Genomic DNA, 72089 nt, shown 5'->3' with positions numbered 1-72089 from the left:
ATCTGTAACAGAACTGAAAGCCAAAACAGATGTGCCAATGCAGTATATATGTGTGTGTGTGTGTGTGTTTGAACACTTAACAATATATTGTGTTCAATGTCCTATTGTAGGTGTTACTTGGTAAGTTCTCAGTTTTGTCTGATATTTCTGGATATTTACCCCTGGCCCCTGACATGTTTAAAAATACAAACATCTCCAAAGGCCCTACGTGTTTCGTGCCCATTAGGCATTTAATTATGGGCTTAGCCTAGTGGGCGCAAATAACGTAGGACATTTGGAGGTTTATGTATTTTTAAACATGTTTTTTTTACTTCCATTTTGTGGCCCTGTGAAGGTGAGTGCTGGGAGGCCCATTTTTTGTCTGTCTGTTAACAGTTTTCCGCTCTTCGAGCTGAGGGTCTGGGGCAGGTTCTCTGGGACCACCTATTCTACTTGGTGAGTTATTTATTTGTGGCACCTCTTTCTTATTTTGCAACATATATATTTTCTTAAAACAGGGGCCCACTTGTTGTGGGACCCAATAACTTTTGCAATACACCCTTGTGGTCCATCTAAAGTATGAGTTTTGAATGCATTTAAATATAAAGTACTTTTACTGTGTATTAGCAATGTTATTTAATGTCTATATATATGTGTGTGTGTCCACTAATATCTATAGAGCAAAACATCTTGTAATTATTCTGTAATGCTTTGCATTGTTGATTGGTTTAAATTTAGCCATCAGTAGAGTCAAACGACTCCCCTATTTTCTTTCTGTCTACATAAGTTACATGGAACTGTATCTGTGTCTGTAATGGTACACTGCCCTTCAGTGAATGTGCTGTCAATATGGAGGAGCAAACTATGGTCAGACATGATTGGAAGGCATAATCAGAGACCCAGAACTCATTGAGAGTACTTTTACTCTTGGAAAGGACAAGAGGAGTGTTCTATTCATAAATTTTCCAAGAAATTAGGTGGGAGCTGGTTGCTAAACAAGACAAAAGCTTAGTTGTTTTGTGAGAGCACAGATGGGGCTCTGGATCAGGTGCTGCCAAGAAACGCCTGAGAAATCCAACTCCCAGCAGCAAGGTTACAAGGTCTAGAATGTTAGATTCTTGTATGTGGTTCACGTTTATTGAGCTGGACCAGCCGTTTAGTGATGGTTCCATGAGTTCGCAACTTAGGCTTATGTAAAATTATTTAGCAGACGCCGAGAAAAACAAACTGACAGATAAATATAAATGATTATATTTATATTATATTAAAAAGTATATGAAAACTGTAGAAATAAATGAGGAATGCACATTTGCAATTTTGTTACTGTATAAAAAATATATTAAAATAAAACTAAACTAGCTAAACTCGTCTCCAAGTCCCCTTCTCCTTCTTCAGATACATGTTTATAGATTCTATAGGGCTTATTTACAAAACTGACATACTAGCACATGAATTGAAACATTGAAAATGTGTACCTCTTAGATCCCATGAACTTAAGGGTAAGTTCACACTGGGAGATTCGGGAAGATTTAGTCGCTTGGCGACTAATTGCCTCTTCTTTGGAGAGACTAATCTCTCTGAACTGCTTCCCCCTGTCTTCCGCCTGCTAGAATGAAAAATTGCCTGTGGCATTGCACCCGCGGCGCTTCATTTTCCGAAGTTGCACGAAGTTTCTTCGTGAGGCAACTTCGTGCGACTTTGGAAAACGAAGTGCAGATTCCAATTATTTTGACCACATATAGAATAGCACTTTCTTGCAATTCAGTTACAATAAATCATTAAACAAAATGATATTGTGCCTGGGTGTAGTCATAAAATATAGAATAATCAAACAACAATGTCTGCACTCTCAGGTCTTAAAAAGTGAAAAGTTTATTTATTGAAAATAACTTTTCAATAAATAACCTTTTCACTTTTTAAGACCTGATATATAAACTGTCCCACAGTGCCCGCACTTTAATGTAGATAATGGCCAGAGGTGCATGATCAATATGTTGTATAGATGAAGAGCAGGATCAGCACACTCTGAGCTTCTCTTCTCCTCTCTGCCCAGTCCCGGAGGCAGCTATGATCAGAGAGGAGAAGCTCTGAGTGTGCTGATCCTGCTTCTTCATATATATATATATATATATATATTCCCATCCCTTTACTAATATGTTTTCTTGTAACACCACAAACACTAACACACATGTTACAAAAAAATAAATAAATACAAAATACATCAGTTAAAATGTGAACCATCCATTCCCAAATTTATTGGAAATGTGCATGGGTTATAAAATTCTCAAATGGGTTAACATGGGTTAACGTGTAGGAAATCCAGGTTCCAAATAAAACTTTAGTGTGCCATGCAAAATTGATCAAGCTGAAATGTATCTTGTAGATAGAAGTGACACCAGTTCTTAGTATTACAGTCAGACCAATATCTCTTCACTTCTGAGGAGCTCAGTTCAGAACAGGGCTGCATTTTCAACATCTTGCCAACCTTTTTTGCAAAAAACAGTAATTTGTGTGTTAAGTACTTTCGTCAGCCAGACATACAGTCTAGCTATTCTTTAGTGTAATCGTCCATCTATCAAGAAGAAACATGGTATTATAATTATAAGTTGTCTGGTCTGATTAAAAAAATGGCTTGTAGAGTGATTGTGAATGTTGCCACCTGTTAAAAAACAGGTGGACAGCAAAATGCTCACAATCGACCCTCTATTGACCTAAATGGTAATAACCCAATCCTGATCATAGAGTCGTGGGTCAGGTGATTCTTGCAACTAAATGCAGCAGTGAGCTTTCAAAGTGATAATCTCTTGACCCATAAGAGCACCATCAAGGTTTAGGTCCCTTTAAGATAAAAATTTGGTTTGAAGTATACTGCAAGAATATTACCTTGCCTTTTTTGAGTCAAAACTAACGTAAGACAATTCCCTGTCAATGTAAACATGAAACAAAAAAGCTTCTGGAGTAGCTGTAGAGAGCATCCAGGAAGAAGAAAAAGATTGGGTCATGGCACTCCAGGCCGTTGCAGCTTTTAGTAAACAGAAACATCGACCCAAGGATAAGCAATTATTAATCACTGGGGTGTGCTAATAAAATGTTAGCCCCCCAGTAATATTGCCTTTGTTTTTCTATAATAAAAATTCCTGAGATGCATTGTTTACACCCGACTGGGTGGAGGTACAGTGTAGTCTCCTATAGCACTCAGCCATGAGTCTTCTCTAGCCTCCAACCCCAAGGATAACATATAGAAATTAAATATTCATGAAACATAACATAAACACTATTGATAAAAAAACAATTTATAGAACTATAGGGTAAAATGATTTATAGCAAGAGAAGATAAATTAGCTACTGTAAACATTATTGAAAGCAGGTTGTTTAGGGGAATCTGAAAACACATGTGAGCAGCAGGAGTTTTTAATATCCTGTGCAGATTCCAATTATTTTGACCATATATAGAACTAGCACTTTCTTGCAATTCAGTTAAAATAAATCATTAAACTAAATGATATTGTATTGTAATGGAACATAACCAAAAGATAACTGTTAAATGAAAGAAAACAATGATTAGGGAAAGAATGCCAATCAATATGTACAGGAAAAGTGAATGTTGAGGCCTATTTATAAACAGCCTCATTTTCGTGGTTTAGGAGGTTTTTCAAACCACAACTACACTCACTTTCTCTAAAACCACGAATGTTATGAAAAACAAAAGTCAGTGTCAAAAACTCCCAAAAACTTCTACTTCAGGGACCTCTGCCACTGATTTCTATGTGATTTTGACAGGTTTTAGCTGGAGTATTTTCTGATTTGTAATTATCACAGTTATATATTATATATAATAAAAAAAAAATCACTCTCAGATTCTTGGCGTCAAAAAGCCTGGAACCGAAAAAGTCACGGCTTAATAAACCATCCTCTATTTGTATTAATGTTTTAGTCACAGCATCCCTGACAGAGAAATGGTTAAAGTGTTGTGCTTGGGACACCTAATAGTTAACTGAATACTGTGAAATCCAATAATGAACAACTACCAGGAGAAAAAGTGCATTTTATCAGCATTTGAAGGAAGGAGGTACCGAGCAGTGCCAAGAGGCTTGCCTTATTTTACAGATAAAAACGAACAAGTTACAGTCAAGGCCCAGCACCTTTTCTACATCTGAGTTTCTAGACATTAAAGATCAATGCTTACAAATATTTTCATTAATTATCATTTAATTATATAGTGCATATATATTTATGTGATGCTCTACAGAGCAATCATTAATAGGTGTCCCTCAAAAGGCAGTTAACCTCTCTGTATGTTTTTGGAAGTAAACCAGATCACAGGGAAAGAGAATAAATGTATACAAACACAGAGAGAAAATATAACTCTTTTCAGCTAGTGCCTTTGTTAGTAACTCAGAACCCTTGAACTGCAAAGCAGAAAGGCTAGTCTCCAAGCCATTGGTCATGTGTTTGAATACAATCAACTAATTAATTTATGTGTGTTAGTAGCTGTTTGCAGATTTTTGTTAGTGCATTACCATCAATGTGTAAAGAATATACAGTAACTCTGTAGAAGGTAAGTACAGTTCAATGTCAAAAGCTAAACAATAAAACCTGACTTGTGGCCCCAAGTCAGATATTTACTGCATATATTCTAGAGTGGGGATCCCCAACTTTTTTCTACCCACAAGCCACATTCAAATATAAAAAGAGTTGGGGAGCAAAACACACATGAAAAAGTTCTTGAGGATGCCAAATATGGGGTGTGATTGGCTATTTAGTAGCTCCTATGTGGACTAGCAGCCTACAGGAGGCTCTGTTTGACAGTATACCTGGTTTTTATGCAACCAAAACTTGTCTCTAAGCCAGGAATTGAAAAATAAGCAGCTTCTTTGAGGCCGTTGGGAGCAACATCCTAAGGGTTGGAGATCACTGCTCTAGAGGGTCTATTGGAAGGTCAGCATGTGTAAGAATCCTATGAACCAGAAATTATATTTTTCTGTAAATTTACTGAACACATTTTGAATCATTAGGAAAATTGTTCACTACTTCTGGGGTATTTCCCTCACAGAAGTAGAATGTACAAATATTATGTAAAAAACAAGAATGTGCCAGTGCATTAAAATGCAAAAACCCTACTAGTCCCACCCATCTGATCTACTTTGTGCCTGCTGAATTTTCTGGCTGTGCAGGGGAGCCGGCTGCACTCAGCACACTGCACTGTAGGATAGGAACCAATCAGCAGTTAGACTGACCTGATAGGGAACTGAAGCCGGTCGCTGCTTATGTAACTGCAGGGCTGTGATTGGCTAACCCCCTCCTACTGTGCTTCTGACCGTTAGAACATGCCCACCCCTCGTTTGAAACACAAACAGGGACCAGTGAACCTATAGGGAGCTCCAGTAAAGGGTCCATTTTTAAAGACAATATTAATTTACACCCAAAAGTAAAACCAGCAACATTTAGTATACATCATTGCCTACAAAATGAGGGCTATTTTTTTATTCATCCTTCATGTCTCCTTTTAACTATACCTTCTGTTATGAAGGGCAAAACAGTTATAGAAAGTCAAAGCAGTACAACTGCAAAATATACTGAACACACCCATTCATGACATGATTTTCAATTCAGCTGCCAACTTAGCCTCACATGAGGAAATGTATTTCATTCTTGACGCCACATTGGCAGAAAATTATAGGATATTTAAATGTGTTCCATTTCTAAATGCATAACTTGCAGCTATATATCTTTTACGTGTTTTGCTGCCAGAGTACTTCCAAGAGAGTTTATAAGATAAGCAGAGAAAGTGTGTCTCCCTAGGACTCTGCTACCAAGGCCACACACATGGAATCTCCCAGTAGCATAGTAATCACTGTGTATGAGTTAAATCCATCACTGTTATTTACAGAATTCAGCAGTTTTTAATTATATCATCCTTATTGTTTAGCTGTAAACTCGCACCTCCAAGCAATAACATGTAATTACTATTCTTCTTGGTGTACTGAGTCTTTAAGTATTCATTTATGCTTGGCTAGAGTTCAGTTTTTAAATATGTGGAGTTATGCCATGGTTTGTGGCAAATGCATGTTACTGCAACATATCTGAATCAAGGCATTTAGTTCAATGTCATTTCTAATACTTAAAGGAGAACTAAAGCCCAAAAACACATTTGATTTACTTTATATACTGATTACTAATACTACTAATGTAATATAATACAAACTGATATAATTATTATCAGACCAAAGGTTCAGCATCTCTATAACATTAAAGACACATACCATCAACATCTGTAATATGTACCTTAGCCTAATCACTCTTTACTGGTTTTCTATTTGTTTGTAATTGAAAATTATTAAAAATGTAATGTGATGTAATAGGAATCTGAATACATTTTTAATCAGCTTTGTATAATTATTTTTATATTCTATGTGTGCAGTTTATTGTGAGCTGGTGGGGCAACTTAGGAGGCACAGATTTTCACTGCTAAAAGGCTGTTGGCTGGTATAGAACCACAAAACATGTAGCATTTCTACCATACTTCTAGCTCACCTTTAAAGGGATACTGTCACTGGAAAACATGTTTTTTTCCAATATGCATCAGTTAATAGTGCTGCTTCAACAGAATTCTACACTGAAATTAGCTTTTTAAAAGAGCAAACAGATGTTTTATATTTAATGTTGCTTTTGGTGTGGGGCTAGACATGATGTCTGTTTCCCAGGTGCCCTCTGTCATGTGACTGATAAATGTGACTGTGCTCTGATAAACTCCAGTCACTCCTCACTGCAAGCTGCAAGCTGGAGTGATATTACCCCCTACCTTCCCCCCAGCAGCTCATCAGTAGCCTATCAACAGACAGAAACCAGATGGCAGCTTCCTGATACCTCAACTGAAGGCTTCAGCTACTTAAACTGATAGTGCCTCCATGGGCTCATAGAACTGCTGTTCTCTTGATTTTTATCAAGTGAGTGAACAAGCAAAACTGCCTGTAATTATTTAGGGTGGCTTCAGGCATTTCTCTGCCTTTCTAAAATACACTATGGAACAACTATCCCATGTACCTAGCCTCATTTAGCTTGTACAGTAAAGGAGATATAGATATATACACATTGTATGCATTATACTGTACTGGATCCCATGAAGGCTACCCCTTCACATCCACACTGCTGGATTTAGCTGCAATATCTGCCTGGCGGGCTTTTTTTTTTATTTATGAAGGCACCTGTGGGCTGCCCCCCTAATGCTGCACCCCTAGAAACAGGCCCACAAAGTGGCAAAGATAATTAAAGTTAGTACTGTATACTACAAAGAGCAGATCACCTTTGTGATTAAAAGGGGCTAAAAAATACATTTGTTGGGTGGCCCCGGTGCTTAAAGTGGTTGTTTACTTTCCACTTCTTCAGCTGACTTGTTTTCAGAATGTTCACCAGAAATAAAGACTTTTTATCAATTACTTTGCATCTTTTATTTTTTACCATTTACCCAAATTTTAAGTTTGATGTTAATGTTCCTGTCTCTGGTGTTTCAGGCTGGCAGCTCAGTAATCCAGATGCAGATTCTGAACTGTTACAATTTGCTGCATTTAGTTGCTACATGTATTTGATACTCAGCAGTATGTTTGGAATATTAGCAACTATTGTATCAATTATAACAGCTGCCTTTAATGAAACTCAGGGATTCTGCTCAACAGGGCTAAATATAACATATGTATCAATTAATGTATCAATTTAGAACAGTTACAGAGTTGTCAACCCCTAACTGCTTTAGCATGACATAAGAAGGTGAAAAATGAAAATGTAAACTTAAATATGAGAAAAATGCTCACAAATAGAAAATAATTGGAAAAAGTCTTTATTTTTGGTGAACCATTTGAAAACAACCGAACTGAAAAAAAAGAATTGGTGAACAACCCCTTTACATAATGCCCCTGTTCAGAAGCTCTTAATAATAGGAATTGCATAAACAAGGATTTGGAAGAAGGTACATAAAATAAACTGTTTAAAAAATATATTTTTTTCTTTAAACAGACAGGCAGGGGTTGCTGTTTGGTAGAAGAAGTTAATATTTTCCATTCAGTGACAAAATACCCTGTTTTATAAGACAAAACTGGGGAACTGCTGTAAGCAATGTTTAATGATTTGGTAAAATGCAATTTACAAACTATTCTATATTATATCTTGTGTAGAATCGTGCTGTCGAAACCTATCCGGAAACAAGATATATGTGAAAGCAAATAAGTCCAAGATTTTATCATAGAGAAACTGAAACATTAAATGAATAATGCCCCTGAATAAATGAATTTCAATAACAGTAGGAAAGAAGAAGCACAGAAGATGGCCATTATCTCCTTATCTTCCAGAGCAGAGAAATGCAACTCGCTGACAGAATATAAAACTGCCCAGGGAAACTTACCAGAAAGGAGATAGGGATACCAGATGCTGAATCATTTATCAGTATAGGAACATTGTATACAGCTTGAATCGTTTCTTTAAAAAAACTGAATGGATATCTTTCCATGTAGGGTAGCCAGGAAGGTGCCATATGCAGTATATACAGATAAAAAGACATCTAAATTTAAATTGGTTATAGAAAAACATTTTTGATATGTTTATTTGTAGTTCTGACTGGTTTCTATGGATATATGTAAAGCAACTGCATTCCAAGGCTTTCCTGTGAATTACCTAGTGCTGACACTGACCTAATTCTGATGCTAAACTATATACTGTATTTATAAATGTATATAGATAGGGGGGGAGGGAGGGAGGGAGAGAGAGAGAGAGAGAGAGAGGGAGAGAGATAAATAACTTGCAATATTTTCTAACTGAAGCCTAATATGTAGCACATACAAATTACTGTGAGGCCATGAGTCTCTTTGATTAGGTAAGCATAAAGGCAATGGCAAATGGGGCACAAAACTCTTGACATCGCCCATGCATTCATTTGAATGGCAACATGGACCCCAAGTTGCCTGTCTTCGTCTGTTATAAATCTTAGGGCAATTTTATATCAATTCCAAGTTATGTTTCTCTATTTTCTCTATCCATTGTACCAGTGAATGTGCAATATAGTAATTTTGAAATGTTTCTATACTTGTTTACCTCTGATCATAGTATAGGATCTTGTGCCTCTCTGCATAGTAGCATTAATAGAATGTCTGCTAAACCTTGGTTTCAGTCTGAAAGCTAAATCCTCCACCGCTGCTAACTTGCAGCTTTTAAGACAGAGCGATTGCCCAAACCAAGGCCAATTTTTTAAAAATAGTGAAGACAAAGTAAAATTTTAAATATAAGTGCACTACTTGGAAAGTGTATATATATGTATATGTGTAAGTATGGGTATAAGTTAGTAAAGTTATACGTGTGAGCTAAAATAAGTTAAGGACAAAATAAATTAGGTGTAGTAATGGGTGTAATGAATGTGAATAGGTGTCAAAAGTGTTACTTAGTGCAGTTAAAAAAAACATAGGGCCACCATTAGTTAAATGGGGTAGGTATGGGGAGTGCTACAAACCACATGAAGCTTAGCCACAGCTTCAGGCTACATATCAAATACAAAGGGGGGTTGTGGGAGCACTCCTAATGCTAAGTAAAAATGTATATAAGTATAAGGGAAGTGCTACTGACTTGGCCAAATGAATCAATGCACATTCCCTGGTTCCCTGTCCAAGTAATTCAGTATATATGCAAGTGCATTTGTTAACAAAGACAGGGTTTTTTTAGTTACAAAGTTATGATCATAAAGTTGATAAGCCACCATACCACGTCAAGGTACATTTTTACTTAGCATTAGGAGTGCTCCCACAACCCCCCTTTGTATTAGAGTTCACTCATGGTCAATTACAGGCAAGGGTCAGTCCAAGCAGAGTTCAAGCAGGGTCAGTTAACAGGCAAAAGTCATTAACAGAAAACAATCCAGAAACACATCCAAAAATTATGGAATATAGACCTACAATGGGCACTGATTCACTGCTGAATTGGGTTTAAATAATACAAATTTTGCGCCAATGTGATGTCATCACATGCACCACGTAGCTTAACAAAGAAACAAATGTTTGTGCCTGTATCTGAGGCTGCAGGTGTCCCCGCAATCAGTAACGTAACTAAAGACTTCTGGGACCGGGTGCAGGATGTGCACCCAGGCCCCATCCCTCTAGATGTGCGGTTCATTTACCGCAGCACTGCGGATCGGTCTCCAGCGGGTCCCGGGGGGAGCGGTCTCTGGTGCAATTGCACCCCTTGCTCCCCCAGTAGTTACACCCCTTGCCGCAATGGCAGTAGCGTGTGTCCCTGCTAGACCACACCCAGGCCCTCTAGCTGCTGGGCCTTTCCAACAAGTAAAACAGGCCCCAAAAAAAATGCCCCTGGCATGCATGGCCATGTCTGATCTGCCTTGCGGTGCTCCAATTATTGTAAAAACTCTTCCTAAGATACATTCTCCACCCACTTATGCAAAGCCCCACCCCTTTTGTGCAAATAACACATTGTAATTTCTGGGCCCCCCCCTCTGCCTTGAGGCCCATGACTGCAGTACCCCTGTACCCCCCTTAATTGTGGCCCTGATATTAAGCATCAGGACTTTATCTGGGCCTTATTATATACAGTGAGGCATTTAGGACTGTGGTTAAAGAGGTAGGTCACCTTTAAGTAAACTTCTAGTATGTTATAGCATAGCATATTCTTTGTTATAGTTTTATAATTATTTGTCTGAGTTATATGAATTCATTGACTCCAGCTGCCAAAATAGATTGCCTTATAAGGCGACAATTTTATAGCTAGTAATACTTTTATTATTTATCTTTATATTCATATCCCCTACTATTGATATTCCAGTCTCAAGAAATTCTTAGATATATAAAAAAAAGAAGAAAAAAAAAGAAGTGAAATAATTAAAAAAAAGACCATTTGCATGAATGTCACAGTTATTGTTAAAATATACTAAATGTTAATTTAAAGGTGAACTCTCTCTTTAATCAGTTGGGTAGCAATGTCAATACCTTACCTTGCTATTTTGCCAATATGTTTTAGATTTTTATTTGGGTTTTTGCATAGTTTATTTTATCACTACTAGTGGGGCTGTCCACAGTGGTGGAGGCATAACACTAAAGTATATCAAAGAGGTACTCCATATACCCCTGCGAGGAAATCCTAGTGTGTCATTTCCCAATATATTTTCTTAGTATAATGTTCAGTTCCATGTCAGAAGGTCCTAACAACTGTTTTAAACCTGCTAATGGTTCAGACAAATATTAAGGATGAACCGAATCCAGGAATCGAATCAGGATTCGGACAGCATTTGGCATATGCAAATTAGGATTTGGATTCGGTTTGGTATTCAGCTGAATCTTTCATGGAGGATTCGGCCGAATTCCAAATAATGGATTCGGTGCATCCTTAACAAATATCTTTGACACAATTTATTATAAAGGAAATAAGTTAGGATGGAGAATCTCAATAAATCTTTCTATTCTAGCTGGAGGGCACAGGAGGAACATTATAGAGCCGATTTATCATACAATGTAAACACACACTGACCAAATACATCACACATCACCAGGCATTGTGGCATACTTATTAAGCTGTATACTTCCAGCCTAAGGTTACTCTAGTGAGTGTTTATGCTTTTGATAATTACCAAAACTGGTGCTGTTAAGCATTTCCCAATTAAGTTAAGGCAGGGCCTCTTTCCCCTATATGTAATAAAAGGCACCACATTCGCCCCGTTGCTGTAACCAATAGCAACCAATGAAAAAACTTTTGTGTTTAATCAAAATTACTTTTAATATGGTTTCAGAAAGCTGACTGTTGCTTCATCTATTCACAGCCACAATTACTGTATGTATCTCTTCCATATTATGATGGGCAAATAACTATTGATCTGTATAGAAGGCAGCAAAATGTTAAGTCCTACCTGCCTGCCTTTTCCTTTTCTTTGGTTTTTCATTGCATGTCATAGATAATTAGAATGGAAATGTGAGAAGCAGAGAAGAAACCCCAGCATGGTACTACTGTATAAGAATTCATGATTGCTTGTTCCTAACAGCACATTCTGGCTAAAGTCTGTATTAGCTGTGTCTTGACAGAACCATTCATTAACTGGCTTCTAGCACAAGATCTTTCTCTTTAATGCCAAGTACAAAGTGTACTGTGACATCTGCAAATAAACCTGTTCAATAACTCCAAAATACATTTTGCCATGTCGGTGATAATGGAATTCGAACCAACTTTCCAATATACATGAATTACATTTATTTAAAAAGGTTTTAAAGGTATTTGTAAATGCTGTTTTTTGTACTTCCAGTCCTGGCTACACGTATCATTAAAGCAATGTTGTAGTAGTCAATTCACCTCCAGCCAAGACTCCACTTCCCACAATGCTTTGCATGTTCTATGATTAACATAAGGTGAACTGCTTTTCAAACTGAAATCCGGGGTCAGATATAGAAATGAGTTATGCCATGTCCACATTTGGCCACCCCGTTTTTACTACAACTATTGTAAGTCATGGCCCATGTGTGAAAGGAAAGCAAATAGTATACATGAAGATTACTCTGTGAAGGTACAGTTGTATTGCTACTGTTACATTTTATCATTTATCTTTCTATCTAAGCCCTCTACTATTCATCATCCAGTCTCTAGTGTAAATCACTGCTTGTACCCTAGCAACCAGATAGCTGCAGATATTCCAAACCGTAGAGCTGTACTATTATTATTTTAATGCATTTTCTCTCTTTCTTCTCTCCCATTGCTTTAATCTAATCCTTTCTGTATCACCTGCACTTTTGGCAATACAGGTATAGGATCTGTTATCCAGAAACCCGTTATCCCGAAAGTTCCGAATTAGGGAAAGACCATCTCCCATAGACTCCATTTTATCCAAATAATTCAAAATTTTAAAAATAATTTCCTTTTTCTATGCATTAATAAAACCATACATTGTACTTGATCCAAACTAAGATATAATTAATCCTTATTGGAAGCAAAACCAGCCTATTGGGTTTATTTAATATTTATATGATTTTCTAGTAGACTTAAGATATGAAGATCCAAATTATGGAAAGATCCATTATCCAGAAAGCCCCAGGTCCCAAGCATTCTGGATAAAAGGTCCCATACCTGTATATTGTTCTACACATCTTTTCTTTTCTATACTTCCATTCTTTTTTATACTTCCATACTCAGGCTGCTCATAATTATTTCAGAGCACTGGTCACTTGCAGGAGCCTCCCATATAATTCCCAAACAGGGCAGAAGGTTCTCTCTCCTTTAAAGGAGAATGGCAAAAGTGTGCGAAGCATTGCGTGAAATTACAAGAGGAGAGTTGACTGCTGCAACATTGTTTCACTAGCAAAAGAACAATCACTAAAATTGTGTAAATAACGTAAATTAGAAAATTGATTGGAATTTAGGAAAATTATACGTTTGTGTTTCTATTTGATATCCCTAAAATTGTAATGGGATAATGGTATCTTCCAATTTAAAGGAGCAGTTAACCATTTAGTTAACTTTTAGCATGTTATAGAATTTCTTATTCTTGCAACTTTTCAATTGGTCTTTTATAAATCTAGGATTGTTTTGTGCACCAAATAAACATTACATGTTTGATCCTGCCTACTATTTGTATTACTATGTTGCTTTTCAGGTTACAGCACTCACACTTTATCAAATGGCTTACTCCTTTACATTGATACCAGATACTGGCAGAAATAACTTCAAATAAGCATTTCTTATAAACATCTACTGGGGGGGGTGTTTTTTCTCACTCCTCCATGCATTTTTTTCAGCTGTGGGAAGCTTGAGGGGGTGCTTGCATGCACAGACTGTTACAAATCCTCCACAGCATCTTAATTGGATTTATATCCAACATTTCCCATCTCTTATTTTTTTTTCATTCCTTTGTGAATTTGCCAGAAGGTTTAGGGTTGTTGCAATGTCCACTTTTGGTTGAGCACTCTTTGGTACAATGAAGAATTCATAATAGATTATGTGACAAGCTGCCCATACCCTGATGCAGCAAAACAGTCACAAATCATAATATGTCCACCACCATGTAAATTGGTACAGATTTCAGTGAAATTTTGTCTTTCACCAAGCATGTCTTATGGTACCTGTGGCCAATTACATTTCTTTTTGCCTTGTTTGTCACATGACTTGGGGCAGCTGGGAAATTGACAATATGTCTAGCCCCATGTCAGATTTCAAAATTAAATATAAAAAAATCTGTTTGCTCTTTTGAGAAATGGATTTCAGTGCAGAATTCTGCTGGAGCCGCACTAGTAACTGATTCATTTTGAAAAATGTTTTTGCCCATGACAGTATCCCTTTAAGGTTCCATGGACTTGTGTAATGTAATGTATTTGCTGCAACATATACGTCCATTTAACTTTATGATTTTCTGCCATATGTAAATTAGCCTGAGCGAATACCCATAACTAAGTTGTGCTAGGCATAATTGAACACTAGCGCATCTTCGCTTTGATTGCCGAAGCAATGCTAGTGAAAATTCGCCAGCGTTCGGCACCCTGGACGAAACTTTGCATCTTCGTAAATCAGTGTTGTCTGAGCGAATTTTCGTCTGGCGAAGTGTTTCGGTGGCTGCAAAGTGTTTATACAGTATATTTTATATCTTTTATATCTGTCTATTTCCTATGACGGACGAACGGCTAGTGTCAGAGGGTCGATATCTATTACCCCCGCCCTCTATGACACCATAACGCTATAGGGCCCAAGGCAGGATGGACTATGAGGGCTAATGGTCAACTGTGGACAATGGTCACTCATATAACATACTAGGCCATACAAATAAATGATCTCCACTCTGTTATTTAGATTCCAGAGTGTCAGCATGTCTCTTGGGGCCCCTTTTTTGCTCGATTACTGGCTTTACCACAATGGCTATGTTTAGCCAACAGATGTTTACAAGGCTGTGGACAGTTGGAACCAGAAAACTCTTATGTTGCAAAACTGCACATCATACAGGAATGTATAAATGTATATGCCAGTAAGTCTCCTCACCAGACCATGTATGGTATTTCTGTGTACCCCTTGTCACAATTACTGTAAATGCCTTCTGAAAGCTATATAACGCTTGGACCAAGAGGTGTGTCTTTGGTAAGTCCTTGGGTGACATTCTGTGTGTTACTCCAACAGCTTACCCAGACAAAACTGTTATGTTGTATTCTGTATGAATAAATTGCCTGACTATTACTAAATGTTTTCCTTTAATGAGTTTTGTCTTACACGAGGTCAAAATGGTACTACTAAAAATACCATCAAAATCCGTCGCTGGCAAATTTTCGCCACTTAGTAAATTTACCCCATAGTCAATGCCAGATGTTCACGGCCAAACGTTATTTATTTATTTTTTGCACAGAAGGAGCTGCCATTTTAAAACATCTGTTACATACTACGTTTTTTCATTGAAGAAATTGTGTTTCCATATCCCAATTCTGTTAAACTGCACATTTTTTAAAAAACGAAAGAGTGACAATACTACAATGCGTTAAACCTTGTTTCCTGTTTTTTTTTTTTTTTTATTTATTACAAAATACAAAAGAGAATGCAAAACAGTTATATTCTAAATATCTCGCAATTCCTTGAACTTTTTCAGCAGGGCTTCGTCTTCCCTCAGGGCAAAAGTTAAGGTTCGGGTCTTGTAATATTGTGGGTTACTTTCTATGTTTTGGATGACGTCACAGAGGAGGTGAGCACGTTCCACAGAGGAGCCAGGAGCATCGTGTCCTAGTACCGTAAAATGGACGTGCAGATGATAGTATGATGGTTGGTAATGCAAGTAAATCCGAAGCTTATTTCCATGTATACTATAACGCTTTAAAATGGCTTCCTACATGGAACATAAAGAAAAATATATTGGTTAGAAAAAGATAACCCATACAAGAATAAAAGCAGGTCCTGGACTTTATAAAGCTTAATTAGAAGGCAACAGAAATCAAAAGTCCATGATTCAGCTGTGTGTATTACTTAATTTGTGTGAAAGTCATTAACTTAATGCCGATTGGGCAATCATGGATTTTATACGTCAGTTTTAATATATCAATAAATGCCCCATGTGCATCCATGATTATGGCAATGGCACTTCCTTGATTGTAGAATATAAGACAAGCACCTATAGCAACAGGAATTAAAAAATGAATATTGTATAATACGTTCAATCATTTAGAGCACCACCCCTTTTAATTTTCTTCAGGGACCGTATATAAAATTGGATATCCTTCAAATTAGTGCTGTGAACATCCTTGGTGTTCCGGAGAGACGCTTTGCGGTTTGAGAGAGATATGCTGGAGAGATTACTACAGGAGATATATCAAACCTCTGGTTTGTAAGTAGGCACTTAGGCTAACTGGTGGAGGCTTTCTGATTAGACGCAAAGGATGTTCACAGCACTAATTTGAAGGATATTCAATTTTACATACGGCCCCTGAAAGAGAAAATTAAAAGTGGGAACACTCCTGTAAAAACTTTTCTGAACACTGGGTGGTGCTCTAAAGTGATTGAATGTATTACACTATATTAGTTTCTAATTTCTGTTGCCATAGGCCAGGGGTACCCAAAAGGTAGATTGGGATTTACCAGTAGATCTTTAGCTGGTAATCAGTAGATCCCTCAATCTTATATTGTAGAATATAAGATTGAGGCTCTTAAGTCTGAAGCCATTGTAAAGGCTTTGTAATGACACACCATTACCTATGTGTAACAGCAGAATATAAGGGTGATTAGCGGGTATCTAATGGAGGTGTGGGTTGAGTTGTGTGTCAGCTGGTCACAGGCAGGAACAATTCTATAAAAATAGAAAGGCGGCTTCTCTTCCTTTCTGCCTTCTTGGATAGCAGATCAGGTTGTATCAAGTTCAAGTGGGTATAAATATTGGTTGCGACTCCAGGTCCATCCAATTAAACCAATGCAGGACTCTACTAAAGATCACTGCCTTGCTGTCATAGACAGAGCTTATGCAAGAGACAACTTCAAGACAACGGTTATGTAGCTATGAAGGTATAGAAATCTTGTCAGTAGTTCTGACTCCCTGTAAAATCAATGACCCTTATTCAGAATACCATGATTTAAGGAGCCTAAAAGATATAACTATTCATTTGCATTAACATTTTATTTACAAGGTACTAGGGATGCACCGAATCTAGGATTCGGTTTGGGATTCAGCCAGAATTTGGCCTTTTTCAGCAGCAATCGGATTCTGCTGAATCCTTTTGCCTGGCCAAACCAAATCAGCCGGATTGGTATTCGGCTGAAACTTTCATGAAGGATTCGGGGGGTTCGGCCAAATCCAAAATAGTGGATTCGGTGCATCCCTGCAAGGTACCAATATATTCCACTGTGCAGTAACGTACAAGAGCTTCTGAAGCAAATATTTTGTTTGAATGATTTCCAGAAGCTTATCATTTAGGAGACAGACGTGGTACGCAAGAGGTAAAAAAGCAACAGCTAGACTTTTTACTGAGTCTATGCATGACAGGTTTGTTTTTTTTTTACCATAGTTTGTAGACGATTAATTTCAGAGGAGCTAATTAATGTACCAAGAGACACGTTATAGATGGACACCAGAAGGCATACCAATAAAAAGCCTCATGGTTCCAGAAAAAGAAACACTGAGTAAGCAGCTGAGTGGAATAAGTAAAAGCAGGATAAGTGGTATCATGCAAAGAGATAATAGTCTAGAAAATCAGTAGGTGGTCAAACATCAAGAGTAAAAGAAAGGTCTGGGAGAAGTGGCCAGGGGCAAGTTATTAGGAGTGATGAGAATCTCTCAGCACATAAAAAAAGCTGAGCTGAAAATTATTTCCGCTTCAACAACTGCAGATTCTCACCTTTCCTTCTTCCAAGATGTTCTTTAATAAAGGAAGATGATCCACGGTGAGGTCCCTCAGGGATCTGATGCCACGCTGGTGACATATTGCAATTAAATATAGATCTTCTACCTGATGAGATAAAAGTTTCATTTTACTATAACGCTGCAGTGTCAACGGAAAAAATAAAACAAACAAAATCAAAACACAACTCCAATCAGCTGTAATAAAGAAATGTTGTGTGCCCACAGTAAACTGTGTGTTAAAGCTAGTTTAATCCATAATGCAAAAACATTTTCGCTTTGCAATTATAATACAAAATGTTCCAATTTTTGTCCGCTGGCATATTTCTTTCCTTATTTAAACCATTGTGCCGTATGCAAATAGTGTACTGCTGAACGGCAGGCAAATTGTGGCAAGTGATGACATGTTGTTGAATGTAGCAGGCTGCTAAAGCAGCTCTTTTTTCACAATAGAAAGTACAAATGGTTGCACAAGTCATCTCTGTAATTGTGTCCCTGTGCAACTGGTGAAAATAGCTACTGTTATGGTAACGGCATGTATTGTAACTCTTTCCACAAAAAGAAGCTGAGGTAAATTAAGTTTTGATTAAAATAAACTCTACTGCTCCAGGAGGTATTTTTTTTTTAAGATAATTGCTTCTTTAAGCCTCATGCATTCATTGCTTTTCACATAATGAGGCGGTATAATTTGCTAAGCATGCACAACATGTAGTATTCCTGGGAGACGAGTAGTTCAAAAGCTATTGGTAGTACTTTTCTCCCGTAATCTGCAGCAAATCCTTTCATTTGCACCAAAAGTACAGCACCCACAGACAAAACACTGACATGTCATAGATTGTGAATTAAGAATCACTCAGAAATGGTAGGACTCTTGTATTAATCATTGGGAAGAGCCATGTTATAATCTTGTCTCTCCAGAAAAAAAAACTATCATATTGCATCAGTCTGCCCGTAATTCTCTCCAATCATTTACTGCAGGAAATGTATAATCTTACATAAAATGTCTTTTTCAACAAAAGTCTAATAAAATCTTCCTCTGGTTTATTCTACAAATGAGCAGTGCAGTTGTAAGTGCAAGAAAGCAGTAGTTGACATGGGGACGGTAAGTCATGTGGGGGGTCAGAGGCAGCCCAGACTATCAAATACCTACAGAGGCAGATACACCCTTGTTCAACATGAGTTCAATGAATACAAAATTATTTTTCCCTACTGTTTTTTCTTTTTGTAACTTAGTTTTTTTATTGAAGGAGAAGGAAAGGTTAAAACTAAGTAAGCCTTATCAGAAAGGTCCATCTAAATTCACCATTAAACCCTCAAAGTAGTGCTGCTCCGAGTCCTCTGTCAAAAGAAACACTGCATTTCTTTCCTTCTATTGTGTACACATGGGCTTCTGTATCAGACTTCCTGCCTTCAGCTTAAATCTCATTGCCCTGGGCAAGAGCATACTCAGTTTGCTCCTCTTCCCCGCCCCTCCCTTCTCTACTGTAATCTGAGCCCAGAGCAGGGAGAGACTCAGGCAGGAAGTGATGTCACACCATGTTAATACTGCAGCAGCTATCCTAAACAAACAGAGAGCTTTTTACTCAGATATGGTAAAACATTCTACAGAATAAATATAGCATTCTAGCTTGCACTATTGCAGCTAATCTATTGGCAATAAAATGCCTCTGTAGCTTTCCTTCTCCTTTAAGTTTTGTTTTTTTTCCAGAAAAGAAAAAGAGTACATTCCATGCTTGTTTACATTGCATATGAACATTGTATAATAAAGATCTGACAAATAATATAAATATAAACATTGCCTTGTGCCTTATTGCAAGCATTAGTCGTTCTGGAAATCTTAATACATAATAAAACAAAGAAAAATAAAACAAAGTAATACCTTGCAAAAGTTAGTTACTACTTTTAGTGACATGATATTGCCTGTAAGATATCCACTTGGGTGTAAACACCATATGCTTATTAGAGGATGGGGGATATATGACTGTTTAATCTTCTATTAAACCACCTATTCATCCGTTAGATTACTTAGGAATTCAGGGGGGGTTTGCCAGTAATTCGTAAGGGGCCCAGACAGCTAAGAATTTATGAGTCCCTACTGTTTTAATCACAATCTATGTTTTGTTTTACTTCTTGAGTTTAACAGGGAAACCAAATCTACTTCATGTTTGGCCCATGCGAGCTAGACAAATAGATTACCAATATACAACCCCTTCCTTTCACTGTTGTGATTGCACTTATATGTGCACTGGCAATGTAATGATCTACCTTCCTAGGACCAAACATGGAATAACTATCATTTTCGTTTGTCTTCTTAATTTCACGAAATAACAAAAAAAACATGGATTAAAACAACAGGCAACAATTATGCTCAGTGTAGTCCTATTCACTGAACTCGTGTAAAACAAGGGGGTATACTCTCCCTTTAAGTTGGACACAAATATGATTTGATATGATGACCTTTTAACCAAACAGGTAATCACATGCCTATCTGGCTACATACACAGTGAACCTGATGGGAGAGCACATCAAGGACAAACATTAACATGTTCCACTGCAATCATCCTCTAAAAAAAATGTACCTACGTACTGTCAATGTTGGGCTACATTTAATTTGATGAGAAAAACATCTCCTAATTCCATTTAAAATCGTATCTGTGGATAACTGAATTATTTCAAAAACAAACAGGAGCTGCGGTTCTGAGACTGTCACAAAGCAAGTCAGGACCAGGCCAGAAAGTGGGCACTTTGGATAACTAAAGATAAGGAAGTCTGCCACCAAAACATTTTGTGGTTTTTCAAAATAAAGTGCAGGGATCATTCTCCTATTTGCTTGCCCTGTTTGTGCTGATATTACCAAGCTTTTATGCTTGAGGGGGTAGGGTGTGTTTTGTCTCAGAACAAACTTTTACTTCAGTGTGTGGGATCTCTGATTGGTTCCAGACATCACATGTCTCTGAATCCGGGTTCCTGGCCTGAGAACTCTCTTCTATATCACAACACTTAACGGATTCACTCGAACACGATTTCAAATTAAAATTACGTTGCTTTATTCATACCTTTAAAATTTGTATGCTAAGGTACAGTGCATGATGGTCACCACTGACGCGTTTCATGCCCTATGGCACTTCCTCAGAGTGTTACAGATTTTCAAAGAGACACAACTTTATAGCAAGTCTAATGGCCAGACAATTTACATAATATGTTTCTTAAAGGTGTATTACATATATGCAGACCACATTTAGTCCCGCTCCTATATCCCCTCGTACAATCAATAAGGTTTTTTTTATATATATATATAAAAACATCTTAAGTTATTAAAAAAAAAAAAAAACAACTCTTTTTGTTTTCATGTATGTTATTTGAACACTTTTGGGGATGAATAGAAAAGTATATATTTAGTGGATGTTGGCTTGGGGGAGCCTTGAATCATACTCTCTATACACTATTCTATTCAATATAGTATCTAATCTCCCAATCTTTATTTAGACCAACTGGTTTTTCAGTCTCCAAAGCAAACATCCACCATGTTTCTCTTTTGTTAATTAATTTCTCCAAATCCCCCTTTCTTTTATCCAATCTGACATGTTCTATGCCTTGGAAGGATATACATTTATCATTACCATTATGTTTGATCAAGATGTGTTCTGCTATAGCAGATGAGACATCCTTTCTCCCTATACTTGCTATGTGTTCCAAAATCCTATCCTTCATTCTCCGCATTGTTCTACCCACATATTGGCATCCGCATATACATGTTGCCAGATATATCACATTATTCGTTTTACAATTTATATAGGATTTACACTCATATTCCTTACCAGTAGCCGAACTCCTAAACCCCTTTGATACTTTTATATAATTGCAAGCCTTACAGATCCTTGCTCCACATTTGTAAGTACCTGTATTTGTAAGCCAATTCGGTTTTCTATGTTCTCTTCTTTCAGGGAGCATGCTAGGAGATATATGATTTGCAATTGATTTACTTTTCCTATATGTAAACCATGGCTTTTTAATATTGAGTAGAGGGTCTGCACTGATCACATGCCAGTGTTTCATTATTATCTTCTTTATATCTGTTGCCTCATTGCTATAATCTGTCACAAAGTAGACTTTTTCTTTGTCTGTTTTTTCAAATCTCTTAGTTTTATGTTTATTTGCATTTTTACTGCTCTCCTTTAACATATAGTTTCGATCACTCAAAACCGCTCTATCATATGCTTTTTTTAGGGTTTCTGTACTGTATCCTCTCTTCGCTAGCCTATCCCACAAATCCATTGCCGCCCTCTGGAAGGCATCCCAAGTGGAACAAATCCTTCTCAACCTAAGGAATTGTCCAATCGGGATGCCCTCCAGAAGCGGCTCTGGATGATTGCTTGTCCTTAGCAAGAGGGAATTTCTACTGATAGGCTTTCTAAACACATCTGTCACGATCTTACCTTCCTCTTGTGTAAACTGTATATCCAAGAATTCTACACTTTTTTTATTGATCTTGTATGTAAATTCAATACCACATTCATTATTGTTACAAAATGACACAAATTCATCTATCTGTTCAGCATTTCCCCTCCAAATAACAATCAAATCGTCGATAAACCTAAAATACTTGAATATTTGTCCATCCCATTTTGTTTTATCTCCAAAGATGTGGCACTCTTCAATCCATCCCATAAATAGGTTCGCATACGATGGTGCAAAACGAGCTCCCATTGCAGTGCCACATCTCTGGAGATAATATTGCCCATCATACATAAAGTAGTTGTGGTTCAAGAGATACTGAACAGATTCCATGATGAATTTATTTTGTTCTCTTGAATAGAGTTTTGATTTACAAAGCCAAAAGTACAAGGCTTGTAGGCCTAATTGATGTTCTATTGAAGAGTACAAAGCTGTGACATCCAAAGTTAGCCAGATCATGTCATCCTCCCAAGTAACATCTTGTAATTTAGTTATAACATCTCCACTGTCCTTTATATATGAATCTAAATTTATAACTATAGGTTGTAATAATCTATCCACATACTCTCCAAGGTTCTCATTAAGGGACCCCATACCTGCTATTATTGGTCTACCTTTAGGGTTCTCCAATCCCTTATGAACCTTGGGGAGTGTGTGGAAAATAGGAATTTTTGGATGCTCACACCAAATATATTCAAATTCCTTAGCTGTGAGTATTCCCATTGATTTACCATACTCCAAGATTTTTCTAAGTTTCACCTGAAATACCTTTGTTGGATCGTTTTCTAAAAGTTGATATTGTTTCTTATCCTTTAATTGATTCATTATATCTGTCTCATAGTATACTCTATCTAAGATAACTATAGACCCCCCCTTATCAGATTTCCTTATGACTATACTTTCTTTATCTTTTAATAGCCTTAGTGCTTCAAATTCCTTTTTTGTTAGATTGTTATATTGACGTTTGTTTCTGTTAGGGTTTTCTCTCTTTTTAGAAAGTTTCTTCAAATCCTCACATATCAATTTATAAAAACGATCCAGAAAAGGTCCATTTTGTCCTATAGGGTAAAATGTAGATTTTGGTTTTAAATCAGTGTGTACTATATTGCCTTCATTTGATGTATCCATTGCATTGACATCCACTAGGTCTGCCAATACTTGGATAACATCCTGTGTGGCAAAATTCTCTCCATTATCTTCCAAACCCTCTGTCATAGAATCACTGACATTATGTGTATCAATTTGGTGGGTGCTATCAAAATTCTTAAAATATCTTTTAAGGGATATAGATCTCATGAATCTATTAAGATCTACTATAGTAGAGAAAAGCGAGAAATGACTAGTTGGGCAGAATGTTAAACCCTTATTTAACAAAGATCTTTCGGATTCAGTCAGATTATATGATGACAAATTAATAACTAAGTCATCTTCTTCAGATTTTCTTTGAACGTCAATTTCTACTTCTTCTTTTGTGTTTCCACATTTCTTAGACCTTTTCTCAAATTCACTTTTTTCTCTTTGATGTTTTCTTCTACTTCTATGCTTTCTTCCGGTTTTCCATATCTGTTCTGCTTCTTCTTTCCAGATTTTTTCATTTTTCCTTTTACCTTTTCTGTTTCTTTTGCTTCCTGACTTGTATCTGCTTCGCTGTCGGTAGTTACTAAAAAAGGTTACTCCTTGGGTTTCATCCATATCTCTTGTAGGTGTCGAACTTCGTTTAACTTGTTTTCTCCATTTGTTCTGCTTTAAAATCGGTTTGATTCTTTCCCATCTTCCTCTTTCTTTATTTAATTCCATACCCCAAGAATATACTCTCTCATTCTCATAGTCTCCTTTATCTCTCAGGAATTTTTGTTGTTTGCTTTCCATAATTTTCCTTTCCATGGATTCTAAGCTTTCATTTAGATTTTTTTCTTTCTCTTTATACTCTGATTGCTGGTAATAGCATGCTAGTTGAGTTTTAATTTCTTCTATCTCCACATTTAGCCGAATTTGTTCTTTTTTATATTTACGTATTAGGATTCCCATCAGATTAAAGGAGCATTCAGATAAAGCCATATACCATTCTTGCATTAAATCCTCATCTTGTAAATCAAAAGCCGGAAATTTTTTAAGGCGTAAGCCTCTTGGTACTCTTTCCACCTCCAAATAATTTTCAAGTGTTGAAATCTCCCACCATACTTTAAGTTCTTTATGTGACAATTTATTTAATTTCTTAAAGAGATCCTCCATTATTTTTTGTGTACCTTCAGGCATAAGTTCTGTACTATCAGTTGTTACTTTAGTGTCCACACAAAATAGCATTTTAGCTCTTTTGCTCCTCTCATTATATGTAGATGAACTTAATAACATACATGTTTCAATATCATCATTGCACTGTCCCATCGCCATCTTATACCATATAAATCAATCCGTTTTATGGCTGCTATACAAAGTTTCTATGTTGGGGAAAAGGGATAAATATTCCACTTTACATTTCCATTTTATACTTTTTGCACTTCTTGGAAATTCTACAGCAGAGTTATATGATAGGTGTTTCACTTAATTACAGTCTCTTTATCTATTATAGGAGTCAAAATATACTCATTCCTATATGGACGCTTTTTTTGTTATAGATAGGCACAATAGCTTTTGTAGTGTAATAAACCGCTAATACTTATCAGTCCTGTAGTGCGAATCCTACAAGCAGATATAGCGCTTTCGAACTGCTACGATTTCACCTCCGTGTCGTCGCGGCAGTTTCCCAGATCGCTTGTATCTTCCGATTTTCCGACTTTAAGTATTACTTTCGGTAGCGTCACACTTTCAGTAGGCTCTGTATGCGTGAAGAGCTGCAACGGTTTCCACCTCCGTGTCGCCGTAGCTGTTCCACAGATCGCACATGCCTTCTGATTTCTCTGTAGATTTGTTACGGTTCAGTACTTCAATCGCCTCATCATATCTCCAAAGCGTCCCACTTAAACACCGTCTTCATATAACGTCTGCCTTCCCCACGTCTGTCACAGAGTTCAACTCACCACACTGCAGCAGCCAAAATGGCGCAGCCTCGCACCATCCGTATCGGAACAAACTTTTACTTCAGTGTGTGGGATCTCTGATTGGTTCCAGACATCACATGTCTCTGAATCCGGGTTCCTGGCCTGAGAACTCTCTTCTATATCACAACACTTAACGGATTCACTCGAACACGATTTCAAATTAAAATTACGTTGCTTTATTCATACCTTTAAAATTTGTATTGTAAGGTACAAAAAAGAGTTTTTTTTTAATAACTTAAGATGTTTTTATATATATATATATAAAAAAAACCTTATTGATTGTACGAGGGGATATAGGAGCGGGACTAAATGTGGTCTGCATATATGTAATACACCTTTAAGAAACATATTATGTAAATTGTCTGGCCATTAGACTTGCTATAAAGTTGTGTCTCTTTGAAAATCTGTAACACTCTGAGGAAGTGCCATAGGGCATGAAACGCGTCAGTGGTGACCATCATGCACTGTACCTTAGCATACAAATTTTAAAGGTATGAATAAAGCAACGTAATTTTAATTTGAAATCGTGTTCGAGTGAATCCGTTAAGTGTTGTGTTTTGTCTCACCAGATATACTGTCATTAGGAATATTTCCTGTCTTGGAGACATGGCTGCTACACTAGCCATAATACATGTTTTAGATGCCCATGTGTGGTTGTTAATTAGGCAAAAAATGGGGACACTGACAGAGAAATGTTAAGTCTACACACAGTACATTTGCTATTTCTGTCAGTGGATTTCAGTTTCATCTGGTTCCATGTTGAATTACTTCTTTATCACAGCAAGTAGCTTTAATCTTGTCTACATGTTAATCATCTTGCCCTCTTTTTACTTTACTAATTGAGGTAACATATTCACTTTTCAAACAAGGAGAAGATTATAAGCAATCGAAAATGAGCTGCGACACAGTGTGGGAAAACAATACCCAATTCAGGAGAAGCTACATTAAAGGACCAGTAACATCAAAAATTTTTATTCAAGAAATCCATTCTAAAAATAATGGTCATGCCGTACTACATTAATATAATATACCTAGCATTTTTTTAAAAATTTTTTTAGAATACCTATTCTCCATTGCCATGGAAAACGGCGAAAAGGCGACCACTTTGTGCGCGTCCCCGACGCTGTTCCGCCGCACAGTACCGGAAGTCAGTGACCGGAAGTCCAAATACAGCGTGGGAGCCAGAGCGGTGATGAGTGAAACTGCCGGCTGGGTAAACGAGCAGGCAGAGAGAGAGAGAGCGAGATGCACGGGGAGGCAGGCAATCTGAAGGAACGGCTGGGTAAAGGAGCAGGGAGAGAGAGAAATACAGGGGGAGGCATGGAATCTAACGGAACGGCTGGGTAAACGAGCAGCCAGAGAGAGAGCGAGATGCACGGCAAGGCAGGCAATCTAAAGGAACGGCTGGGTAAAGGAGCAGGGAGAGAGAGAAATGCAGGGAATCGAACAGAACAGCAAGAGAAGATAGAAATGGTGGGAGAAAGAGACAAAACCAATGAGGGCTGTGTGGAGTACAACACTGGGGGCTAAAGACTGTCACAAAACCGGAAGTGACGCCACAAACCAGGAAGTCGGGTGCCGGAAGAGAGACACAGCAGCGAGCACGTAAGGGAGAAGAAGAGAACAAGCAAGAAGATGGCGGAGACCCTGTGGACGTAGTGGGACAGTGCCGGTTTTAGTTTTTTCTGATGTCTTACCCAAACAGCAGGAAAGATCAGCATATTGGAGGTAAGTAATGTATATGCATTTTTTTTTCTAAAAATAAAAAATGGTGTTACTGGTCCTTTAAGCACACATTACATAAGATATATTATTATGACATGCTGCCTAAAGGGCTATTAAAAAGTATAGCTACATTTATAGATATATTCAAGTATTATATACCGTATACAAATTTGTAGCACCATTTCTTTTCTGCATTTCTTTTTATATATATACACAACATCCTTCCAATGACGGCACTCCAGAATCAGTCAAGCTTAAGTCAGTAGATATAGATCATAAAGGTTTATTAAAGTGGACCAACGTTTCGATTCCACACAGAAATCCCTGACGAAGATTCATGTGTGGAATCGAAACGTTGGTCCACTTTAATAAACCTTTATGATCTATATCTACTGACTTAAGCTTGACTGATTCTGGAGTGCCGTCATTGGAGGGATGTTGTACTGATTTACAGACTGGCACCCGACCTTTGGATCATTTGTGGTCGTGCGTTCCTGCTCGTTCGGTATATATATATATATATATATATATATATATATATATATATATATATATATATATATATATATATATATATATATATATATATATATATATATATATATAATATATATATATATATATATATATATATATATATATATATATATATATATATATATATATATAGATATTATATATATATATAGATATTATATATATTTATATATAGATATTATATATATTTATATATAGATATTATATATATTTATATATAGATATTATATATATTTATATATAGATATTATATATATATATAGATATTATATATATATATATATATAGATATTATATATATTTATATATAGATATTATATATATTTATATATAGATATTATATATATTTATATATAGATATTATATATATTTATATATAGATATTATATATATTTATATATAGATATTATATATATTTATATATAGATATATTATATATTTATATATAGATATATTATATATTTATATATAGATATATTATATATTTATATATAGATATATATTTATTTATATATATATATTATTTATTTATATATATATTTATTTATATATATATATATATATATATTTATTTATATATTTATTTATTTATATATATATATATATATATATTTATTTATATATTTATTTATATATATATATATATATATATATATATATATATATATATATATATATATATATATATATATATATTTATATATATATATATATATATATATATATATATATATATATATATATATATATTTATTTATATATTTATTTATATATATATATATATATATATATATATATATATATATATATTTTATATATATATATATATATATATATATATATATTTATGTATATATATATATATATATTTTTATATATATATATATATATATATATATTTTATATATATATATATATATATATATATATATTTATATATATATATATATATATATATATATATATATATTTTTATATATATATATATATATATATATATATATATTTTTATATATATATATATTTATATATATATATATATATATATATATATATATATATATATATTTTATATATATATATATATATATATTTTTATATATATATATATATATATATATATATATATATATATATATATATATATATATATATATATATATATATATATATATATATATATATATATAGTGAAAAAGGATTGCGGCACTCACACACCCTGTGAGTGCTGCAATCCTTTTTCACTGCTTATTTCCCATGCTCGCACCCAGGTATTAATATATAGAAATTGCACGTGGTGCCGGCACTCACAGGATTTGCATGAAAAACTCAAACATACGATATGTTGAAAATAAAGGAAAAAGGTTTATTAAATCCGACGTTTCGGTTCCCCACAGGAACCTTTCTCAAGGACAAACAGTGCTGAACAGGAAGTGACAGTAAAAAGGCGCCAAAACAGTTGCTAGGCAACCCCTGACTCCACCCCACCCCCATTAGTGGTAGACTCCAAGTGTAACAAGTCCATATAAACTAAAGAAAGTGTATAGGTGTATATACATATACAGGAATAAAGAGAACATGAGCAGAACAAATAGAAAACAAAAAACATGCACACTGGTCATAACAACGGGCCTCATGGTATGCGACCTTAATAATAGGCCCACTCAAGCATCAAGTACAACAACCCCAAGTAGACCATCTGGTGGGTTCTTGGAATCGTGTCTCCTGTTCAAGATAGCGTATGGGCTGCAACGCTGTGCCAAGCCCTGGTACTGTATTGGTGGGTGGGCCAATCTTGCGAATCAGCCACGGGTATAGGCAATATACTCTGTCTTAATTTGCTGTCTGCGTGTCCACCGCAGATGCATATTAGACATCCACCATGCGCATCCCATCTGTCTGCCCCTTGGCCACTGTCCTAAGTGGGTGCTGAGCGTCCAATGCCTGCCCTCGCAAAAGCTAAGGGCCAAACATGGACCAGCAACACCTGAGTTCACAATGCCAAATTTGGCCTGTGTGCGCTCTAAGTGGCCCATCAAGGGGTGTTGGGGTTTGGAATAAAGTATTAGTGCCATCTACCACTAGCCACATACCAGTACCCACTATTGCGAATGAACCAACCACACCCAGACAGGTCATTGTCAGTTTATTACATGCATTGAGTGCCTAGTCCTAGTATCTTTACCAGAGACCGCTTACATGTGTCCGAGACCAGTCAACGTGCATATGGAGAAGTAGAGTATAGACATAATTTAAAAACAATAAGTAAACTGCTAGTGAACCAGAGCAAATGCAAACATCATATATCAGAGCCATTAGGTCATATCAAAGTCCACAGAACCAGGCATATAAGAAGCGTCAGTAGAAGCAACCCAATGGTAGGGACTCATTTAGTCCCCTAGGTGACAAAGTGTTCAGTCTATGGATCCAACGGGCTTCCCTTCGTAAGAGGGCGAGGTCACGGTCACCCCCCCTGGACAGGGGTGGCTGGTGGTCGATCGCCATGCACTTAAAAGTAGGTAGTCCATGGGCTTTGGTGAGAAAATGTCTCGCGACCGGTTGTAAGGAATGTCCTTCCTTAAGGGCCCTACTAATAGAGGATCTGTGGTTGCTGATGCGTTCCCTGAGCGTGGTAATTGTTTTTCCAACATAATAAAGACCACAAGGGCAGGTGATGATATAGACCACATATGTTGAGGTGCAGGTAAGTCTGTGAAGTATTTTAAGTCTTTTTCCGGAGTGGGGATGTGGAAAGTCAGGCCCGCTCAGTAGACAGCGGCAGGTGGTACAGTCTGGGCACCTGTAGCAACCCAACTTGGTAAGTTTGGTTAACCAGTTGGTCGAGTTTGTGCATTGTCCCTTAAAGTCAGTGACCATTAGGATGTCTTTTAAGTTTTTGCCCCTTTTGTACCCCATCATGGGGTTAGGTGCCCCACATAACGAAAGAGATTCATCCATGTTGATCATGGGCCAGTTGGATTTTATTGTCGTAGCTAGTTGTCTAGTAGCAGTTGTAATCAGAGGGGTGGGGCCCTTTGGGGGTAATGGCTTCTTTTGTAGTAGGGAGCCCTGTGTATGCTGCTTTGCTCTTTGTAATTGGGTCTCTTCACTGCTTATTTCCCATGCTCGCACCCAGGTATTAATTTTGTTTATATATATATATATATATATATATATATATATATATATATATATATATATATATATATATATATATATATATATATATATATATATATATATATCAAAATTAATACCTGGGTGCGAGCATGGGAAATAAGCAGTGAAGAGACCCAATTACAAAGAGCAAAGCAGCATACACAGGGCTCCCTACTACTATATATATATATAATATATATATATATATATATATATATAGCGTTTTAAGAGTGCTCATCCTAAGGCTAATATAGCATCTCTCCCCAGGTCGCAGTTGTTACGTGTTAAAAGGATAGTGACAGAGGAAGACAGATTGACCACACGTTTGGAAGAGATGGCAACTAAATTTACACAGAGAGGATATCCCAGTGATGCACTTAACAGGGAAATTACAAGAGTGGGGGATCTCGTTCGAATAGACACGATACAAGAGAAAACAAAGGGAGCGGTAAAGAAAGAGATTTTTGTACTTACCGTTAAATCTTTTTCTCTTGTCCTATATTGGGGGACACAGGCACCATGGGGATGAAGATCCTGCAGCTGGAGATGGACACTATGTTGCAAAATATGACTCCTCCTCCTGCTCTGGGCTTCATCCCCTGCCTCCTCCTATTACCCTCAGTTTCTACCGAAGAAGGAGCAAAACAGAAGAGAAATCAAGAATAACACCCTCTTAAAACAGAAAAAACTTTTAACAGAATGGCAACTCAATATGAAAAAACGTCACGGTAACCGTGAAAAACAGTGTCAGAATAGGGAGGGAAAGCCTGTGTCCTCCAATATAGGACAAGAGAAAAAGATTTAACGGTAAGTTAAAAATCTCTCTCTCTCTTGCCTAATTGGGGGACACAGGCACCATGGGGATGTCCCAAAGCGCCCCCAAGGGTGGGACGCTGTACATCAGGTGTCTAGCTAATGACAGCTCGGAGCACCTTCCTCCCAAAGGCAGCTTCGGCTGAAGCATGCATGTGGAGCCTGTAGAATTGAGTGAAGGTATGTAGTGATGCCCATGTGGCCGCTTTACAGATCTGATCCGCTGAAGCTTGGTGACGGAAGGCCCACGAAGTGCTGAGAGAGCGTGTAGAATGAGCTCTCACCTTGATGAGGAGGATCCTTCCCCTTGACAGCATAGGCTCTGGAAATGATGGATCTGATCCATTTGGACAAGGTTGTCTTGGCGGCCTTGGTACCGCGTTTGGGGCCGTCAGGGATAATGAAAAGAGCGTCAGTTCTTCTAATGTTCTCTGTGGCTTTCAGATAGAATGAAATAGCTCTGACAACATCCAGTTTGTGGAGTTTGTGCTCAATCGGACCTTGTGGGTTTGGACACAAGGAAGGTACCACTATGTCCTGGTTCAAGTGGAATGCAGAGACCACCTTAGGTAAAAAGTCTGGAGTGGGTCTGAGAACGACTTTGTCCATGTGAATAACCGTGAAGGGCGATTTGCAAGACAGTGCCGCAAGCTCAGAAACTCTCCTAGCAGATGTGATTGCCAAAAGGAACAACACCTTCTCGGTGAGCGTGGACAGAGGAATCTGTTCAAGTGGTTCGAAGGGTTCCTCCTGTAAGACAGATAGCACCAAATTGAGGTCCCACGGAGGGACAGGGCAACGATACGGTGGAATGATACGGTTTGCTCCTTGTAGAAATTTTTGGATTAAATGCCAGTTTACTCTGTAGGAGAATTGACAAGGCCGAAACCTGCACCTTCAGCGAACTTAGGGCTAAACCGTTAGTAAGGCCATCTTGCAGAAAGGAGAGGATCTCCCTGACCCGTGCCAGCTGTGGGTTGATATCTGTGTTCACACCATGAAATGAAAGTTCTCCATACTCTGTGGTATATTTTCGCTGAGGCAGGTTTTCGTGCACGAAGCATGGTGGGAATTGCATCCGTAGGCGCTCCCGAATTCCGAAGGATCAAGGCTTCAAGAGCCATGCTGTTAAAGCCCAGAGACGAGAATTAGGGTGGACAACCGGACCCTGAGTGAGGAGGTCTGTCCGGTGAGGAAGATGGAAGGGGTCGTCTGCCGCCATGGCGATTAAATCCGCGAACCAGGACCTTCGGGGCCAGAACGGAGCCACCAAGATGGTCCGAGTTCCTTCCCGTTTTATCTTTTTGATTACCTTCGGTAGAAAAGCCAGAGGGGGGGAAGATGTAAACCTTGGAGAAGCGCCAAGGAATCACTAGGGCGTCTACTGCGTGAGCCATGGGATCTAGGCTTCTTGAGACAAACGACCGAACCTGTCTGTTGGTCCTGGATGCCATGAGATCGATTTCTGGTAGACCCCACTTTGCTACGATTAGGTGGAACACGTCGTGGTGTAGGCTCCATTCCCCGTGATTGATCGTTTCTCTGCTAGTCCGCTAACCAATTGTCCACACCGGGTATGTGGACTGCTGATATCGCGGGAACGTTGTGCTCTGCCCACAGTAGGATCTCTTGAGCTTCCTTGAGGGCCGTGAGACTTCTGGTTCCTCCTTGATGATTTATGTAGGCTACTGCCGTCACGTTGTCGGATTGGATTCGCACAGGCTGACCCCGGAGCAGTGGTGCCGTGTGTTCGAGGGAGTAGCGTATCGCTCTGAGCTCCAGAAGGTTGATGGGTAGCCTCTTCTCCTCTTGAGTCCATAGGTCCTGTACTGTGGTTTGGTCTATGACTCCTCCCCACCCCCATAGACTGGCATCTGTGGTTAGAATCTTCCAGTGATGGGGTGGGAAGGGTTTTCCCCCCGTCATCCGATGTGGTTGAAGCCACCAGTGTAGAGAGAGAAGTACTCGACTCGGAATGGATATCTTGCGATCGAGGTTGACTCGATCTCTGCGTTGGTGCAGAAGTATGGTGTGTTGAAGAGGTCTGGTGTGGGATTGAGCATACGGGATGGCAGGAAAGGAGGCGACCATCGTGCCTAGAGTCTGCATGGCTGATCGAAGGGGAATGCTGTTGGATCCCATGAGAGACCGAATTCGAGTCTGGAGAGTTCTGACTTTGTCCTGCGGTAGGAAGGCTCTCCCTTGTCTGGAGTCCAGGATTAGGCCTAGGTACTCTATTGATTGAGTCGGGTGTAGGTTCGACTTGTTGAAGTTGATCGTCCAGCCCAGAGAGGTCAGGGTCTGGAGGACTTGAGATGTGTTTAGGTGAGCTGTAGGTGCGGAATGACCCTTGACAAGGAGATCGTCCAAATAGGGGATAACGGTTATTCCCTTGAGTCTGAGTTCCTCCAATGCTGCCGCCATGACCTTTGTGAAGGTGCGTGGAGCTGATGATAGGCCGAATGGTAGGGCCACGAACTGCCAATGCTCTCCGTTCAAAGAATCTGAGGAAGCCGTGATGAGCTGGGTGAATTGGTATATGAAGATATGCTTCCTTGATGTCGATGACTGTCATGAATTCGTTGTCTTCCATGGATGCTAGAACTGATTGTATTGACTCCATTTTGAAATGGCACTTTCTGACGAAAGGATTGAGATCCTTTAGGTCTAATACAGGTCTGAGTGAACCGTCTTTTTTGGGAACCATGAATAGGTTGGAGTAGTAGCCCCGTCCCCTGGCGTTTGGTGGAACGGGTTGAATGGTGCCCGCCGCGGCCAGGTCCTGTATGATGGAGAGGAATTTGGTTCTGTCTGAGATCTTGGCCGGCAATCTGGATACAAAAAATCTGTGGGGGGGGGGGCGTTTGAGTGAAGTCTATCAAAAGTCCTTGTGATACCACCCGAAGAACCCACTGGTCCTGAATCTTGTTGTGCCATACCTCTCGAAAGGATTGAGTCTGCCTCCTAAGGGTATCCCTTCGGGAGGGGGCACACCTTCATGCGGTGTGGGGTTTATCTTGTGAAGGCTTGGAGGTAGACTTGGATGAAGACCAGGGCTGTCTTTGTTTGCCCTGAAAGCGGGAGCGAAAGTTAGAGTTGGACTTGTCGGATTGCGTCTTTGACCTTTGTCCTTGTCTGAAAGGTCGAAAAAAGGGTCTCCTCTTGAAGGGAGGTCTCTTGGGTCGTGTTTGGGGGAGTAGGGTGCTCTTGCCCCCAGTCGCCTGAGAGATGATCTTATCCAGTTCAGCCCCGAAGAGTAGTTTACCTTGGAAGGGTATGCTGACTAGGGAACGTTTGGATGTTAGGTCGGTGGACCATGATTTTAACCACAAAAATCTGCGAGCGGCCACGGATTGAGCTGAAGCTTGAGCAACCATCCGTGGTGCGTCTAGTGCTGCGTCTCCAATGTATGTAGTGGCGTCTGCTATTTGGGAGAGCAAATTGTTGGTAGTTGGGTCTTCAGATCCGATGAGTTGTGCCACCTGTTCCACCCAGACCTCCATGGCGATAGCAAAGGTGGGTCGGAAGGCTGAACCAGAAGCAGTGAAGGAGGATTTGCAGAAACCTTCTAGACGCTTGTCTATGGGGTCTTTGAATGCGGTCGCGTCGGCGACCGGAATGGTGGTATTCCTGGATAATCTGGAAACCGGAGGATCGACTGCTGGAGGTGAAGACCAGAGTTCAATGCACTCTTTAGGAAAGGGATAAGTCTGGGTGAATCTTTTGGAAAGCTGTACCCTGTGATCAGGGTTTTTCCATTGGGACTTGATAATTTCGTCGAGCTGTTCGTATGCTGGGAATAAGCATGAGCTCTTCTTGTGTCTCTTAAAGATGTTCTTTGCTGGTTCGACCGAGGGAGAAGAGTCCTCTATGTTCAGTGTGTTTAGTACAGCTTGAATAAGGCCCTCTACTTCCCCTTGAGTTCTGGGAGTGTCTATGTAAGGATCAGGGTGGTCCTGATCAGAGTCGTCAGCGGATAGGACCTGACCTTCCTCGTCGGAGGGAGAGAGAAATTCCCCAGGGGAGTCCGGAGGAGAGGGAGCGTGACGTTTTGACGACCCTGTGCGGTGTTGAGAATGGGAAGGTTGAGATAAATGCTCAATAACCTTGTCTAAGGTCTCTGGGATGCGGGCCAAATGTTGGATGCCTGCAAGTGAGAGGGATATGGCCCTAAGAAGTTCAGGATCCGAAGTAGTAGCTGTAGGTAGTGGCAGTAAATCGGATTTTCTGCAGGCCCCACACAATGAATCAGCCGAGGCTGAATTAAATTTTGTTTTACAATTTGAACAGGCTAAAAAAGAAACCTGTGGGTGAGTTTGAGCTGAGGACTTGTTGGTCCTGGGCTCTTCTGCCTTGTTAGCCATTTTGCTCCTTATCAGTGAAAATGGTAGGAAGGTTAGACAAAATCTTCTTTTTTTTTTTTTTTTTTTTTTTTTTGAGGCAGGGGAGTCGGCCTCCTATAAGCCTAAGCAAGGGTATGGCCGTGAGGAAATCTCCTTGGCGAAGGGTAGCCTGCGGAGATAACAAGCAGAGGTATGAATGGAAGCCCTGTGGGTCCATGTACCCTATAATGCAGTCAACATAACATGCAGTACGTACATACAGTGACCAAACATGTTCATATTTCCAAACTATAGCCAGATATCTGAGGCATAATATATATATGTATAATATATATATATATATATATATATATATATATATATATATATATATATATATATATATATATATGTAGGATGACTTGCCTGAAGGCGCTATAGAAGAGCCTGGAAGGGTGGCTGTACGCATTAAAAGCACCCAGGCATGTAGGGTGGTTAGCGTAAGAGCAGGGCGTTCCTATGAGAGTTCTGTAGCAGGGAGAGCAGAAATAGCCACCGGTTAGGGGAGCGGTTGAAGAGTACAAGAATGATAAGAAAAAACATCCGATGTGGAGCTAACCTGCTCAGTAGCTGTCTTGTATGTCGGAGCCGCATATAGAGCCTGCGCGTAGTGCAGGGTGCATCTGGCGGGAAGGAGAGAGCGTGCCGGAAGAGATGCGAAGGGCGGGTGGATGAGCGGTGGAACGCATATGCATGTCACCAGAGAATGTCGCGTGCCCAATGGCGCCGTTCAGGGTAGAACAGACGGAAGTAGAGGCGAAGGGCGGGTGGAACGCATACGCGTTTCACCAGGGAAAATGGCGCAAGTCTAAATGGCGCCTAGGATGAAAAGAATGCGTCTGTGTGTATGAGGTGCGCATAATGTGAGAGGGTGACCAAGGGAGTAAAATACAATAAAGTACTCACCTAGGAACAAACGCCAACTGATCTGTGCCCTGTGGAAGATTACCCCTGTGAACAAAAGACACACACATAAATATATATATGCACAGAAGTGAAATATATATGTATATGTGTGCTATTATACACCCAGGTGGATGTATGCTGCTGATGCAGACCTCCGTAGAGCGGGAAAACAGCGCAGGGGGTGAGGAGCAAGCCTGCAGACCTCCGGAGAGCGGGAAGGCTAAAGGGCAGGTATGTTGTAGCTGGAGAGGCGCTTGATTAAATCAGTGGCCCCTGAGTGTGGCATAATCTTAGACCTGGGGCCCTGATCAGTGCTCCAGCCACTTAGAAGAAAAACGGTGTCTTCTCCTTCTGAGGACACTAAAAGAAACTGAGGGTAATAGGAGGAGGCAGGGGATGAAGCCCAGAGCAGGAGTCATATTTTGCAACATAGTGTCCATCTCCAGCTGCAGGATCTTCATCCCCATGGTGCCTGTGTCCCCCAATTAGGCAAGAGAAAGCACGGATTCCCCTTGTGCATACGTATGTGCCAGTAAGGTACATCAGATTATTTATAAACATTGGCCACTTTTACGGAAAGCATATCCTGATATTCAGGAATTTCAGCAACCACCCTTATTGTCTTACAAATGACCTAGGAATCTGAGGGATAGGCTGGTAAGAACTGATGTTGGTACATTGAGAACGGAGTCACAGAGAGTGTTGGCTCCCTTAAGGAACGGCATATATCCGTGTGGCAGATGTAATCAGTGTTCGAGTGTCATACATAAAAATTGCTTTACACATCCCCATTCGGGAAAGCAGTTTGAGATAAGAGGTCACTTTACGTGTGACACAGAATATGTGATATACATGCTAAAATGCCCATGTGGCCTCATCTACATAGGCGAAACTATACAACCTATATGCGATCGGATCAGTCAGCACAAATCTACAGTTAGAAAGGAAGTGCTTAAACTACCGGTTCCTGCACATTTTCATACTGCCAGACACACAGCAGAATCACTCAGATTTCTTGTGATTGAGTCTGTTGCCCCCCAACTCCAAAAGAGAGAGAAGTTTTGGATTCACACACTGCAGACACTATACCCTAAGGGGCTCAATAGAGAATATGATCTGAATGCTTTTGTTTAGAATACTGAAAATAACTTGTGGGGGGTATGTTTGAGAATGATAAGGCAACCCACACTAAGGTAGTTATTTGGATATAAAGCTATTATACTAATGTGAGCTATATATACATTAATCAAGGAGAGAAAGGACCTTTGCGTTCTGGATTGCTAAATCTATATGGCACTTAATTGTATATGCATAAGGGGTTAATTTATCTCTATGTTTAGGATTGAGAAATGTATATGGCACATAATTGCATATGTAAAAGGTGGGTGTGCCTAATGCTTGCATAAATGTCTGATGTCAATTGATGCCCATGATGCTTGAGAAAGGTGCGGGAGCCCTGAATCGTTGCACGTTTGTTTTCTTTGCCTATGTTGGTAAACTTTGATTTTGCTTCACAAAAATTGAGTCTGGACTTTTTTTGAAAGATATATTGTTTGTCTGCGAAAGTGGACGAAGTCACAGACTGAAAACAAGAAGGGTTGGTGCTCCACTCCGTACAAAAATATATATATATATATATATATATATATATATATATATATATATATATATATATATATATATATATATATATATATATATATATCGTTTCAAGACCTGTATCAAGGTTCAAACAAGGCAAATATACAAGATTATACTGCTACAGTTTCATCTGTACCCAAGAACACACACACTGCCATTCAACTGAATATCCAGATGGCATTTGGGCTACCAGGTATAAATACGTCTTTGGCTTCCCTGGGACGCCAGCCAACAGTTTTGTAAAGGTCACTGTCCATTATAAAAGAATATAAATGTGTGCAACATTATGACGGACATGCCTCAACAACAGTTTACTAGTCTTAGTTCAGTGCTGTGCACTTAGTTGGCTCAATTTACCACAATCTTGTCATTTTTAAGCCAACAGAATTTCTTGCAGCTGTGTTTGATACATGGGGTTCATTAACACAGGTGCTAAATTTCAAAAGTGCAGTTACTCACAGCAACCAATCATCAATTTATTTTGATAAGTCGAAGTTAGAAATTGGAAGCAAAGATCTGATAAGCTGCTCTGGGAAACTGCTGTGGAGTCAAAGTCACATATGCAAGTTGTATGCCACACAAGTATAAAAAAACCCAAAAAACTTGCCAATAAAAGGGCAACCAATTATGAGATTTTTACTTTGAAAGCAGCGAGTAAGTTGCAGGTAAAACTTAGTCCCTGTGTAAAATGTATAATGAAGCAATAGAATTCTTAATGAATCAGATGAAAGTTGAGTGTAGGACTGGCCATATAGGGGATGACTTTACCGTAGTTGGTCAGCTTAAATAGAGTAGAGTAGCACCTGGGTTATTTGTTAAGCAGAGTGGGAAATGGAAAGTTGTGCTCACCACTATTTTTTAAAATCATTAAGCAGGGGTGCAATGAGGCTGTGACCACAAAATACATATAGACAAATACAAGAGTCCCCTGCACTCAAACCTTTATCAATATATTTAAGACATTGAGACATTTTGTGCATACTGCTACTGAAAAATGCTTTACCCTTTAAACAAAACAGGGATTGTTTGTCCATATATTGCAAAATATTTAAGCTGGCCAACTACGTCAATGTCATCCCATATCTGGCCAGTCCTACTCTCAAATTGCATCAGATTCATTAAGAATTCTATTGCTTGTCATGTAATTTTCAATACACCTTTTTGAACATTTCACAAGATATCTCAGTGTTGCTGGTCATTTTCTACTATTTAATCTTTTTACCGATGTGCAGGCCACTCAGGTTTGTGCACATGGATAACAGATCCTATACCTAAAATAATGCACATAAATGGTTTCCAGATAATAAATGTCATATAAACAAGTACGCAATGACTAAGAAACCCACTCTTGTATATGTGTACTGTTGAGTAAGATGGATTTCTTAGGATAAAGGAAACACAGAATTACAAAACAAATATACTGAAAAACACCTGCGACTATACTACAATGGATTGCCCAACAGATCTGCAAATCAGTAATGAAGTTAGATTCATGCTTCTTATGTCTTTATGTCACAGACCTGCTTCTGATTCCACTTGAAATCAGGGATAAGAACAAATCCATTGGTAGGATCTGGGTTCTCGTATACGATTCGTTCAGCCTCAGCTTTCTTCTCCAGAATATTGTAGACCCACTGTAAAAGAAGAAATTCAATAGATTTTCTCAAAGGAATTAAAATGTACTCAACAAATGCTGTTTCTTGTAATCAGGCAGCAGAACTCAGAACACTATGGATTTCTCCCTACTGGACTCAAAGGAGAAGCCACGAGTAGTCCTTAATGTGCAATAATTGTTGCCAATAATTGGAAGAAAACAAGGTATACAGTGGTAATATACTGCATTTTACTGTCTAATTTATTGAAGAAAATAGCTGAGATTTAAAAATCCCAGATTCAGTTCCCGATTCTTCCAAATCGGAGCTGTTTTTCTGCAGGATTCGGCTCAATCTAATTGCTTAGCTAAACCAAATCCTTAAAATGACATAACTATAGACCGGGAGTGGCCATACTTTACTAATGCGAGGTCTACTATTAGTGATGATGTCCGATCAGGATCAGTTTCATTGTAAAAATTGCTTGAATATTTATTCTTGAGAAAATGTATATTGTTATATTAAACAAACTATTTCTTATGTAACCTTAACATAATAAATATCTGAATAAAAAGCATGAAATAGGAAAGTAATTTAGTCAAGCTGTTTGTCTCAAGATCTACTGATCACCAACTAAAGGTCTACTGTAGATCCCGATCTACCCTGCTATAGACCTTGTGACAATGGAAAGCAAAGTTTTTAGGATTCATATTCAGTTCAGTATTCAGTCAAATCCGAACAAGGAAGATTCAGTACAGGTATGGGCTGAGAAAGAAGGTAACGCGTTGTGTTGGGGAGAGAGAGCAAAGAACATCCGCTGGCCAGTCAATCCCGCTTCTTGCTCTGGCAGCGGCAACGAACAGTCAAACATGATGAATAGCCATAGGGATTATATTACATGATCCACGGTGAAACCAAGCTTGGTAAAACAAATACAGCTTTACTAATCCATTTAAAATAGAATGAGCGGGCAGGGAGACTTAATGCATTTAGTGACTACTGTGTCACTTCATCAGTACAGGTATGGGACCTATTATCCAGAATGCTCGGGACCTGAGGTTTTCTAGATAAGGGGTCTTTCTGTAATTTTAATCTCCATACCTTAAGTCTTCTAGATAATCATTTAAACATTAAATAACCCCAACAGGCTGGTTTTGTTTACTATAAGGATAAATTAGATCTTAGTTTGGGTCAAGTACAAGGTACTGTTTTATTATTACAGAGAAAAAGGAAATAATTTTTTAAAATGTGGGTTATTTGGTTAAAATTGAGTCTATGGGAAAAGGCCATTCTGTAATTCTGAGATTTCTGGATAACGAGTTTGGCTCATCCCTACATTCTGCTCTGTGTGCCCACCACAGGCTGGTATGTAGTGGATAAGCTTTTTTTGCCAGTAGTAAAAATACCATGTGTGCCATAAGCAGACCATTAGGCAGCTCAATTTACCGCTGTCATTTTTGTCTTGTGGATATAACCTATAAGAAATCATCAAACCTACAGCAGATGGCTGGATAAAACCACCAAGTCAGAGATGTTACCGTGATTTAATCATCTTATATTAAAATGGATGAAAGGGGTCTGTTCAGAAACAAGGCTGGGAACCTTGCACAATTCTGTGGAAAAATTCCCCCCACCTGGTTGAAATGTAGAAATGCAATTTGTTCAATGATTATTGGATGATGGACATATATAGGTTTTTGGACCAGGCTAGAAAACAGACCATAACATTCCTCTTTCTATTCCCCCAGTATTTACATTCAAATTCGTTCATTGCCAATCATATAACCCCTTTCACTATCCACCGTAGATACTTGATTACCTGGATGCTGAAGCTCTGAGATTCAATGTATGGCAAGGTGATTGCTTTATAATCATCTTCTGTTTCATGGATCACGTAAACTTCTTGTTGTAGATACTTTTTAATATGTTTTTCTGATGCTGGGCAGATTACTGTAGTTTTAATCTCTAGATACACAAATAAAGATAAGGTGAATACACCATATACCATTCAGAAATATATTATAAAAACAGAAAATGGTTTAACAACTTCTTGTCTGCTATTCTAGCCCCAAACAAGATGCCATGGTGTTTGCTGCCCACCTAACAAAATGCCACATCTCTCATGCTGACTCTTGATATTGCCCATACCCACAACTTCATATCTCTTCTCTTTTTAGACTAGAAGCTCTTTTAAGTAGGGTCCACTTTACCCTTTGTATTGGTTGTATTTTGTATGTAATTTGTATGTTCAATGTACACCCATTAATCGTACAGTGCTATGGAATGCATGGACACTATAAATATGCGTTAATAAAAAAATTATTATTTCCATTCACAATTTACTGCCTTCAGAAACAAGTAAAGCAAGAAAAAGAGCACCAAGTATCCACCATGATGATTTTTTTAAGTTATTTTTCTCCAGTGCACTGGTTATCATGTTTGGCACCCAGGAAATTGAACTGATGAGAAAGCTATTCCCAGCTGCTTGCATTAGCGTGTTTTCAATTTCACCGGCTCATATGATTTGAGACATACACAGTATGGACCCAATTAAACCTTAGTATCCTCGGAGTGCCACGTTTGCGGATTGGATACAGACCAAGCTTTGTGCAAGTAGTAAACATCATTCTTTTCAACTGAGATCATCTCTTTTCACTGCTAAAAGGGCCAGCAATTAATTAAAGAATCCCCCTTCTCAAATAATAACTGACAAAACTGCTACAATACCTATCCATAAAAAGATAACATTTCCCTTTAAAAGCAACCAGAATAATGAAAGTTTACCAGTAAGACTGGTTGCTACAAAACAGAGACTGCTGCATGTATATATTGTCTGTTTAGTGCAGAGGTTTTCAGACCTTTTTGGGCTACAATTATCATTATGGATATTACCAACTGAGCATCATGGATGCCACTTTAATTACACTACAGTAACTGAATGTTACCGTACAATACAAATTGCACAGAAAGAAACATTACGACAATTGAATCTGAATATTTTTTTAATGCAAGTGAGAATTATGTTTTGTTATTTTAATCAATTGCTGCTTCCTTAAAGGGGCAGTATACCCCTATGGGGTTTGTTACTTCTGCTAAACAGAGCAAACAGGGAAATTAAGTTACTACGTTTGCTCCTTGTAAGGTACATAGGTTAACAAAATACAAGCCCTCCATTCCCCCTTGTTGTTGTTTTGTTAGCGACAGTCCATTATGCAGGAATTTTATCTGGGCACTGGCAATCTAATTATCGTCCTTATGAAGACCAAACATGGAGAAGATTCAATTTCCCTGTTTAGCTCAATAAATAATAAAACAGATTTTTCATGACTGATACAATAGGCAAAAAAGTCATATTCATTGCACTCCTGCTGAACAAGGGGATAGCTGAATAAGTATTTGTACCAGGTCTACAGATTCGAACATAAAAACTGATATTTTTTTGTTAAAAAAAGCAGATTTTGGCCATATTGAAACTGTTTAGGGCTGAGTTTAAAAAAAATGCATGGTGTGTGAGATGCTAGATATTCATCTCATGTACCACAGTCCTTAAAGGAACAGTTCAGTGTAAAAATAAAATTAGGTGAAAAGATAGGCTTTGCAAATTAAAAGACAGGATTTACACTCACCGTAAATCCTTTTTCCCTCAGTCCCAAAGGCAGCACTCACTCATGAGATGTCCCCCTCCTTTAGGTAGGAAAACCCCACCCCCAAATTTGAACCATACCTTATAAAACCCTCCTCCACCGGGAAAACAGCAGTGATTTACCAAGCAATAAAAACTCAGACAATATAGGGAGGGAAAATCGTGCTGCCTTAGAGATGGAGGGCAAAAGGATTTATGGTGAGTATATACTGTTTCAAGGACCTAGTCAAATGTCAGCATCCTGCACTAAACATACATGCATATAGCATATTCCCATTCCGCCTCAAAGGGCATCTGGAAGTAACCATTGCCAACAATTTTAAGATGCATAATATAATGTTAATGGTGGTTTATGAATTTTCCACCACATTAACTCTAGAATTCAGGGGCACAATCATCTGAATGGAGCAGAAGAGGCAGAGCGCTGAAATCCAGAATACGAAAAAACGGGGGGAGCTTGCAGTCAGCTGGATAGTATTCATAGCCTGCTCCTCATGTCCAAATTTGTGCCACGGTGGAGGACACAACTTAGAAGGTGCAAACCTCCACTAATCCCTGCAGTGGCACAAGGGGAAATAGACTTATACATATAAAAGTCTCCCCAGGGAGCACAATCATACTGAGGGGCTCCTGCAGCCAAGCTACCACAAGCAGCAGCTAAAACAACAAACTGGGAGATGTAGGACTGAACTGAACTGCAAGTAGGAAAAACACTGCTGGTTTCCAGGAAAAGGAGTGTTTTATAGCATGTGGTTCAAGCTTGGTGTGGTGTTTTTTCCTGCCTACAGGAAGGGGACGTTTCATGAGTAAGTGCTGCCTGTAGGGACCTGAGGGAAATCTGTTTTAAATATAGTTAGCCAAAAATCTATAAAGACTAAAGTGAACATGGGACATAAATGTTCAGTTAGTTTGCTTTTGATCCTGAGCACTCAAGGCAGGATCTCATGTAGTATTCGGAAAATCTAAATAGTATATGATGTTTTGTGATTTTTTTTTTTTAATTCAATACCGTGTTGCTGCATAAATATGACCTAAAACTTCACCTGTTTTACACGCACGTCCTAAAACTAGTTGAATTAAACAAATTAGTCAAACGCATGATTGTTTATTTATTTATTTAGGGAAATGAAAGCATATCTGTATGTAGCAAATGTATGTGAACCTTTACATTTACTTACGGATGTGCCCCCCATGTGTAGCAATAACTGCAACTGTTGATTAGGCATACATGTCAGCTTGGAATAATTTTAGCCCATTCCTCTTTATAGAACAGTTATAAAGGAAGAGGAACACCAATAAAGAAAACTGTTGTAAAGTAATTAAAATATAATGTACTGCATTGGTAAGAGTTATGTGCTTGCTTTAGAAAGTCTACAATAGTTTATATAAACAAGCTGCTGTGTAGCCATGGGGACAGCTATTTAAGTTGAAAAAGGAGAAAAGGCACAGGATGCTTAGCAGATAACAGATAAGCACTGTAATATAATACAGTATTCTACAGTGTATGTGTTATCTGCTGTGTAAACTGAGCCTTCAATGGCTTTCCCATGGCTACAAAGCAGCTTGTATATACAAACTATAGTAGTATTTTTGAAGCAACCATGCCAGTTTTACCATTGAAGGGCAAAGGTACATTATATTTGAATTACTTAAATGCACTTTAATTTTTTCGTGTTACTGTTCCTTTAAAGCGATACTGACATGTTCCTAAAAAAATCATAGGAACGTGTCAGTATAAAGTAAATGCTGCCCCCATAATCGTTCCCCAAAAAGCCCCCCAAAAAGCCCTCCGCAAAGCTGCCCTGCGAACCTGTGTGCTTCCGACCGCTCACACTACTAACAGTAATCAGCCTATGGAAGGATCGAGCCGCCCCCAGCCCAGCGTCACTGAAACGGCTCAGAAGATCTTTTAGCAGTGTCAGAGGGTCGGGTGAATGCAGGTTTGTGGGGGATGGGGGGGGGCTTTGAGGGGGAACGGTTACGAGTGTACCATTTACTTGATACTGACACATTCCTATGATTTTTATAGGAACGTGTCAGTATCGCTTTAACTCAGGGATTTTGGCGGGCTTCTTTGCATGAACTGCCCATTTTCAGATCCCTCCACAACCTTTCTATATGATTAAGGTTGGGACTATGGGGCAAATTTACTAAAGGGCGATTCGACTTCGCCGATTTACTAACGGGTGCTGGTGTAAATTCGCTAGCAAAGTAGACATACTCTAGCGCTACTTTGCGCGCTAACACCAGGTGAAGCTGCGCTATGTGAAGGGACATAACTACGCTAATTCACTAACTAACTTGTGCATTTTACTGAACGTTACCTCTTGCGCCAGATTTGCCTTTGTCACCTCAGACCAGGCGAAGTGCAATTGAGTAGATAGGACTTGCTTCAAAAAAAGTTGAATTTTTTTCTAAGTCCCAAAGCACGCTGGCGTCTTTTACTTTTTTTAAGGCTTATAGGCTGAAAAAGATCGTAAATTTTTTTTAGCGGTCCCCCCTACATTTCCTAACATATGGCACCTAAATTATACAGCGGGCACATGTATAAGGCAAAATAACTATTTTATTTTATAAATCTTTGCCAGGCTTGTGTAGTGTAATGGATTTGCTGCTACATATACGTCCATTGTACTTTAACTTAGCGCTGTATGCAAATTAGGCATCGCTAGCGTAACTTTGCTTTGCTTGACAAATTAACGCTAGTGCAACTTCGCTACCTTTCGCCTCCCTGGGTACAACTTCGGATTTTAATGAATTTGAGCAGCCCTGGCAAAACTACGCCTGGCGAAGTGCGGCGAAGTGCGGCGAAGCCGTCGCTATCGTATTTTTGCCAATAGTGAATTTGCCCATATGACTCAGACTTTCCAAAACATTTAGGGGGAAATGTAATATAATTCACAAAGAGAACAAATTTGCGCACATATAATTAGCAAAAAATGTGCATGTTGCAATGTAATATTCTTCATTAGACTTTTATTGCATTGTGAATCTTAATTGCGTATTGCAAACTTTTAACACAAGCTTGAAGGTGGCGTGAACTTTTGAAGCAAAAGTAACAACTTTTTCATTAAGACGTGTTATTACATACACTCTGCACACTTTAAAATTCACAATCACTATCCTATTGTTGCATTAGGGGCAAATGTATTGCAAAGGCAAAACTGTTTTCATTGCCAACATGTATTCACATTGCAACCGCACTGCAAGCGATTTTTCAGTTAGCAGCCAATATTACATTCCCCCATAAGTTTCTTCCATTTGACAAATATTTGGTAGATCAAATTTTATGTTTAGCATTGTCTTGCTGCATTACCCACTTTCTCTTGAGCTTCTGCCATCATGTTTCACAGATGGGCTAAGGCTTCCAATATCCTGCTGACTTACCCATATGAACTTTAGTGTAAAAGGGAACTGATGTTCTTTTTTTTTGTATGGTAGTGGCCTTTTCCTTGCAACCCAGCCATGCACATCATTGTTGTTCAGTGTTGTCCTAATTAACTCATTAAGACCAGTGCAGGGCAATGCCGGGTGGGCGCCCCAGGCAACCCAGCAGGCAAACGTTAGCCTAGATGTTCTTTGGGATCACCAGAAATATTACTGTACATGCCTTCCTCTTGGTGTGATATTTTTTGGCTGGCCACTCCTGGAAAGGGTAACAATGGTGTTGAATTTACTTAATTTGTACCCTATCTGCATGACAGTGGACAGTTAAAGCCCAAACTCTTTAGAAATAATTTTGTAACCTTTCCCAGCCTAGTGAAATCAATAATTGTTTTTCTGATGTCCTCATACATGGGTATAGCGAGTGTCTGAGGTCACAAGCATGAGCAAGTTACGGCACTAGCTCATTATACGCATGCATGTACCCGAACATATCTGCTCAAACTGGGAGCTCCCTCCTAGCAGCCTCTAATAGCCCACACCTTTGGTGGGGGAAACTATATGAGGGTAACAGGTTCCCTTTAAGCATTGGTCACAAAATGCCTCGTGTGCCTATGTCCTTAAAGGGGAAGGAAACCTAGTTGGCGCAAAAACCCTCCCCCCCTCCCGTGTGTTGCCCACCCTCCCTCCTCCCCCCTGGCCTACCCGTCCCGCTGGGCAAATGCCCCTAACTTACTTACCCTTCTGCGCAGGTCCAGTCCAGGGAGTTCACAGACGACATCTTCTTCCACAGGATCTTCTTCCTGCTTTGAATGGCACATGCGCAGTAGGAGCATTTTGCCAGTACAATCTACTGCGCATGTGCCAAAAGTACTTCGTGACTTTTGGCGCATGCGCAGTAGATACGTACCGGCGAAATGCTCCAAAAAGCAGGAAGAAGATCGCGTGGAAGAAGAGAAGGGTGGGCAACACACGGGAGGGGGGGAGGGTTTTTGCGCCAACTAGGTTTCCTTCCCCTTTAATAGCTTTTAATAACTTTTTTAACATTCAAGTGCCAATTTATCTTTCACCACTTTTATCCTCCAAGCAGGGTTTAGAACATGGAGGATGGGGATTACTGGTTTAGACTTACCATTAAGTTCAGGGGAGGGGCTTAAGTGATATACACCATAGATATCATTCTTCAACTGAAGCTTGAGCTCAGGATCATTTTTGAGAAGGCTGGAAACCGTGTCCATTTGGAACGGTGTTTTCTCCAAGATAATGACAGCATCATTACAGTTCTCAGAGCCGCTGGATACCTATTAAAACAAATTATTAAAGCCTTATGTAGTAATGCCGAGTCTAAAAAAACATTTTTACTGTTCATCTGAGCCATGTAAAATCAGGTTTCTCCTGTATATGTGTCAGCTTTCACTGTGGGCTAAAAATTAAAAAAAGACCCTTTATTGGAGCTCCCTATAGTTCCGCTCTTGTCCCTGTCTGTGTTTTAGATGAGTGTTGGGCGTATTTTAACACAAAAACACTATAGGAGGGGGGTGACCAATCACAGCCCTGCATTCACACAAGCAAAGCCAGGCTTCAGTTCCCTATCAGGTCTGCCCAGCTGTTAACTGGTTTCTTTTCTACAGTGTGCTGACTGCTGCTGGCACGCTTGTACAACCAGGTAAAGGAGGTGCAGGAAGTTACAGATGGATGGGACTAATAGCATTTTTGGAGAAATTTCAATAAACAAGCCCAGGACACATACCTTTTATAATTTAAACTAGTGTAATGGACTGGAACTTTTTTTTTTTTTTTTTTTACACATGTATCCTGTAACACTGGGCACATGTGGCTGCCAATCAGATTTGTGCTGTCATTGCTCTACCTTTAGCTAATTAAAAATCTAATCACTGGTTTTGAAGGCTTTGATTTGACCAGTGTTGACAAATGAGTGCTATGGCTCACTGAGGATTCTGGGAACACCCATTCTCTGCTCTTATTTTACTTTCAATACAGCAATGCTCTGAATCTGAGACTGCTGCCGGATCTTCAAAGAGATACCAACTTGTGTAAAAGTTTCTATCTGAAATTAAACACAATACAATTTGCTTGGAGTTGTAAGGCTTGAATAAAAAATCTCTAACCCTCTGGAGGTAATGTAATAAGTGGTTTTAAGTCTGCTACTTGTCTAGTGGCATCAACTCAACTCATCAACTCAGGTCACATAAGGCTGCATGTAGTGGTCAGTTGATTTGGAAACGAACACCTGATTGGTTGCTATGGGTTTTATGCTTTGAAGTGAGAAACAGAGGAAGCCAACATCTCCAGTACAAAACAGTTTATTAATACACTGCAAGCAGACAATAGCAAAGCACTAGAGGTGTGTGCGGAGACAACTTGCGGCTGCTTCAGCCACCACTTCCCTCGTCACAACCCTGGCCCTCCCCCTGTCTTTGTAATCAGCTCCGGGCTGTAGCCATTCATTAATAAGCAGAACAGAGGCTGTAGCCATTCATTAATAAGCAGAGCAGAGGGGTTGTTATTTGATACCGAGCTCCAGCCCCACCCCCTCCCTCCGGCTTTACAATCCAGCTCCGGTGCTGCCTCTCAGCAATAGCACAGGGATTTCTTATAACTATGACAATTCATGCTGCAAACAGTCCCTCTTGGTTCGAGTGTTACCTTTCCGTGGAGGAAGATTGTTTTATCCCGCGCCGATTCCCTTAGTACCGCCTTCAGCTCAAATCCAGAAAGCGGGTGCTGCACATTAGCCTCTGCATTAGTACTGACGTTCCCGTTGTTCTCTTCCTCATTCTCCCGCTTCCTTTTCTCGCCGGTATGTGCCATTGTAGCTTTGTGACAAAGAAGCGCATGCGCAGTCTGAGCTGTAAACTAAAGGCAGAGTGGACTTCCTGAAGAATAGCGCCATCTGCTGCACAAGGAAGAGGTGACAGGACAAGAGTCTCCAAAAGAGCACAACTGTTATGCAGCGCCATCTAATGTGAGACTACAGGAAACGTCTGTGATGGGTAAACTATGTTGACTCACTGTATTTATCATAATGCTGAGGCACATACACTCAGGGGGGCCATTAGAAATCACAGCCTTACAGCCCACAAACCCCGCCCCCTCCACACAAGGGTAAGGTCAGACTGGGAGATTCGGGGAGATTTAGTCGCCCGACAACTAATCGCCTCTTCTTTGGGGCATGGCACTTGCAGCACTTCGTTTTCCTAAGGCGTGTGACACACGGGTAGATTCGGGGAGATTCTGCCGACTAATTGGGCTAGTTGCCACACGAGGAAACTTCGGGCGACTTCAGAAAACTAAGCGCTGTGTGTGCATTAGCGTAGGCGACTTTTCATTATTGCAGTTCGGGAAGATTGTCGCCCAGAAGAAGAGGCAATTAGTCGTAGGGTTGCCACCTGTTCGGTTTTGACCCAAACAGTTCGGTTTTTGTAAGGCCTGTTCGGGTCTGAATTTCTGTTCAGTTTTCAGCCTTATGAAACCCGAATAATAATCTGGCCAATACACGAAAAACATTTAAATACTAAGATACTCACCTCAACATGACTTGGTTACTATCAAGTGCCGTTAATTTCTTATTATTACAAAAAAGCAAATCAATCAAAAATAACAATGTTTTTTTTCTAAATTAGCATTGCTGTATTTCAGAGCTTTCTGGATAACTTCTGGATAATAGATCTCATACCAGTAATTAAAGGACTGGCCTTACGCATGAAGCAGAATAAAGCTAGATATAGGGTTGCCACCTGTGTGGTTTTGAACTGGGCATCAACACATTAAAACATTGTGAAAACTGGATAGAATCCAGCCAGTTTTATCTAAATGATGCAATAGCCTTGCACCGGTGTCAGAACTCCACCAACATCATTGTGCCCACCTCTGATGTCATCATGTCTGTTCCTACATCACTGCCCCACCTCCAAAACTATCTGCCCGCCCCCCGTGTTCAGGTTTAGTCATCAGCAAAGGTGGCAACCCTAATTAGTCGTGAGTGGCAAATGAATCACGTTTTTTAGCTGTACTGACCACATGGCATGAGCCATGCAGAAAAAGGAGAAACATGTCTCTGTAGGTTTCTGGTTTAAGTGCTGGTATACAGAATGCGCACAGGTCAGGAAGCATTTCATATGCTTGAGTAATACAAGTGTGACAAATATCAATTACCACCTTTATTTTTATCTCAAACTTTCACTTTCTTTTTCCTAAAAACAAACTGGAAATCAAAAACAAATGGACCCTAGCAAGTAGCTAAATTCCAAATTGGAGATATGAAATTTGAAATATATGAAATATGAGATATGAAATATAGTTATCCTTGGACAACCCTCTCCCTCTTCCTGAACTGCCAGGCCCGGATTTGTGGCTAGGCCACACAGGCCCGGGCCTAGGGCGGCACATTTTTGGGGGCGGCATGCCGCCCAGCCGCTCTGTGGGGAGCCTGTGCTCCCCAGTGCTCCGGCGCTCGCACGGTGGCGGTTTTGCTTTTTGCGGTAGCGCAGGCGGGCGCTAGGACTGCGCAGATCGCACGGCCTAGGGGCGCCCGCCCAGCGAATCCGGCACTGTGAACTGCACCAGTTTGCCCACAAATACTGCCCCCTTCATAATGCACCTTAAGATAACAAGTGAATGTATTCAGGGAGCATGCAAGTTATAGTCAGGTCCAGCAACAATCACTTTTATGGCATAAGATAGTACTGTGAACCCTGCTGTGCTTTTTTTCTGAACTTTCAAGGTGAAGGGGGAAATGTTTGTAAGGATCCATAGGTTTTACTATGCTCCTATGGCTTTAAATCCATACCTTTCATTTTCCTTAGTTAATAGGCAAAAGCCTATGTATCTAGTTTTTGAATAGGATGCCTATAATCCTGAAAATGTTTTAGGAGTCAAGATTCCTAGAAATAATTATCAATGTCCCTATAGGTACCATGATCTACTGCAAAAAGAAATCTCACTTTATTTTGGGGGGTCATGGTTACCCACCCTAAACCCAGTTTTGGTTCAACACCTACAGATTCAAATGCCCTGCTTTAACCCTTTAACCGCCAAGCACGTACGGCGTACGTGCTGGCGATTCAGGGCTCAGGCTGCCAAGAACATACCATGTACGTTCTCCTGCAGCTGAGCCCTACTCTCTGCATCGGCAGCTTTTGCCCCCTCCTCAGAGAGTCAAAGGGGTTGACAGCCCCCTGGGCAACAAGGCTGGGGGGCTGTCGAGTCGGATCTGCGACACGATTGTCGCAGATCCGACTTCAAAGACGCAAATGCGCTGCAAATAGCGCTGCTGCGCATTACTCATCTCTTCCTTCCTGAACAGCCGCCCACACACTTCCTGCTGCGCAGTAACTCTGCAGACACGCTGTTCTGGCTGCCTCCATCGGTTCCAGCGATCCTCCTGCTACAAAAACGGTAAGTGCCCTTTTTTTTACACACTTACCTGCACCTACACATACCTACAGTACATTTATACACTTACATAAAGATTTTAGTAAAAAATTGTATTTTTTTATTTACTTTTTTTATTTTAGCACACTTGGTCGTTTTTGTACACTTATTTACACTTAATTACATGTATTTGCACACTCAGACAACTTTTATTAGTGCACAAATATGAATACACAAAAACTCACAAACAGGTGTTTTTTTTTTTTTTACTTATTCATTGTACCGTTTGTTTTGCTTAAAAACATGTTATTTTGACAGCGTGACTATTGGATAATCGATTTCGGCCACTAATTACGCTGTCGGATCAATTATTTTGTTATTTCATTGATTTACGCTATTTTTGTGGTTTTATTGCAATTTAATCCTGCATTATTGTTCCTTATGAATCTTTAGTATTGTTTTGCTGTTTGGTGCTTTGGTATAGAAAGATTTATTTTACTTAGTTTGATTCGCCAAAATATATGCTTTCCAAAAATATATAGTTTTCTGGGGGTCTTTTTGTGGGTCTTACGGCACATAACGCACAGTTGGGGCTCTCTTTTCTGCAGCTTAGTTGGCTACTGTGAAAATTCATATGCATGTTTTTCATTTGGGGTCCGTACACGCCACATACTTTGGTAAATCTTTGCATATTGGGCATCAAACTATTCAGTAGACCTCTGACGTCCATATTTAGGGTGATTTTTCTTTATACGTAAAACGTTGTGTGCGATAAATGCGGCAAACTGCAACAATTTTAGGCGATTTTCAGAAATGTTGTAAAAACCTCTACGTTTAGAAAAGCTTTGCAGTTTGGTAGTTTGGTGTAGAAAGACGTCGTTATCTTTGTTGGATTCGTCAGAATGTGTACTTTCCAAAAACATATGGTTTTGGGGGGTCTTTGCTGTTAGGAGGTCTTGAGGCACATAATATGAAGTCAAGGGTCTATGTTCACAGAAGGCGAATCGGCAGCGGAGAAAAATCATATGCACTATTTTCATTTGGGGTCCGCACATGCCAGCTGCCTTGGTATATCAATGCATATTGGGCATCAAACTGTTCAGTAGACCCTTGGCATCAATATTTATGGTGTTTTACAATTGTATGCAAGAAATTGGGTGAGATAAATGCGGCCAATTGCAATATTTTTAGGCAATTTCAAAAATGTAAAAACTGTTGCTTTTATCGCCAAATTTAGGAAAGGCTTGTGACTTGGTACTTTGGAGTACAAAGACATGCATACCCAATTTGGATTCGCGGGAATGTGTACTTTCCGAAAATATATGGTTTTCTGGGGTGAATGTACTTTTTTCTACCTTTGCTCCCCCCAAAAACTATGTATATGTGTTGATTTTGCAGTACCTGAAATGACAGACCATATGGGGGTCATCCTTTTGGTGCCCCTATATGCCACGTGCTTGGTTACACCTATACATATTGGGCATCAAACTGTTCAGAGGACCCTAGGCTTTCATATTTGGGGTGATTTCTCTTGATACCTAAAAGTATGTGGGTAATACGATGCTGCAGGGTAGAAATTTTGAAGTCATTTTTGGAAATGTCACCAAAATCACCAAATTTAGGAATGGTTTGCGGCTTGATACTTTGGAGTACAAAGACATGCATACCCAATTTAGATTCGTGGGAATGTGTACTTTCCGAAAATATATGGTTTTCTGGGGTGAACTTACTTTTTTCTACATTTACCCCCCTCAAAACAATGTAAATCTGTTGATTTTGCAGTATCTGAAATGACAGACCATATGGGGGTCTTCGTTTTGGGGCCCCTGTATGCCACGTGCTTGGGTACACCTATACATTTTGGGCATCAAACTGTTCAGAGGACCCTAGGCTTTCATATTTGGGGTGATTTATCTTGATACCTAAAAGTATGTGGGAAATACGATGCTGCATGGTGGAAATTTTGAGGTGATTTTTGGAAATGTCACCAAAATCACCAAATTTAGGAATGGTTTGCGGCTTGGTACTTTGGAGTAGAAAGACATGCATACCCAATTTGGATTCGTGAGAATGTGTACTTTCTGAAAATATATGGTTTTCTGGGGTGAACTTACTTTTTTCTACCTTTGCCCCCCCCAAAATCAATGTAAATGTGTTGATTTTGCAGTACCTGAAATGACAGACCATACAAGGGGGGGGTCTTCATTTTAGGGGCGATATATGCCACGTGCTTGGGTACACCTATACATATTTGGCATAAAACTGTTCAGAGGACCCCAGGCTTTCATATTTGGGGTGATTTGTCTTGATACCTAAAAGTATGTGGGTAATACGATGCTGCAGGGTAGAAATTTTAAAGTCATTTTTGGAAATGTGACCAAAATCACCAAATTTAGGAATGGTTTGCGGCTTGGTACTTTGGAGTAGAAAGACATGCATACCCAATTTAGATTCAGGGGAATATGTACTTTCCGAAAATATATGGTTTTCTGGGGTGAACATACTTTTTTCTACCTTTGCCGCCCCCCAAAACTATATAAATGTGTTGATTTTGCAGTATATGAAATGACAGAACAAATGGGGGTCTTCTTTTTATGGCCCGTATATGCCACGTGCTTGGGTACACCTATACATATTGGGAATCAAACTGTTCAGAGGACCCTAGGCTTTCATATTTGGGGTCAGGGCCGGATTTAGGGAAAGGCCCCCTAGGCCCGGGCCTAGGGCGGCAAGATGTTAGGGGCGGCAAGAAGGCGCCCCCTAACATCTTGTGTAAGTCGGCTGCTCCTGATAGATCCGGCTGGCTTTAGGACCGCTCCTCCAGCCTATCTCCCGCTGTGGCTCCGCCCCCTCCCACTCCTCTCTGTGCTTGTGCTGCTGCTGCCTCTGCTGTGCTGCGTGTGTCCCAGCAAGCTGATCTGTTCCTTAGCTGGTATGTACATTTAACATTTCCCCTGCAGATCTGCTGTATATCGGCCATGTAGAGAAATATGTCATAGTCAACTTGCAGATTTGCTGGAGGTGCAGAATCACAAGTGTTCTAAACCTGTTACAGATGTTTTTATGGCCCTTTCCTGCTTCCTACAAAATGAAAACCATTTCAGTTCTATTACACAATTAGTCTATTTTTAATATAGAACTTTTTATGCTTTAAGTTACTGCTACGATAATCAAGATGAAATAAATATTTATAAACAAGCTAATAATATGAATTTAATGCTATAAATTAATGGCTACATATGAAATTTGATAAATGAATTTTGTACATGATTTTATATATATTGTGTGATGAAATTAAAAACCTCAATTAATTTAAATCCATTTACTCCATTTAATTAATTAATGATTATTGTATTTCATTAAGAAGAAATTTACAAGAGTGCGACATAAGGGACCTTTTTTCGTTTCAACCTATTACAGAATTAGGTTTCCTTCCTTACACTTTTCCCTTGTTTACAAAATGTGATTGACTTGCATCTTAGCTGCAGGGTTCAGCAGAACATATTGGTTTTCTGTTATCTGACATGCAGACTTGTGCAGCAGCAGATACGGCCAGAAACTGCTTCTTATAAGAACAGCTGCGCTGCAGTACCAAGTGCAACATCAGACACAGTTTGTTCTATTTGTAAATTATCTTTTCAACTGGAAACAGGATACTCTGAGAATTACTCATGTATAATAAGAGATAATGTACCCCCTACTGTAAATGATAAGGATATTAGAAGTCACTGAGGGGTTCTATGGCCATATGAAGACACAAGGCTGCAGGCTGAGTTATACAGGGAACTCTGAGTATCACTCATGTATTATAAGGGATAATGTCTGCTGAGAAATAGGAACTACAAAGATTATGCTGCTGCCAAAATTTGACTTTTTTATTTTATAATAAATATTTAACTGATGCTGCGGCTGCCCACTGGAGCACAATTGACAAACTTATCAAAACAAGGGACACATCTCTCTCTGCATCTATGTATAAAAAGGTGTCTATATATAGAGAATATATATATAGATATATCTCAAACAAGCCTAACTGCTAGTTGATCCATCTGATCCACTTTTGCATAAATGTCCTGATTGGAAAAAGATTCACATCCAGAAAATGCGCACGGGGGGCGGCACAGTAGCTGGGCCTAGGGGGGCAAGGAGGGTAAATCCGGCCCTGTTTGGGGTGATTTCTCTTGATACCTAAAAGTATGTGGGTAAAAATTTTGAGGTGACTTTTGGAAATGTCACCAAAACCACCAAATTTAGGAATGGTTTGCGGCTTGGTACTTTGTAGTACAAAGACATGCATACCCAATTTAGATTCGTGGCAATGTGTACTTTCCGAAAATATATGGTTTTCTGGGGTGAACGGACTTTATTTCTACTTTTGCCCCCCCCCAAAAAGATGTAAATGTGTTGATTCTGCAGTACCTAAAATGACAGACCATATGGGGGTCTTCTTTTTGGGGCCCCTGTATACCACGTGCTTGGGTACACCTATACATATTGGGCATCAAACTGTTCAGAGGACCCTAGACTTTCATATTTGGGGTGATTTCTCTTGATACCTAAAAGTATGTGGGTAATACGATGCTGCAGGGTAGAAATTTTGAGGTGACTTTTGGAAATGTCACCAAAACCACCACATTTAGGAATGGTTTGCGGCTTGGTACTTTGTAGTGCAAAGACATGCATACCCAATTTAGATTCGTGGCAATGTGTACTTTTCGAAAATATATGGTTTTCTGGGGTGAACGTACTTTTTTCTACTTTTGCCCCCCCCAAAACGATGTAAATGTGTTGATTTTGCAGTACCTGAAATGACAGACTATATGGGGTCTTCATTTTGGGGCCCCTATATGCCACGTGCTTAAATACACCTATACATATTGGGCATCAAACTGTTCAGATGACCCTAGGCTTTCATATTTGGGGTGATTTCTCTTGATACTTAAAGTATGTGGGTAATACGATGCTGCAGGGTAGAAATTTTGAGGTGACTTTTGGAAATGTCACCAAAATCACCAAATTTAGGAATGGTTTGCAGCTTGGTACTTTGGAGTACAAAGACATGCATACCCAATTTAGATTCGTGGCAATGTGTACTTTCCGAAAATATATGGTTTTCTGGGGTGAACTTACTTTTTTCTACATTTGCCCCCCTCAAAACGATGTAAATGTGTTGATTTTGAAGTATCTGAAATTACAGACCATATGGGGGTCTTCCTTTTCAGGCCCCTATATGCCACTTGCTTGGGTACACCTATACATATTGGGCATCAAACTGTTCAGAGGACCCTAGGCTTTCATATTTGGGGTGATTTCTCTTGATACCTAAAAGTATGTGGGTAATACGATGCTGCAGGTTAGAAATTTTTAGGTGATTTTTGGAAATGTCGCCGAAATCACCAAATTTAGGAATGGTTTGCCGCATGGTACTTTGGTGTAGAAAGACATGCATACCCAATTTGGATTCAGGGGAATGTGTACTTTTCGAAAATATATGGTTTTCTGGGGTGAACGTACTTTTTTCTTCCTTTGCCGCCCCCCAAAACTATGTAAATGTGTTGATTTTGCAGTATCTGAAATGACAGAACAAACGGGAGGTCTTCCTTTTGGGGCCCCCTATGCCAGCTGCTTGGGTACACCTATACATATTCGGCATCAAACTGTTCAATGGACCACAGGATTTCATATTTGGGGTGTTTTACATTGATACCTAATGATGTGTGGGAGATATGTTGCTGTAGAGTGGAAGCTTTGAGGTCATTTTTCAAAAAATTCACCAATTTCTATAAAACATTATAACTTTAGGAAACAATTGCAACTTGGTAGTTTAGAGTACAAAGATATTTTTACCCATTTTTGGTTCACCAGAATCTGTTCTTTCTAGTAATGGGTAGTTTTCTAGGGTAAACCTACTGTTAGCGGAATGTTTGGCCTTGAAATCAAAAGTATGCCGTTTGGGGAGCGTTGCTTTGGAAATTTGGTTGTGTACTGCTTGTAGATTTTGAGCTATAAAAGTGAGAAATCTACATAAAACTATATATATTTGGTATTGCCGCGTTCAGGAGACATAGGCCTGTGTGTTCTCGTACATAAAATAAATGATGTTTCTGATATATGTGATTCTTCTTCGTGAAACATGATTTTTTTCATTTTATTAGACACTTAGAAGCCTATATTTTTTTACAGAAGTAGAATTACACCAAAATTCTTGCATATTGTGAAAGTTCAGGTTGTCCTGAAAAAACAATATATTGTTTTCCTGGGTAAACTAAAAGACCACCCCAGGAAAGGCCCTTAAAGTGAAAGAGTGCAAAATATCTAAAAACTGCTTGGCAGTAGATGTTCGCATCTAGGACAAAACGGCTGGCAGGGAAAGGGTTAAATGAAGAGATTTTCTAGAAATGCTGCCTGTGCTCTTTGGTTTGGTCTAGAAACCCCCCATGTTGCATATCTGGTGTATAAGGCAAGGCTGATATGTTGGCTTTTATACATGAGTCCTGGTTCCTTCTGCTCCTCTTGCCCCCCCCCCCCGGGATCACATTTCTCTGAGCTCTGAGAGTCCCAGATCTATGGGGCAGGTGCCATAGTGACATTGCCAATCACAAATCGATTTCACAAGCTCTAAACTTTGTGCCAAGGTGGAATCCACTGAACATGGACTATGTCTGGTAAACATGAAAGGGAGGGTAGGGATTACCGTATATACTTGAGTATAAGCCGAGTTTTTCAGCGTCCAAAATGTGCTGAAAAAGTCTACCTCGGCTTATACTCGGGTCAATGTGCACAATCACAATCAATGCGCTCCTGCAATGTCCTCCTGTGACCCGCACGGCAGGCGTTTTCCCTGCACTATAGTGTTTGTTCTATAAATGGGCATGCGCCAATACTTGACCTTTCCCTTGAGTTTCCAAAGTACGGGCGCGGATGTGTAATTGCCCGCAGCTAGGGCTGGATTAAACAGTAAAACCGGCTTCAGAGGCGCATATCTCTCTCTTTCTCACTCACACATTCTCCATGTAGCAGCGGCATACAGCTTCCCATGAGCGCTCCTCCCAGCTCCGCCCAGCTCCGCCCACACAGCGCACCAATTGTTAGTCTCGTCTTATTGCCTCAAGGTGTCTGTTTTCCGGCTCACCGTAGGGCCTGCTGCCTGCTAAATTGTACGGCGCTTGGTTAGGGGACTTGATCCGGTGTTACAGAGGGGACCATCGGACAGGATTTCACAGGGTAATTGCTCCCGTCCCTGCCCCCATCTCTTCGCCATTACTGGAACCTGCTGGGGAAACTACACAGAGTACAGCAGTATGAGGACAGCAGTATGTGGAGCAGTTGTATCGCAATAGAGGAGCAGTTGTATCGCAATATTGGAGCCCATGTGAGTAACTGCTACAGGCCTTACTGGGGGTGGAGGGGAGGGGGCAGTAACCGCAGGGCAACAAGTGGCCTGTAATTAGCCCTACCTGTGGCCTTGCCGCATGGCTCAGCCAGATAACTATAAACTGCATTTCCCAGCAGCCTTTTCCAGTCTGAGTCACACAAGGATTCTGGGAGTTGTAGTTGCAATAGCTGCTGAGTTTCAGGTTTACATTGTCCTCCTAGTGACTTATACCCCTGTCTGGTCATTGTTCAACAGCATATACTCCCAATAAGAGTATGGAATGTCAAGTGCTTTTGTTTCAGCTAAGAATTTCTCTCTTTCTCTCTCTCTCTCGCATTGCATCTTGTGTGTATGTACAGACATCACAACACAGGGTGTACTGGAATGCACCCTAGGCTTATACTCGAGTCAATAAGGTTTTCCAGTTTTTGTAGGTAAAATTAGGTACCTGGGCTTATACTCGGGTCGGCTTATACTCGAGTATATACGGGTATATAAATTACATAGCCAGGGCAGGTGCAACTTGCGATAATCCAATGCATTGTCTCTCCTCAGGGCAACCAGTTAATACTAATCCCTTCATTACTAGACACAGTTCTACTAGATACAGGTAGTTATGCCCCCCCCCCACTGTACTCGGTCCAGGAAGTCACTAGTTATGTATAGGAGGCTATCCACTCCAAATGTAATACTAATAATGGGTATCTAAATGTAACTGTGTTTAACATGGCAACAGTTGGGTTCAAAGACACTGTGTTTCCTTCCAGCCAGTCCAGTCAAACAGAGGAGGAAGGCTTTACAGGACCAACAGCACTCAAGACCACGAAGCCGAGAAATTGGGGGTACTAACACTGAGGACTGAACCGTCCCTCTACTTTGACCCCTCTACTGCCTTGTAAGGACACGGTGGAAGAGCAGATCCAGAGAACACAACTAAAGGTGGCCATACACGGGCCGATAAAAGCTGCCGACAGACCAAGTCGGCAGCTTATTGGCCCGTGTATGGGGGCCCCCGACGGGCTTCCCCGATCGAGATCTGGCCGAAAGTCGGCCAGATCTCGATCGGATGGGGTTAAAAATCCCGTCGGATCGCGGCCGCATCTGTTCGTTGATGCGGTCCCGCGATCCGACCGCCCGTTTGGCGAACGCTAGGATCCGATCGTTGGGCCCTAGGGCCCACGATCGGATCAGCCCGATATTGCCCACCTCAAGGTGGGCATATCGGAGGGAGATCCGCTCGTTTGGCGACATCGCCAAACGAGCGGATCTATCCGTGTATGGCCACCTTAACAGCCTCTCCCAGTCCTAGTGGGGGCAGGAAAACACAGGACACTCCAGGTATGGATATAAAATGCACAGAGAGGTAACTTTATCACAGTACGCAAATAGGGTGATAAACTTTTAAAGCTTTTTTTTCTCCACTGTCCTACTAGTAGCAGAAGCAGTAGAAATACAGGAGGAAAATATACATTTTGGCAAGTATACATTTCTGCCTGTCCCTGCCCCAGTGAAGTTTACAATCTGAGGTCACTGTCACATTTCCATCAGCCTCTGCGCCCGTGGAGTTTACAGTCTAATTCGCTGTCACATTCTCACTAGTCCTTGTCAGTGGAGCTTACAATCTATAGTCTGTATAACATTCCCATCGGTCCTTATCCCAATAAGCTTACAATTGAAGGCCCCTATCCCATTCCCATTAGTCTTTGCCTAGTGGAGCTTACAATCCAAGGTCCCTATCATATTCCCACTAGTCCCTGCCCAGTGGAGTTTACAATCTATAAGTTCCCTATCACATTCCCACTTGTCTCTGCCCATTGGCACTTACAATTTAAGGACCCTATCACATTTCCATAAGCCTCTGCCCCAGTGATGTAGTAATTCTAGGTCCCTATCACATTTGTATCTCTCCCTGCACCAGTGAGCTTACAATCTAAGGTACCTATTCCATTCCCATCAGTCCATGCCTAGTGGAGCTTTCAGTCTAAGGCCCTTATCACATAACCCATCTACCCTGCCTCAGTGATCTTACAATCTATGCCCTCTATTACATTACCATCAATCCCTGCCCCTGAGAGTTTACAATCTAAGGTCCCTGTCCCAGTGAAGCTTATAATCGAAAGCCCCTATCACAATCCTATCAGTTCCTCACCCTGTAAGTTTACAATCTAAGGTCCCTATCACATTCCCATCTGTCCCTGTTCCAGTGAATTTACAATCTAAGGTCCCTGGAATCATTCTAGGTAGGTAGAATTGGGCCAAGCAGTAATTATATTTCCATGTGATGCCTTACTATTCCACACATATTCTCTTCCATTCTGCCCAAATCCCTGGAAATAATCAGTCTTTGTTTGTGTGCCAGGGAGCTCTTTGGAGAAGTTCATCTCTGCACAGAAAAGTCCACTGGCCTGAACCTTGTGGTGAAAGTTCTCAGCAGTAAAGATCGGGTAAGGATAAGGATGATGAGGAAAAATAGTGGAAAAATAAGTCGATATAATAAGCACACGCGAAACAATAAGTACAAATAAACCACCTGAAAAGGTAATATTCCAATATATTGACAACATTAGAATATATAAATACACACCTTATGTTTACATCATTAAAAAATCAGACATTTCATGATGAGCGGGGTTTGTAGCTAATAATGTGTCCAATTCTCATCACTATAGTTCCCTATGAATCTGCATTTTTACCCACACATATACTGTATGTTTTGAGAAACCATACAATTTATCAATCTTTTAGACCTATGTTCCCTATATCTCACTTTTAGTCTGACTCATATACTGCGACCCATGGTCATATGCCAGTAAGTAGCTCAGAACCCCCCCCATGTAAATGTGATCCTTACTTTCAGCTCTAACACTTCCCCTGTTGTTTTGGAGGAGAAAGAATTATTTTTATGGTCAGTAAATGCATCTCTTTTTCCCCCCACATCTGAACAAGCTCACAAGAAGGTCTCTATGCTCGTGTATTGGAATTTCTTAAATGATACCCTAGGGCAGGAGTGCCCACACTTCTACATTCATAAAAACAATATTTCTCAGGTAATCTTAAAGGAGATGGATAGCTACGGAGGCATTTTATTGCCAATAGATTAGCTGCAATAGTGCAAGCTAGAATGCTATATATATATATATATATATATATATATATATATATATATATATATATATATATATATATATATATATATATATAATTATATATGTAGAAGCTCTCTGTTTGTTTAGGATAGCAGCTGCAGTACTAGCTTGGTGTGACATCACTTCCTGCCTGGGCTCAGATTACAGCAGAGAAGGGAGGGCGGGGGGGGTAGAAGAGCAAACTGAGCATGCTCTTGCCCGGGGCAAGGAGGTTTAAGCTGAAGGCAGGAAGTCTGATACAGAAATCCATGTGTACACAATAGACGGAAAGAAATGCAGTGGTTTTTTTTGACAAGGGACTCAGCAGCAGCATTACTTTGAGGGTTTACTGGTATATTTAGGTGGCCCTTTCTTATAAGGCTTACTTAGTTTTTACCTTTCCTTCTCCTTTAACATAATAAATATCATGATAAACATGAAATATAGGAGGGTGATTTAGTCAAGCTGTTGGTTGACAGTGTCTTGAGATCTACTGATCACCAGCTAAAGGTCTACTGATAGATCCTTATCTACTGATAGATCCTGATCTACCTCTGCCCTAGGGTTAGTGTCCAGGAATAACTGTAGATAAAATACTCAATACCTAGCTAACCAGGATTGTGGATTAAAAGTGATACAGAAAATGGGATTAGAGTATTTGTATCTCATTTCTGTTTAAGGGTGGAGGCAGACGGGGAGATTAGCCAGCGACAAATCTTCTCTACTGGGGGCAACTAATCTCTCCGAAATGCCTTCCCGCTGGCAATGTGGATTAAACGCGATACAGAAGATGGTATTATCTGTACAGCTATGGAACCTGATATCCAGAATGCTTGGGACCTGGTACTTTCCAGATAAGGGATCTTTCTGTAATTTGGATCTTCATACCTTAAGTCTATTAGAAAATCATGAAAAAATATTAATTAAATCCATTAGGCTGGTTTTGCATCCAATTAGAATTAATTATATATTTTAGTTGAGATCAAGTACAAGGTACTGTTGTATTATTACAGAGAAAAAGGAAATTATTTTTAAAACTTTGAATTATTTGGATAAAATGGAGTCTATGGGAGATGGCCATTCTGTAATATGGAGCTCTCTGGATAACTGGTTTCCAGATAACGGATCTCATACCTGTACCTCATTTCTGTTGAAGGGTGAAGGCAGATAGGGTATTTAGTTGCCTAGCGACAAATCTTCTCTACAGTGGATGATTAAACTCCCCCCGAAATGCCTTCCCGCTGGCAAGAATACGAATCACCAGTGGGATGGCATACAAATCGCTTCAGATTTCCAAAGTTTCCTTGAGAGACAACTTCGGGTGACTTTGTAAATACGAAGGCATTTGGAGAGATTATTCGCCAGCAGTAGAGAAGATTTGTCGCTGGTTGATTAATCTCCCCATCTGCCACCACCCTAAAAGAAATTTTATTGTTGATTTTGTCTATTAAAATATGATTACCGACAGTGGTGGACTCTCTCCTGATATTGGAATCCAAACCTAACAAGTCAGTTTGTTCCCATAGCCTGATTTCTCGCTTTATCAGCCACCCCTCAAACTCCTTCTCCTTAACCAAAGTGGAGTGGATCCTCCAAAGGGAATGGCTATATATGTTTCCTAGCTATTTTGGATGGTGAATGCTAGATTTATATAAATATCCATAAACGGTGTATAGCTATAATTTGTGAAGTTATTACCCTCAGGTTCCATAGACAGTTGCTATTTAGTGGGACTGTGGGGGGTCGTTTGGGATTCTATTCCAGAGCCTCTTTTGAATCCCAGTTGTACCTGCCCTCAAGGACGAGATCAAGAAAACAGGATCTGTTACAGATGTTGATATGATTCCACTATTATACAAACTGAAGCCTGAAATAAATATATATTTTTTTTTTTAAAATTTGAAATTTTTATTGATGTTCTTCAACACAGTACAGACTGCAGAACGTATTGCAACAACAAGACATCGGCTAAAGTAACGGCAAGGAAAGTATCTACACAGCAGATCAATAAACGTGGTGTCCACATATGAACTATTAACTGAAAAAAGCTAAAGTGACTGTATCTCCAATTAAAAAGGGGGGATAGGGGGAAGAGAGAGTAAAGAAAAGAATAAGGGGATAAGAAAATAGAGAAATAAGAGAAAAGTGTCAGAAATAGTATTGCGTTCAACCAGATATGTAGAACTAAGTGAAGGCAACGTGTCCTACACCGCCTATGTGCAGTGCCTTACATTGCAATGTTGGTCCCCACCTGAAGCGTTTCCAAGTAACGGGTCCAGGGATGCCACTCCAGCTCCTCCTCGTAACTCCTGTCCAAAAGTCTGGCTCGAATGGACTCCATCGCTCTGATCCAATTTACCTTTGTGATAAGGGTTTGTACTCCCGGGATGAGCGACTTTTTCCAATTAGCTGCCAGTAAAGATCTTGCTGCTGTAAGAATATGCGTGGCCAACTTATGCGAACTTTTCGAGTGTATTACTGGGATTCTCATGCCTAAAAGGAAAGTGTGTGGGGAGGCGTGTATGGTGAGATGGAGGACCTCGGAGAGCAGAGTGGCAACCTTCCCCCAAAATTCCTGGGCAATAGTGCACGTCCACCAAGTATGTAAAAATGATCCCCGTTCTCCGCAGCCTCTGAAACAGTTAGCATGGTCGGGATTTCCGCTAAGTTTACTAATGCGTAACGGGGTATAGTACCACCGGAATATAATCTTATACGCTCTCTCAGCAGAGACAGCGCAAATGGATGTCTTTTTGGCCATGTCCCATATGCATGACCAAGTTTTGTCCGAAATCGGAAAACCAAGGTCATCTTCCCACTTCGTCATATAGGGTTGGCGAGAAGTAGTGGTGTCTGACGCAATGTTGCTATAGAGGCTGGTGATCAGGTGAGTCGGATATGACCGGTTGTGACAGATGGTTTAAAAATATGTTAGCGCGTTGTTCGTAGTGGACTTGAGGGCAGTTTCCACGTAATGTCTGATTTGTAGATACCTGAAAAATTGTGAGTGTGGTATGTCATATGTTTCTCTACATTGTTGAAACGAGAGCACTGTCTGGTCAACCAGAAAGGCAGTAAGGGTAGTCAAATTTGCCGCTATCCAGGGAGTAAAGTCAAGTTAAGTGCAACCAGGCATAAAATCCGTATTGTAAAAGATAGACCTAAATCTGGAAGTAGAGGTACTCAGACCTGCCTTTATGTATATCGCATCCCAAAGATCCAAAGCCTGTTGTGACGTGGGTAGAATATGCAGGGAGGCACTTCTGGAAGCCTTAGGTATCCAGAAAAGGTGAGCTAGCTGGAGAGGGTAGGTATAGTAATTTTCAATTTCTTTCCAGGGTTCGCTGGTTGGGGCGTGCACATGTATCATAGCCTCCAACCTGCTAGCGATATAGTAACGGTGTATGTTAGGGACCCCCATTCCCCCCATAGATTTCGGCTTAGTCATGATCTCTGCCTTGATTCTAGGTTTTTTACCGCTCCAGATAAAGTCTGATATTGCCTTTTGGAGAATATGAGCGGTCTGTTCAGGGAAGTGTAATGGTAGTGTTCTAAACAAATATAACAGTCTTGGCAGTAATGTCATTTTGACCGCGGCAATTCGGCCAAACCAAGACAGGTGGTAGGTGTGCCAGGTGAGCAAGTCTCTTTTAAGTTTATCCAACAGCTTGGAGTAGTTGGCCTTGTATAATGAAATAAATATATTTAAGTACAGTATATCCCTAGACCCTTTCCATATAATTGGAATATTATCAATGTTGTTCTTATGTAGGACCAGGTTTGCTCAACCCTCATCCCGAGGAATGCATGGACATAAGGACTGAAGGCCTTTATATGCAGGACATGATATATTGGTGGATAGTGATTCGGCATCAACTGTGTGCCACAAATAGTCTGCACCTCATTGTGTAAATGCAAAATGTGTTGAGAATCTTTCAATAAGAATTTTATCAGTTACATAGTTTTGAAGGTGTAAATGTACATAGTGAGAAAAATTGTCTGTCAGTCCATCCCTGCTATGATAGGGAAACCAGGAAGGTTAATGGCATTTTTGTGAAAGACAATATCCAGGGAAAAGAGATGTATTTCGTGGGAATCTGTTCTCCATTAAAGTACTTCTTTCTCCTCCAAAACAAGTGTAAGAATTGGAAGAAAGGATCAGATGTACATCTGGGGTTCAGAGCTACTTACTGGGGTGTGACTGTGGGATGCAGTCTATAAGTCAGACTTAAAAAAGCCAAAAAGTGAAAATCAGGGAACCTAGGCCTACAAAAGTGTAAGGATTCTCTAGGTCTTTACAGTATCTTACCATGTCTCTTTATTTGGGTTTAGGAGATGCCTTTAAATGAAATCCAAGTGATGAACCAGTTGGATCACCCTTATATCATCCAGATGTTTGATGAGGTGGAGATGCCTAATGAGATCTTTTTCATTCTAGAATAGTAAGTGGAGATTATTGTTTCACCACTAGTTATACAATGGTTGTTTATATACTTGTGCTTTCCCTGCCCCTGCTGATGATGTCGGAGAAGTGGCTGCCCAGGTACATAAATCCATATTGTGGCCTGAGTAAGGCACAGGTTGGGTTAGGTCAAAGGATGATAAACATTCAACAGCGCATTGCTAGTCCAGACCCGTTTTGTTCCCTTTCACTTTCTCTTCTTGACCATTGTGCACCCACCATATTATAGCTCTAAACCTTTTCTGCTAAATACTCCAGGAATAAATCCATATCCTTAAATCTGCCATCCAGTCCCAATAACTACCCATCCAGGCTTTAGCTCCATCTCTTATTGTGTCCCCCCCCCAGGGTGTTTGAGAGATGAGAATTACTAGTTAATGGAGGTGGATGCAATGGTGTATGTGCACCAGTACTGTGAGGGCATCTTCTACATGCATCAGATGTATGTCCTACATCTTGACCTCAAGGTAATTCATCTGGGGACCTGGGGCAGGGGCGGGGGGTAACATCACAAGAGTATTTTGACCATACAATGACTGAGGTTGAACTGCCATATCTTCCTTTTGACTTTCAGCCACATTGGGTAAATTTACTATCCCCTGTGAAAAGTCTCCTGATCTCACTATGTATGGAGGTTTCATAAATCCAAGTGGATAGATACAAATTCTGTAGTGATTAGGGTCCAAAGTAACTGCACTTGCCCTTTTAAATGCCTTCTTCACTTTTCAGGTTTAAAATACCAACAGATGCATATTTTAAAAGTCAAGTCCAATCAGCACCTTATATAGGGCTGCCATCTGTCCAAATTTCACCAGGACAGACCCAAACTAGGAAATCTGGACAGGACATTGAAAACAATGACATGGCGATTAGCCAATCGAAGATTGCCATGTCATTTTTCTTGGAATGCAGTGTGCTTCTCCCGCCATGCAAAGTGCTTTTTGTTATGACCAAATAACTAAATTTTTGTCTCATCAGTCCAAAACACTTTGTTCCAAAATGACTGCGGCTTGTCTAAATGAGCTTTTGCATACAATAAGTGACTCTGTTTGTGTTTGCGTGAGCACAGAAAGGGCTTCTTTCTCATCACAGATGTTCCCTGTGCAAATTGTGCTGAATTGTAGAATGATGTACAGATTCACCATCTGCAGCAGGATCTTTGAAGGGTTGTCTGTAACCATTCTCACAATCCTCCGCATATGCCGCTCCTGTATTGTTCTTGGCCTGCAAGACCTGGGTTTTACAGCAACTGTGCCTATGGCCTTCCATTTCCTGATTACATTCTTTACAGTTGAAACTGACAGTTTAAATCTCTGAGATAGCTTTTTGTAGCCTTTCTCTAAACCATGATACTCAACAATCTTTGTTTTCAGATCTTTTGAGAGTTGCTTTGAGGATCCCATACTGTCACTGTTCAAAGGGGCAGCACAACTTGCAACTGGACTCCTTAAATACTGTACTGTACCTTTTCTCATGATTGGACACACCTGCCCATGAAGTTCAAGGTTTAACGAGCTTATTTGTTGAAAGTGGAATAAATTATTATGCAGGCTGAGAGGGGTTCCCAAACTTTTTCATATGACTGTATGTTAGTGTGGCTAAGAGATTGGTATAAAGAGAAGGGATTTGGGTTTTTGGAGAACTGGGCTGATTTTTCCATTGGCTATAGGCTCTTTGCCAGGGATGGGGACACCTCAATGATGATGGTACAGCTGCTTTGAGGAAGAGGATTGCTAAAAGGATGGAGGAGATGTTAATCTTTGAATGGGGATAGGAGCAGAGAGTACTTCAGGGAAGATAATTTAGATGAGAATTAGGGGAAAATTCTGGTGGAGAGGTGAATATCATATATGGTAGGGATGCCTCCGAGGTACAGACCCCACTCTGTAAAGATATGCATAGTTTAGAGCAAACAAGGTTATCAGTGCCCGAGGATATGTTTAAGCAAAAGTAATGTGGATAAGGCCCTGGGCCAGATGGAATACATCCTATGGTACAGAGAGAGCTTAGTTCAGTCTTCGCTAGGGTCCTATTTCTGATTTTCTCAGATTTATTTTCATCTAGCATGGTACCTATGAATTGGAGGAAAGCTGATATCATTCCAATATTTTAAAAGGCATTACAGTCTCGGCCTGGCAATTATAGGCAATACATGAGATCAATTTGGATTTTGCCATGACATTTGATACAGTGACCCATAAATAACTGCTTTCTATAGTAAGGAAAACAGCCGATTGACAAGGGATGTGATTGTGACATCATACAAGAAAAATATGGGGATACAATCTGGGTCTTTTTTGTTGGAAAGGAGTGTCAAAAGATAGGGATCAAACAAGACATCAAAAGAGGAGAGAAAGTAGGAAACGGAAAATGCTGTGTTGCGAGGTATATCATATCCATAATGTAGACCAACGCGGCTCTTAAGAAGCAATATGTAGTGGAAAAGACGGCAAAAATACAGAACATATTGAATGGTTAAAGTGTGAAGCAAGATTGAGAAAGAAGAATAAAGAAAAAACGGAACGAGAGAGGATAATGGAAACAAAGAAAAATAAAAAAAGAAGAAAATTCGAAAATATACAACAAAAAATAATTAAAATTAAAAAATAAAAAACAAATAAAAAATAATCAGAAAAAATAAAAATTAAAATAGAAGTATTAAGGAGAATTGAATCCAAAGTTGGGTATGAATGAGCAGCAGAGTGAGCTCTATATAAGTCCATTAACAAGGTCCGTGTCTATTGTTAATTAGCTCTCTGCCAACTTTGATCTAATCAAATTAGCTGCAAGGTTACAGGTATAGATTGTGTTGCTGGCAATTTGCAATTCCATTGAATATCACCGCTATTACCCTTCCTCAACATGAATGAATGCCGCTGGGCATTCATTACCCATGTGGTAGGGTCTATCGTTGTTCCTTATTATCGGAAATATTAAAAGGGTACAGTTGATTGTTAATTAGCTTTCTGCCAACCTAGTTCAGGTGAAATACACCGCATTCCAGGTATATACTGTATTGTTTTGCTGGCAATTCACAAGTCCCTTTGCGAATGCCGCAATTACATTTCCTCGATGTTACTGCTGGGCATCCATTAGCCATGTGGTAGGATCAATCGTTGTTCCTTCTTGCCAGGCCTCCAAAAGTCTGGAGGTTTTTCTACTTCATGTGTACTTCTGGGGTATACATCGCCTTGTTACGTCACCATTTATAGGAACCATCAACTGAATAAGGTCCGTTAACAATAGTGCGTTTCTTCACTGTCTGGTGATGATGAATGTCAGTAACTTTAATTGTAGATAGTAAGCCGTATATTCGATCATCAGGCATCTATTGGAGTGTGTTGGGAACTGGTCAGACGTACGTTAGATTAGCCGACATCCCAAGTGTGTCCCGTAGTTATTCTGTCGTGCAGGTCCACGGATGTGTAGTCATTCGATAATTCCCATGTTCATGGTAATCTCCGTAGTTGAGGAAGCCAGAGGGTTAACTGAAATCTGTAAAAAATATATACATGGGCGAATAAATAATCCAAAGCGGAAAAAATTAGTGCTGAAAATCTGGAAAAATAATAACACAAATAGACACATGTCTGGAATAATGGAACTGAAAAAATGGAACTGGAAAAATGGAGTTCACTCAACGTGTGAAAAATCACTATGGAAAAGGAAAGTGAAAAGTATATAACAAATGGAAAAATAAAAAAATAAAAAATGGAAACGAAAAATGAAAACTGAATAATGAAAAAATTGAATAATGAAAAAAAATTGAAAAATGAAAAAAAAAATGTTGGGGTCCACAAAAAATGAAGAATATAAACAGAACTCAGGACAAGAACCGTAGTTAATACAGAGAAAAAAGGGAGAAAACGGAAAATGTAGTTAGAAAGGAGGTGGGGTCAGTCAATCTGGATAGATACACCCCCGGTCACCTAAGATGGAGTGTATAGAAAAACAAAAAATACATGTGACTGTTATTGGGGAAATACTTTACACACTTTAACCATTCTATATGTTCTGTATTTTTTCCGTCTTTTCCACAACATGTTGCTTCTTAAGAGCCGCGTTCGTCTACATTATGGATATGATACACTTCGCAACACAGCGTTTTCCATTCCTACTTTCTCTCCTCTTGATCTCTTGTTTGATCTTTTGACACTTTGCAACAAAAAAGACCCAGATTGTATCCCCATATGAGCTACACTGTGATAGAACAGTTTAATTGTTGTTACATTTATCTGAGACACACAGTGAGACTGATACACGCGTATCAGCGATTTAACGTATTAATACATAACTACTCGTGCCCTAAGTATGTAATTAGTTATGTTGTGTTTGTACAAATATTTTCTCACTTTTTAACAGTATTTTTTCTTGTATTTTTCTTGTATGATGTCACAATTACATCACTTCCCTTGTCAATCGGCTGTTTTTCTTCCCGCCACACCATGTATTTAATCAGTTTGTTTAATCTCCCCCCTCACTTTGAGAAAGGCTGTTGTATCACATTCAAGTGAGTATCCGCACTCCAAGGCAACCGTTATTTTGGCATATATAGCCGGGTTGCATGGTTAAAATATATATAACCACGTATTCAAGGAACCAGCACTCCCATATGAAACTTCAATTGTTTATTGTGTTGTACCAATTTAGATCCAGTT

The 72089-nt window shown here is 39.6% G+C and overlaps 1 protein-coding gene and 1 long non-coding RNA gene across 5 annotated transcripts in view; one reads left to right on the top strand and one right to left on the bottom strand.

The window, feature by feature from the left end:
- Positions 1–15467: 15467 nt before the first annotated feature.
- dcps.L (decapping enzyme, scavenger L homeolog) lies at positions 15468–49925 on the bottom strand. Its single transcript, NM_001087662.1, is given in 6 exon segments — positions 15468–15802; positions 17799–17909; positions 39977–40090; positions 41868–42013; positions 48208–48376; positions 49743–49925. Coding segments are annotated over 6 exon segments (972 nt in total). The 5' UTR covers positions 49908–49925; the 3' UTR covers positions 15468–15535.
- An 11150-nt stretch (positions 49926–61075) lies between these two features.
- Positions 61076–72089, top strand: part of LOC121395531 — an 81990-nt gene continuing 70976 nt past the window's right edge. For 3 of the 4 annotated variants that reach the window (XR_005962529.1, XR_005962526.1, XR_005962528.1), the window contains exons 1-2: positions 61193–62288; positions 67302–67411. This is a non-coding gene — a long non-coding RNA (uncharacterized LOC121395531). The other variant, XR_005962527.1, reaches the window with a different exon arrangement.

The sequence above is a fragment of the Xenopus laevis genome, chromosome 7L, assembly GCF_017654675.1.
Source record: "Xenopus laevis strain J_2021 chromosome 7L, Xenopus_laevis_v10.1, whole genome shotgun sequence".
Taxonomy (NCBI): domain Eukaryota; kingdom Metazoa; phylum Chordata; class Amphibia; order Anura; family Pipidae; genus Xenopus; species Xenopus laevis.
This window is presented reverse-complemented; position numbering and strand designations above follow the sequence as displayed.